Source organism: Lolium rigidum, chromosome 1, assembly GCF_022539505.1.
Source record: "Lolium rigidum isolate FL_2022 chromosome 1, APGP_CSIRO_Lrig_0.1, whole genome shotgun sequence".
NCBI lineage: Eukaryota > Viridiplantae > Streptophyta > Magnoliopsida > Poales > Poaceae > Lolium > Lolium rigidum.
In genome coordinates, this window is record NC_061508.1 from 106,951,612 (window position 1) to 107,023,523 (window position 71,912).

The 71,912-nt window shown below is 45.4% G+C and overlaps 3 protein-coding genes across 3 annotated transcripts; 2 read left to right on the forward strand and 1 right to left on the reverse strand.

Annotated features, from left to right (window-relative positions):
* The first annotated feature begins 23,483 nt into the window (after positions 1-23,483).
* On the forward strand, positions 23,484-28,613 carry LOC124679257 (nucleolar and coiled-body phosphoprotein 1-like). Its single transcript, XM_047215056.1, has 5 exons — positions 23,484-23,833; positions 24,950-25,925; positions 26,088-26,360; positions 26,760-26,851; positions 27,731-28,613. Exons 2-5 carry the CDS (start codon positions 24,975-24,977, stop codon positions 28,611-28,613), a joined length of 2,199 nt encoding a protein of 732 aa, XP_047071012.1. The 5' UTR covers positions 23,484-23,833; positions 24,950-24,974.
* A 2,529-nt stretch (positions 28,614-31,142) lies between these two features.
* On the reverse strand, positions 31,143-46,564 carry LOC124649854 ((+)-neomenthol dehydrogenase-like). The gene is made up of 8 exons (XM_047189420.1): positions 46,456-46,564; positions 45,845-45,942; positions 45,516-45,759; positions 45,369-45,437; positions 45,146-45,265; positions 42,864-43,034; positions 42,578-42,774; positions 31,143-31,326 (listed from the first exon to the last, which is right to left on the reverse strand). The coding sequence occupies exons 2-8, from the start codon at positions 45,877-45,879 to the stop codon at positions 31,143-31,145; spliced, it is 1,020 nt and encodes a 339-aa protein (XP_047045376.1). The 5' UTR covers positions 45,880-45,942; positions 46,456-46,564.
* An 18,452-nt stretch (positions 46,565-65,016) lies between these two features.
* LOC124679267 (transcription factor RF2a-like) lies at positions 65,017-67,500 on the forward strand. The gene is made up of 4 exons (XM_047215064.1): positions 65,017-65,531; positions 66,063-66,195; positions 66,741-66,825; positions 66,944-67,500. Exons 1-4 carry the CDS (start codon positions 65,017-65,019, stop codon positions 67,291-67,293), a joined length of 1,083 nt encoding a protein of 360 aa, XP_047071020.1. The 3' UTR covers positions 67,294-67,500.
* Positions 67,501-71,912: the final 4,412 nt, after the last annotated feature.

Below are 71,912 nucleotides of genomic sequence, written 5' to 3' on the forward strand. Positions count from 1 at the left end.
TGCACGAATATGACATAAAGTGTGCATAAAACATGTAGGTATCATCAATAATATGGCATAGAACATAAGAAATTATCGATACGTCGGAGACGTATCAAGCATCCCCAAGCTTAGTTCTCGCTCGTCCCGAGCAGGTAAAACGATAACAAAGATAATTTCAAGTGACATGCCATCATAAATTTGATCATACTATTTGTAAACATATGTAATGAATGCAGCGATCAAAACAATGGTAATGACATGAGTAAACAAGTGAATCATAAAGCAAATACTTTTCATGAATAGTACTTCAAGACAAGCATCAATAAGTCTTGCATAAGAGTTAACTCATAAAGCAATAAATCAAAGTAAAGGTATTGAAGCAACACAAAGGAAGATTAAGTTTCAGCGGTTGCTTTCAACTTGTAACATGTATATCTCATGGATAATTGTCAACATAGAGTAATATAACAAGTACAATATGCAAGTATGTAGGAATCAATGCACAGTTCACACAAGTGTTTGCTTCTTGAGGTGGAGAGAAATAGGTGAACTGACTCAACATAAAAGTAAAAAAGAATGGTCCTTCTCGATACAAGGATTTTGGATGCATGAGAAGTATTCCCTCTCGATACAAGGTTTAGGCTAGCAAGGTTATTTGAAACAAACACAAGGATGAACGGTACAGCAAAACTCACATAAAAGACATATTGTAAACATTATAAGACTCTACACCGTCTTCCTTGTTGTTCAAAACTCAATACTAGATGTTATCTAGACTCTAGAGAAACTAAATATGCAAATCAAATTAGCAAGCTCTAAGTGTTTCTTCATTAATGGGTGCAAAGTATATGATGCAAGAGCTTAATCATGAGCACAACAATTGCCAAGTATCAAATTATCCAAGACATTTTAGAGTTACTACATGTAGTATTTTCCAATTCCAACCATATAACAATTTAACGAAGAAGAAACTTCGCCATGAATACTATGAGTAGAGCCTAAGGACATACTTGTCCATATGCTACAGCGGAGCGTGTCTCTCTCCCATAAAGTGAATGCTAGGATCCATTTTATTCAAACAAAACAAAAACAAAAACAAACCGACGCTCCAAGCAAAGTGCATAAGATGTGACGGAATAAAAATATAGTTTCGGGGAGGAACCCGATAATGTTGTCGATGAAGAAGGGGATGCCTTGGGCATCCCCAAGCTTAGACGCTTGAGTCTTCTTAGAATATGCAGGGGTGAACCACCGGGGCATCCCCAAGCTTAGAGCTTTCACTCTCCTTGATCATATTGCATCATACTCCTCTCTTGATCCTTGAAAACTTCCTCCACACCAAACTCGAAACAACTCATTAGAGGGTTAGTGCACAATAAAAATTAACATGTTCAGAGGTGACACAATCATTCTTAACACTTCTGGACATTGCATAAAGCTACTGGACATTAATGGATCAAAGAAATTCATCCAACATAGCAAAAGAGGCAATGCGAAATAAAAGACAGAATCTGTCAAAACAGAACAGTCCGTAAAGATGGATTTTATTAGGCCACCAGACTTGCTCAAATGAAAATGCTCAAATTGAATTAAAGTTGCGTACATATCTGAGGATCATGCACGTAAATTGGCTTAATTTTCTGAGCTACCTACAGGGAGGTAGACCCAGATTCGTGACAGCAAAGAAATCTGGAACTGCGCAGTAATCCAAATCTAGTACTTACTTTACTATCAAAGACTTTACTTGGCACAACAAAACTCAAAACTAAGATAAAGGAGAGGTTGCTACAGTAGTAAACAACTTCCAAGACTCAAATATAAAACAAAAATACTGTAGTAAAAACATGGGTTGTCTCCCATAAGCGATTTTCTTTAACGCCTTTCAGCTAGGCGCAGAAAGTGTATATCAAGTGTTATCGAAGGGTGGTGCACCTACAGCGGGGTTTGGAGTTTTCTCAACCATGCATAGTATATTAGATACATAAGTTTCAGCGTCTCCCTTTTCATTAGTCTTGGGCTTGCTACTCTCATCGAACAAATTTTCAGGAACAAGCCAAGCATAGTTATTTTCTAGTGCATCATTCATAGCTAGGAGTTTACATGGTATTGGTGCTTTGATCTCCCCATCATCATTAGTATTATTAGTGTACCTTATTCTATCCATGTCCATTTTTTCAAGGAGACCAACAAAATTAGTATGAGAACCAAGCATATTAAATTTAGCAAAGACCTTTCTAGCCTCTCTTGCTAGACCACCAAATTCTCTAAGAAGGGTTTCTAAAACAAAATCTTTCTTTTCCCCCTCTTCCAAACCACCAAGTGTAAGAAACATGTGTTGGATTATAGGATTGAGATTAACAAATTTAGTTTCCAACAAAGCGAACTAAATGCGCAGCAGCAATTTCATAAGTAGGAGCAAGTTCTACCAAGTGTCTATCTTCAAAATCTTCAACGGTACTAACATGGGTGAAAAATTGTTCTATATTGTTCCTCCCAATTATAGACCCTTGTCCTACCGGTATGTTTTTTGTGGTAAAATTAAAAGGAAACATGATGAATCAAGTAAAGTAAATGCAAGTAAACTAATTTTTTTGTGTTTTTGATATAGAGTGCAAGACAGTAAATAAAGTAAAGCTAGCAACTAATTTTTTTGTGTTTTGATATAATGCAGCAAACAAAGTAGTAAATAAAATAAAGAAAGACAAAAACAAAGTAAAGAGATTGAGAAGTGGAGACTCCCCTTGCAGCGTGTCTTGATCTCCCCAGCAACGGCGCCAGAAAAAGAGCTTGATGGCGTGTATTTCACACGTTCGTTGGGGAACCCCAAGAGGAAGGTATGATGCGCACAGCAGCAAGTTTCCCTCAGAAAGAAACCAAGGTTTATCGAACCAGGAGGAGCCAAGAAGCACGTTGAAGGTTGATGGCGGCGGGATGTAGTGCGGCGCAACACCGGAGATTCCGGCGCCAACGTGGAACCCGCACAACACAACCAAAGTACTTTGCCCCAACGAAACAGTTGAGGTTGTCAATCTCACCGACTTGCTTGTAACAAAGGATTAACCGTATTGTGTGGAAGATGATTGTTTGCAGAGAAAATAGTAAAACAAGTATTGCAGCAGATTTGTATTTCGATATTAAAAGAATGGACCGGGGTCCACAGTTCACTAGAGGTGTCTCTCCCATAAGATAAAAGCATGTTGGGTGAACAAATTACAGTCGGGCAATTGACAAATAGAGAGGGCATAACAATGCACATACATATATCATGATGAGTACTATGAGATTTAATCAGGGCATTACGACAAAATACATAGACCGCCATCCAACTGCATCTATGCCTAAAAAGTCCACCTTCAGGTTATCGTCCGAACCCCTGAAGGTGGACTTTTTAGGCATAGATGCATGCCGGATAGCGGTCTATGTACTTTGTCGTAATGCCCTGATTAAATCTCACTGTACTCATCATGATATATGTATGTGCATTGTTATGCCCTCTCTATTTGTCAATTGCCCAACTGTAATTTGTTCACCCAACATCTGCTATCTTATGGGAGAGACACCACTAGTGATCTGTGGACCCCGGTCCCATTCTTTACATCTGAAATACACTCGCCGCAATTGTTCTTTACTGTTCTTCGCAAACAACCATCATCATCCACACTATACATCTAATCCTTTGTTTACAGCAAGCCGGTGAGATTGACAACCTCACTGTTACGTTGGGGCAAAGTACTGTGATTTTGTTGTGCAGGTTCCACGTTGGCGCCGGAATCCCTGGTGTTGCGCCACACTACACTCCGCCGCCATCAAGCTTCAACGTGCTTCTTGACTCCTACTGGTTCGATAAACCTTGGTTTCTTACTGAGGGAAACTTGCTGCTGTACGCATCACACCTTCCACTTGGGGTTCCCAACGGGCGTGTGCTTTACGCGTCATCAGTGGGCGGAACAAAAAAGCAATTAAAGTTGAAATAACTTAGAAGCCAGAAGATGTGAGTATCTTTTACCTTACCTCCCCGGAAACGGCGCCAGAAAAGAGATTGTTGTCTACGCACACTTCTATTTTTGTAGAAAGTGTTGGGCCTCCAAGTACAGAGGTTTGTAGAACAGCAGAAAATTTCCCTTAAGTGGATCACCCAAGGTTTATCGAACTCAGGGAGGTAGAGGTCAAAGGTATCCCTCTCAAGCAACACTACAATTACAATACAAGAAGTTTTTTGTGTCCCCAACACACCCAATACACTTGTCAAATGTATAGGTGCACTAGTTCGACGAAGAGATAGTAAAATGCAAGTGATTTGGATGAATATAAGTGGTGATAACAATCTGAAATAAATATGGCAGCAAGTAAACATGTAGTAAAACAGTAAATAAATGGTGATTCGATGTTTGAAAACAAGGCCTAGGGATCATACTTTCACTAGTGGTCACTCTCAAGTCTCAACAATGATATCATAAAGGAATATAAATATAAGCACTTCACTATGCTACTCTGAAAGACTCTCCGACTGGATAACGAACACTAATCCACTGCGTAGGTCTACGAAAGAAAACCTTAAATTGTATTCCCAAGTACTAATGAACATCCCGCGCTGCACTTTGAGCATTGATAGGCGGTACTAACACACCACAATTTCATTGAGACATCCAACTCAAATCATAATTCAGTGAACAAGTATTCTGTGAATATAGCCTAAGAGACCCACACGATGCACACACTCCACCTTTACACACGTGGGACAAGGAGTCTCCAGAGATCACATAAGTAAAATTCACTTGAATAACATAACGACATCTAGATACAAAGCTCATGGTCACATAAAGATCACACCATGGGAGAGAGAGATAAACCATATAGCTACCGGTAGAGCCCTCAGCCCCGAGGGAGAACTACTCCCTCCTCATCATGGGAGTCAGGAATGGCGATGACGATGGCGGTGAAGTCGATGGAGATGGCTCCGGGGTCAATTTCCCGTCCCGGCAGGGTGCTGGAATAGATACTTTTGTCCCCTGGATCTTGTTTGCGACGGCGGTGGGGCTACGGAACTTTTCGTGGGCGGAGGCTGGTATATTTAGGGTTTTTGTGTCGGGAGATTTATATAGGCGGAAGATTTAGGTCGGTGGAGTGCCTGGTGGCCCCACACCATGCCTAGGCGCGGGCCAGGGCCAGGCCGCGCCTAGGGCAGGTGTGGCCACCTGGTGGCCCCCCTTCGTCTCTCCTCTGGATTTCGTCTTTGCTCCGGGAAAAATAAGAACTTTGGTTTTTGTTTCGTCCAATTCCGAGAATATTTCCTGTACAACTTTTCTGAAATACAAAAACAACAGAAAACAAGGAACTGACACTGTGGCATCTTGTTAATAGGTTAGTGCCGGAAATCATGTAAAAGTGCAACGAAGTGTAAACAAAACATATATGAATTGGTGTAAAACAAGCATGGAGCATAAAAAATTATAGATACATTTGAGACGTATCACCGAGCTCGTCGAGTGGTCTAGGTGATTGCCAGCTCGAGGACCTCTTCCTCGGTCAAGTCCGCCAACTGGATCCCCGGGTAAATGACTAGCGGAGAAGGCGCCCCACCGTTGTCGAACATGGCGTCCTCATGGTCCTCCGCGTTGTTGTGGCCTTTGTGACCTTCCTCCTCCTCGTCAAGGCCAAAGCCGAGCTCCCGATTGAAGTAGTCAACGTCGCCGAGGTAACCCGCTTGGCGGCACGGGTAGAACTCCTAGGTCCACAACGTGGTCCAGTTGTAGGAATTGAGGGCATAGGATGGATCGTCGCGTATATCTGGCGACAAGATGAAGCGGAAGAGCCGGATCTCGTCATGGCGCTCACGTCCGTCGTGCAGCACCGGAGGCACCGACACACGCGGGAAGTTGAGGTACCAAGATCCAAACGGTCTAACGTCCTACCAGGGTACTGGCGGGTTCTTGTCAATCAGCTGGCGCACGAAGTCTACCGGGACATACCAGCGTCTCACGGTTTCTTCTTGCCACCACGAGACGATCTAGCCTTGTGGTCGTTCTTCATTTTGCGTAAATGGCCAGCCCTTAACCATGCGGCACTGTTGTTCGACGGTTTTTTTTGGACGCGAGCAGTGGCTGTGGCGGTGGCACTGGCTGTTGGTGGAGGAGTTGCCAGAACGAAGGTGGCCTCCCCCTTTTAAAAGGTCGGGGCGCTCCCTCGCCTTCAATGTCTAGCGGGGATGCACAACCCACTACTAGGAAAAGTCCTATAGCCGCAAACATTATTGCCGGCGCACCAAAAATGGTGCCCGCAGGTGCTAAATACTACCGGCGCCATGTTTCGGCCGCGTCGGTGATGACCCAATACCGCCGGCGCAGAAAAAATTAGTGCGTCAGGGATAAGGGTGAACCAGGTCCGGGCAAAGCTGAAAATTGGAGCCCCCTTACCACCGGCGCAACGACATGGTGGTGCGTCGCGCGGTAAGGGGAGCTGCGATCTTTCCTCCCCACATCCCCTGACCGCCTTTTCAGTTTTCGAAAAAATCAAAGAAAATGATAGAATCTTCAAAAAATAAAATCCTTTGAAATGCCCATGTATTATTTTATCTGGTTTTAGTGAAAACTAGCAAGGTGGCACTCGCAAATGCGAGGGCATCATCTTTGACAGGTTTATGGTGTCATGTATAACAAAATTTTTAAATTCTCCCGCAAAATTATATAAGGTAAAACATCACATTTATTGGGAGTGATGTTTTGGCTCCTGGATGCATATGCTCCCTTTAGTTTGAACTGCCACTTTGATACATTTTGAAATGTCAAAAAAATTCAAACGAACAATTCATGTGTACATCTTCAAATGCTAAGTGTGACCAAAGTCTTTCCATGAAAAATCAACTTGTAGTTTGATCTGTGTAAAAAAGACAAAATTTAGTGTTGAAAATCAGGCTTTTTGTGAGACTTATTTTGTCTTTTTTAGATCGATCACAAAAAATATCGGGTTTTCGCGAAACTGCACGAACACACATAGATTATCGAGATGTACGTGCGAAATTTTTTGTTAAATTTTTTTAACAGTTAAAAATACGTTTTTTGGGTAGAGGGAGCATATGGACCCAAGAGCCGAATTGAATTTCCGACATTTATGATCTTACTTTTGAATCATTTAGATGTATAAAGAATAGTTACTATGGCATTTCTAATAATACCATGTCACATATTCTATAATTTGTGTTATATTTTTTGGTAACTAAAAGTCCAATGATTTGTTGAGTCGATAACAAAGGTGTAACCTTGCATTTGTGGATTTTTATCATGACCAATCCAACATATTGTTATTGATACTCCTACATTTACATTATTATTCTCTCTTATGATAGACCAACGAAACACATGCATGTACATATCTGTTTCATCCAACTATGCTAATGGATTATTTATGTATCACTGAGTTTGATTACAAAATAAGAACTGCAATGTTGTTCACGTGATCTTTCTAAAACTAACTCTTAAGGTACATGGTTCTTGTCCTGATTCTATATCCTGATATCAATGTGAAAAGTTTGATAAAAACAACTTAAGTCCATGCAAAACAGTACTCAAAGAAGAATAAATTAGCAATATGAATATAATTGTTGTTTATTTTACCACGTCGAACGCTCTCCCCCGGAGTCTGAATAAGTATAACGATAAATTTGTCTGAACCAGCTTAGAAGTGGGACATGTCTATCTTCAAATTACAATCTGAATAAATTCATAAATAAATGTAGCCAACATGGTGGTGAACTTTAAATATAAAATCATATAATAAAGTATCTACAATCATTTATAGAGCTTTTTCTAACATGTTTCTTTGAAACATTGCACTCTATCGAACATAATTTGTCTAACATGGGGTTATTCACCCTTTGAAACCAATTACACCATTTGCTCATAATAACTAATAATAACTAATTAAGAATAAGTTGTGATAGACCTGATGGCACGTATGTATGATAAACACACATTTAGCATGTGGTCACCATGTGTGTGTTCTTAGGGTATGACATGATCGTATTACCTGCAGCTGAAGCTGAAGTTATGGAGAAAGAGTTGGTATCCAGCAAGATTAGCCCTCAATATTTATGCATAATCCTTTTTTTTTCATAGATACATGTGCTCTACTTTGTACTACCTTCATCCGGAAAAGGATGTCGAAAATATTTCTAAGTTTAAATAATCTATACAATAGTTAGTGTAAAGTTACATCTAAATTTAGATAAATTTGCTACATCATTCTCAAGAGAGAGGGGCTTATATTTTTTTCTTCATTATTTAAATATAATCTAATCTATAGTATATATCACCTTCACAGTATTTAACCTAATGTGTACCATCGTCTTCTGAGCTGCCAGGTTCGATGGTAGGATGACGGTAGCAGCTCGACGCACAACTTATTGTCCTAGCCGGCACTCTCGTTCAGCTCTGCGGGCATGGCCTATGGTGCATGTGTTTACTAAAAATACTAGATTATTATTTTAATATGTTTCACGTCCTAGTCTAGAGATATTATCATATTTCCATGCAGTGTGGTTTTAAAAAATTTACACGCATGACAGCTCGCCGGCGCTAGCATAGTACATAGATAACTCACCTAATTTTTTTAAAAAACTAGCCTAGACGTGACGTGATAGGAAAATAGACACGTACTTGTATGGCTCAATGTAGTATGTAGATCTTGCTTAGACGTGATTAAGTAGGACTCTTGTGGTCAAGAAAGAAAAAAAAAGCAATTGCTTTCACTCGTATGGGAAAGAAACTTTGGTTTTCTATTTCCTTAAACGTGCCTTTACTTTTCCGTGTCAAGTACAAAAATTGGTACTACTATCTTTGACATAAAATCCCAGCCATAAGTTACATACCTAAACGTAGAGAATTGGATATTTTGTCGTAAAAAAAAATCGTGTCAAGTTCACGTATATTTCACACGTGCGCATGTTTATGTAAATATTCATCTCTTATTAAATCCTGATCACAGATTACAGATCCAACGGTAAAAATAATTATAATGATGTGGATCAACCTCGTGTCTCTGTTTAAAACTCATTATTTTGCTTTTAGTATATAATAGATTTAAAAACATGAATTTCGATATATTATGCAAAATGGCGTTATGTTTCGGCAAAACGGGATTTCTGGTTGCATACGATCTCCGATGAAAAACTTTTTTATATCAAAATGTATCTACGCGAATTTTTTTATCCAAAACCTACGGTCGTTTGAAAAAAAATTGGAGTCGGCAAATTCAAAACAGAAACGGGACTTTTTTAGCTTTAAGATTTGGATGAAAAAAAAGAAAAAATTACCCCGACGCACCACCATACTAGGTGCGCCGGCGGTAACCAATGCTATATATACTGCAAACCAGCCCGTGGTCCTCACTTTTCCCTCTTCCTTCTCTTTTCCTCCTCCAGCTCTTCTACACCGACGGCCTCCTCCAGCTGCTGCTCCGTCAACCTCCTCCTCCTATTCTACACTGACGAACTCCTCAAGCTGCTCCGGTGACTTACTCATCCGCATGGCCTCCTCTTGCACCGACGGCCACGACGTCTTCCAGCCTCCTCCACCACCTCTGGCCTCCTACTCCTCCTCCGGCCTACTCCTCCTCCCACTCCTCCTACACCGGCGCGGCGATGAGACCAAGACCAAGGGATCTTCCGACATCCTCCTACACCTCCTACACCGGCGCAAAGATGACAACCACGGTTCACGAGCTAGATCTAGATCTAGATTCGATTTTTTTTGTTTTCTTGTATAACTTACCGCCGGCGCACTAGACAAGTGCGCCGGGGATAACGTGTGTTACCGCCAGCGCACCAACTGGTGCGCCGACGATAAGCTATTACCACCAGCATGTTTCCACCTGCGGGCTCTAGTGCGCCGACAATAGCCTTTTTTGGTGCGCCGGCAATAAGGTTTTTCCTAGTAGTGACCGCCACCCACGTAAGAAAGGCGGGGCAACGCCATTAACGTGGCGCAGAAAGCCGAAACGACACCGGTCGCCAGTACTGGCGGCCTGTCACGCAGAAGACGAAGCGCGCGCTGTCGCTGGCAGGCGGGCCTGAGGGAGAAGGATGCAGACGCGTGCGCTAACCGCGAAGTGTCCACGCCGACGCATTTCGAGCACAAATTTGGACCACAAATCCGTCGGTGCAGACAGTTTGTGGCGAATTTTTTTTAAATAATACGAATTAATTATTTAATTCCAGGACTATCACGCGTTTTCAAATATTTACAAAAGTGTGACCCGGTCGGACTACCGCAGGCCGATCGGACAGCGGTGGGCCAATCGGACGGTAGAAGACCGATTGCAGGTGGCCTCTGTACCCGCCCAGCCGACAGCACCCTGTCGGCCTGCTGCCGGCCGATCGGACGGCAAGCATCCAAAGCTGTGCATGGCCGGACACGCGCGGGCGCGGCTTTCCTTTCCACGCGCTGCCGCAGAGACACGCCGGCCTCCTTTTCTCTCTTCTTCCTCCTCTCTTCTTCCCTTCTCTCTTCCCTGCACGCAAGAACAGCTCGAAACTTCACCATTTTTCTCAGATCCCTAGTGATTTAGCCGATAAAACTTCACCATTTTGGTGCTATTAGTTGAGGGAAGCCCGATCTACAGATGGGTTAGGTTTTGGAGACGATTGGTGGTGCTATTTAGCACCAATGGTGATGAAGTGGTGGAGGTTGGTGGTGGAGGTTGGTGGTGGTGTTAGGGCTGAGCTGCTGCTGGTTCGTGGTGGTGCTGAGCTGCTGTGTGATGTTTGTGCTGCTCGTGCTACTGCAGTTGGAGAGGCTGCTCACGCTACAAGGGTAAACCCTAATCTTTGCATAGTAGTGTTAAATGTGTAGGTTAATGTGGGGTGCTGTTGGTGTTAGTGTATTTATGTGCTGTGTAGTAGTTACGTTTGTTGACGCGGATGGAAATTTTTTTAGGTGAGCAAAGATGACAGATGTAGTGAAGATAGTATTTTACTATGGTTTGGGTAGTGTCCGATCAAATGAGATGGGAGTTGATCTGAGTGAGTTCAAGTATGTAGAGATGAATTTGACTGCCCCTAGAACATGGACAATTGAGCAGGTGAAGGACTGGTCGACAGAATGTTTTGGGCTTAATCCTGCAGTGCATATAGTGAGTGTGCATGCATTATGGACTAAGTCGTTATCAAACATTTTATGGTATCTGAGGCCTGTAGATGATACCTCTAAGTGGGTCAGCTGGTTAAAAGGGTCTGATAGGAGAGGAACTAACCCTGTGACATTAGTTCTTCCGGTGGCGAAGGAGGTAGCGCCTCCTGAAGGCGGTTATGGTGGAGGAGGTGGTTACGAATCAGGCCATAGCAGTCGAGCACCGGGCAGTGGCGGTGGTTATGAATCAGGCCGGAAGCGAGTCAATCACCCGGTGGTGGCGGTGGTTACGAGCCTGGACAGAGCAGTCATGCGGAAGATGTTTATGGTGGTCAGGGTGATGGTTACGTAGGAGAAGACGATGAGGTTGATGGTGACGAAGAAAATGGATACATGCAGAACCTGATGGAAGAGGAAGATACAAAAGGTGAAAGTGATGCTGATGATTCCGATGGGTCTGATGATGGCGCGGAGGTGCCTATTCCCGGCGAGATGGAATCGAACTTTTCATCTCGCAATGAAAATCAACGATGGCCTTGATTCTAACCGGGAGTATCACCGTAATAATGTCGCCGTAGGGGCTATGTTTCCGTCCAAGCGACATATGCAGGATGCAATAGTTAAGTGGGCAATGGCGACTCAAAGGTTGCTCAGAACAACCGTGTCATCTGGAAAATACCTGACGATGGAATGCCATGACATCAATTGTCCCGGAAGGATGCATGGGTATGTTCCTAAGTGTGACACAACATGGCGTGCGAGCGACTTTGTGGCGCACACTTGTGAGCTTGCAAGTATCCGCAACGACCATTGCAACCTGTCGTCTAATCTGATAGCTCGGCTGCTATACACTGAAATAGTGGAAGGGAAAGCCATGGGAGTAAGGGGCATAATTAAGAATGTGAAGAAGCATCATTTGTACACAATTTCTTATGGCAAGGCTTGGAGGGCTAAACAAAGGGCGCTGGAGATGAGATTTGGTTCGTTTCGAGACGCATACGACGCAGTTGTTCGTTTATTGCGGACACTGCAGGAGAGGAACCCAGACACATATATAAACATCCAGGACTTGTTTTTGCCGGAGTACCCAACTTACGGTGGTTCTCGCATAGAGTTTTTTTCTCGTTCGGTGTCTGCATCGAATCTTTCAGGCATTGTCGACCCGTGTTATGTGTGGACGACACGTTTCTCACCGGTCAGTACAAGGGTCAAATCTTGACCGCCATTGGAATGGATGGAAACAATCAAATCGTGCCACTCACTTTTGCATTCGTGGAGAGTGAGAACACCGAAAGCTGGTTATGGTTCTTCAGACAGTTGAAGATTTCAATTGTGAAGGACACGCCGAATGTTTGCATCCTTCATGACAGCATGCAGGTATACTGAAAGCTGTTAAGACACTGAAAGAGCCAGGGCAAGAAACGCCATGGATTGACATTCAGAGTCGTTGGTGCATGCGCCACCTGGGGGCCAATTTTTACACACAATTCAGGAACAAGAACCTTATGAATCTCTTCAAGAAGCTGTGCATCCAGAACCAGCAGTGGAAGTATACTTTTTTGCATACCAAACTCCAGGAGTTCACGAAGCAACAAGTTGTGCAGATGAAAGCAGCATGATATGCAAACATAGCAGCACATATGCAGGCAGTTGCAGCACAAACAGCAGCGGTAGAAGCACCAGTTTACAAGGAACCCCAAGGTCTGTGTGATTTGCCAGGATTTGACCCGCCCGGAACAAGGATAAGGGAGGGAAGGCAGATTAAAAACTTTGAGCAGTGGATAGAGCACGAGCCTACGGAGAGGTGGTCCTTGTTGCACGACACACATGGAGCTAGATACGGCGTCATGACAACCAACCTCGCAGAATCGTATAACTTTGTGCTGAGAGGCAATAGGGCTTTGCCACTTACAGCTATAGTAGAGGGTATTTTCATGGGCACAGTTAAATATTACAGAGAGACGCGAGAAGGCGCAGATTCATATGGTGAACAACCCAGGCACACCGTATTGTTCGAAGATTATGGAGTACATGCATAAGAAGAAGGAGAAAGCTAGACATCTCGCCGTTGTTCCCATTGGAAATGTGGAAAGAAGGTTCGAAGTCCGCTTACCTACAGATAGGTTCGGGTGTGGGAATCCGCAGAGGACGCATGATGTGAAAATCGGCAGTGAAGAATGGCCAACGTGCGAGTGCACATGCAACAAACCAAAGTTGCTTCATCTTCCTTGCTCGCATGTGCTAGCTGTTTGTGGTGTCCTTGGGATGCCGGAAATCTCGTTCGTCTCTCCGTATTACCTTAAGGAGGCCGTGCTGAACACCTGGACCGGAGAGCTGCAAGGATTTCGGTCATTGGGAAATTTCAACACTGTAAACCCTACTGAAAGGCGATATATCCCACACCCGGCGCTACTGAGGACAGACATCGGTAGAAGGCCGTCGCAGCGCATCCGGAATGATATGGATGAATCTGAAGTAGGAGGGCCAACGAGACAATGTTTCCTATGCAATGAATTTGGTCACTGGGACACTAATTGTCCAACCTTCGGCACTGGCACAGCAAGAAGGGGGCAGCGAGGCACGAGGGGACGTCGCGGAAGGGGAAGAAACTAGTTCGCAACTTCTTTGCAACTTTATGTAGTGAACAATGAATTTGTAATAAGTACGAAACTACTTTGCAATTTGAAATGTGAACCTATCGTATTGTACTTTTATGTATTGAACAATGAATTAATAAGTATGGAACTACTTTGCAATTTTATTATGGTCATGTACGTTACAATAATTTATATCCGTATTATGTCATTTTGGTTTTGCAACTATGTTATCATTTGTAATGAGTAATACCGAATGTTTTGTTGTTTACAGAAATGGCAGGAAGATCATTGCTCAATAGGGACATTGAGAGGGCGCACCGTGCGGCCAAGCTAGAGGCCAACCCTAATAGCTTGTCACCAATGGTGACACGCGGGGGTAATCAAAATTGGCAGATACACCCCGGTTGGGTTCAGAGGTATGTGCGATTTATTTGGTATATTCAATTTGAAGTACTGGCACATACTAATTGGATTCTTATATGAATTTGTAGGTTGAAGTGGGCTGGACTTCTACCTTTTGCACGGTTGGTTGAGGCCACTAGGTCAGAGGTCATCGGTGAGCGAGTAGGCACACCAATCAAGCGCCTTCCGACGTCGTTCGGTACACACGTCAAGTGTCCAGTGCGCCTCTTCTGCAGCGTGACCAACATGTGTCCTGGTTGAGGCGACTCGAGGACAAGCTACGCGGGATCTACTCGGCTATCACGTGCAGCCATAGTTCCGACGTCGTTCCGCCGCCACCTCCTTCCACCGCGACCCTCCACACAGCAGCGAGCCGACGGCCACATCTCACACCGACCGCGACACCTGCACCACCGCCTCCTCGACCGGGCAGGAGGTTCGGCCGTGGCAGCAGAGACACTCCTTCCGTCGACGACTTTCGCACCATCAACACGGATCACGGCCTCGCCTCACGCCGACGGCGACACCTGCACCACCACCTCCCCGACCGGGCAGAGGTTCGTCGTGGCAAGCAACAAGATCACACTCCTTCCTTCGACGACTTGCAAGACTATCGACAGCAAGCCGCTTTCGACCAGCTGGCAGCAGCAGACAAGCCCCTTTCATGGGAGGAGCAGGATACACACAGGGTATGTAGTATTCTATATATTGTGTTTCATATAGACTATACTCCACTTAGTTTGACATCACTTATGTTTCGTGGTACAGGATACACGCAGCACACTGTGTCCAATCCTTCATGGGGAGCTAGTGATCAGGATCCTGAGCACATGGAGTATTACAGCACGCAGCAGAACTATGTTGGTATGCAGACTCCTCCACCAGAGCCCACACAGGAGACACAGTACGACCCCGAGTCCGGTTCATGGATCCCTGCTCGCATAACCAGGGCTCCGGACAGGTTCGGTTGGACACCCCGTGCTACGCCGCCCCCACGAAACCCCAGACGTCGTCCATAGTCTCAGATATTTATGTATCTATGTATCAGACATTTATGTATGCATCACCTATGTATCAGACTTTATGTATGAACTATGTATCAGTATGGTGTAGCGATACTCCTGCTAACCCTAAGCGTCATGCGAACGGAGGAAATACATCCATGCAATTAATCGGGTATTAGCAAGCCAATTGGTTTGTAGCAGCCCAGTTGGCCCAGTTGGTCAGCTATCGACCAACGAGGCTGTCCAATCGGCCTGCTACAGGCCGACCGAGTCACACTTTTGGAAATATTTGAAAACGCGTGATAGTCCTAGAATTAAATAATTAATTCGTATTATTTAAAAAAAATTCGCCAGTTTGTGTTAGACCGATGTGCTGCGGTTTTCCCAATTTTCTGTCTATAAAGGCGCAAACGTCACTTACTTCCATTTACGTTGAGCCGCCGGAGAATCTCTAATGCCCTTATAGTGATACTGGCCATACTGTGGTCACTGGAAGGAAACCATATGTGCCCCCGTACATGTGAGATGTAGTTGCAGCATTCAGCAAAGTAGCTACAAGTGCTTTGTCTATGGAGGCACTAGCAATTCGTGAAAGAGTAAGGCTAGCACAAGAGAGCGGATATCCACGTGTTGTGAAAGTGACTCTTTGGTGGCTGTTAACTTTTGTAATTTTGAGAGCAAGTACAATAAATTCTAGGTCAGCTGGCTATAAAGATTAAAATAAAATATTATTATATAGTTGGAGGAGAGAGAGGAGAGAGAAGAAGAGTGGAGCCAGCTCTAGCACGTGCTTCTAGATATTTTGTGAGAGTAAAAAGTTGGCCACATATTAATAAAGTAGGGCATGTTTATAGCTTACTATTGTACATGCTGACTATAAATTAGCTATAGATGATATGACATTTGGTTTATAACCAGCGGTTGGCTATCCTATTGAACGTGCTCTGATGATGAGAATAGATCAGAATTTAGAGCTATTTGCCAAAAAGTTAGAGAAAGTAGGAGGGCTTTTACTAATTTTAGCATTTTGGTTGTTGGACGCGATGCAAATTCTACGACTCATTTGTGTGCTAAGCAAGCTAGTAGTGATATGAGGAGATGACTGTGGATCAACTATAACCTAGGTTTTCTTACTAACACTCTTGCGAGTGATTGTAATCCTGTCACTTAATCTAAGACTACTGATTCGCAAAAAAAAAAAAGCAAAGTAGCGTGACTGGTTTTATTTTTTCTCGGCCGATATTTCTGAAATCACGCTGACCTATTTTTTCGGTACCTACCGGTATAAGAAAATATTGGCCAGTACTTACTAAAATTTGTGTAATTTTCCCAAATATGATAGTTTTTGATGGATTCTATGTAAATTTTGAACTTTGTTTGAATTTTTTTTGGCCCGTATATCCGGTAACCGGTAATTAATCCCGGTGCCCACTGGTATTTTTAGAAATCAAGAAACAAATAACCTTAAGCGCGATGGAGCGTGTGCCCAGTTGACTACGGGACGCCGGAATTCCGTAGGATGTCGTATCCGTGGTACTCTTTTACAGAATCTGCAGGAATTCCATCGGTATTTTCTTTGGATTAAAAGAGAATGGATAAGCGATATTCGGTCAAGTAAGAAAACAAATTTTCACTGAGGCTGGTCATAGTGGGGAGTAACTTAGACTAGTAACATATGCCATGTTACTAGTCTAGGTTATTAGCTTCATAGTGGGTAGTAACTTATATGTGGTGTCATGCATTGTGTCATTTATTATGTTGTAGACTTATTTTGCCTTGGGGTTTGATGTTAGGCTGGCCATAGTGGGCAGTATCATATAGTAGTATCATGCATATGATACTTTTCTATGATACTAGATCCATAATGCATAGTATCATAGACTAGTATCATAGTTTGCTATATTAATTGATTTGTAGAATCCCAATACAAATTTGTGTACAAGATTTATTTGGTACTAACTTTTTCTCGTGATGTGCGCTATGATACAGTATCTACCTATGATACTCTAATCTTCTCTCTCATCCATAATTACCTGCCACATCAGCATTTTTGGTGGGGCTAGGATGCATGATACTAGCACTATGGCTAGTAACATAGCTAATTACCACCTCACTCTCTTCATTTATTGGCACCATGTCACAAAAATATCTTAAGATGTATGATGTACTCCCACTATGAGCAGTCTGATCAATTTCAGCATCCTTGTCTCCGGCAGGGTGACGCTGATTTGTCATCCTGTGAGATGGAGCCACGAGGCTCTTCTGGTCTACCCACGTTGGGGCCGACGCCCCGTGCAGCTACCACATGCACGGATGCGGACATGAGCACATCATTGTTTATTTAGCGGAAAAAGGAAAGGAAATGCTCTAAGATGAGATATATCACAGGAAAATGTGTCCAGGAACAAGTTGGTTTAGAGCATCTCCAGCCGCGTCCCCCAAACCGTCCCCCAAACCGCGCCGGATCGAGCGTTTGGGGGACGTGTTTTGTTCGTGCCGCGTTTGGGGGACGTCGCTCCCCAGCCGCGTCCCCCAAACGCCGCCCCCAAACATTTAAAATAATTTTTCTAGCATTTTTATTTCAATTTCCACAAACTAATACATAATTTGGAACGTGGTTTACACGAAAACACAGCTTGGAACATGGTTTTCCACAAACTAATACATAGTTTGAACCATGGTGGACACAAATATAAAATATTGCAAAGAAACTAAACCTAACTAGGCCGTGCATCGAAGGTTTCGTGTGTTCGCTGCTAAGAAAGAACACTCGAGGGCACACCCAGTCACCTAAACTGGAAAATCCAGCGGGACGGGACGCGTCGCTGCGCCCTCTGCGGGAACTGCACCGTCGCTGCGCGTCAATAACTTCCGTCGCGAGGTAGGCGACGGTTAGGTTTAAATTAATTGTGCCGCTGACGGGTCGGCCCCGCCACTCCCCGCCTCGCTCGTTGTGTCCGGCGTCCCCGTGCGTCCCCGTGGGGACGGGGACGGGCTCGGGCGCCGGACACCGAATGGGGGCGCGCCGGACGAAAAAGGGCTTTGGGGGACGCGGCTGGAACGCTTTTTTTGTCCGACGCGCCCCAAATCGCTTTGGGGGACGGTTTGGGGGACGCGACTGGAGATGCTCTTATATTCAGAGATGAGGAACAGGAGACAAAGCACATGCTCACCAACTGTTTCTTCCGCTGCAGCATGCGCCACTCCTCTGCGATGATCTGGATGGACCATGCTACGCATCGGCCAGTCGACAACAGTATGCAGATCTCATCCGAGTTTATTATTACTTGGAAAGCCCAGTATCTCTGGTCGCCAGCATGGAGCATAGCCTTGAACGCACAAGATTTACATGAGGTAATTAAGTTTGGAGTTGGAGATACATATGCTGATATATATGCACTTCCGCTGCAGCATGCGCCACTCCTCTGCGATGATCTGGATGGACCATGCTACGCATCGGCCAGTCGACAACAGTATGCAGATCTCATCCGAGTTTATTATTACTTGGAAAGCCCAGTATCTCTGGTCGCCAGCATGGAGCATAGCCTTGAACGCACAAGATTTACATGAGGTAATTAAGTTTGGAGTTGGAGATACATATGCTGATATATATGCATTCAGTCAATCAGGTACTTGCACATTTGGATCAATCTGGAGTGTTAGTGCCTTGCAGAACGAGCAAAGGCAAAGCTAGAGAAAAGTACCATATATTTCCTAGGTTAATGGGGGCACAAGTACTAGTACTACCCTTTTTGGCACCAAACCGAGATGGAGCCCATTTGTTATTTGATCCTTTTGTTTCTTCGAGCACTTGGGTTCAGCATCAAATGATTCTATTTTAAATTTCGAGGGGAAAAGTGTGCACTCTGTTTCCTTACTTTTCAAGTCTGCCACTGTAAACATCAAAATGAGCTAACACTATAAATTAGTGAGAGATTCCTTGCACTGTTCAATCAGAACCAAATAAATATATTATGGGGTTGTTATCCATATAATTATGCAGTAGAATTTAGCTGTACTTTGGATGATGCAACGCATGCATGGATACCAACCGGCAATGCATATGCATACAGTATTATACAGTGGTTAGGAGATCCCTACCAGTCGGTAGTAGTATTATGATCGAGGTACCGACTGCATTATTATTCCCAACGCTGACCAAAATGCATGCATGTAGAGTGGATAAACTCTGTCCTTCTTACTATCATTTTCTGGATTATGTACTACTTCCTTTGTTTATAAATAGGATGTTAATTTAAAATATTTAAAGTGAACTAGATACACCTCATAATAAATATATCTACATATTAAAAGTAGACTAGACACGTACCAAAAGAGATGAATCTACAAAAAACTGAACTGGAAATTCAATTTGGCTCCAGGGTGCGTATGCTCCCTCTACCAAGAAAATATATTTTGAAGTGTCAAAAAATGTTGTCAAAAAATTCTGCACATACATGTTCATAATATATGTGCGTTCGTCATGTTTCGAAAAAAACCAATTTTTTGTGGTCTATATAAAAAAAGAAACTTTATGTTGTGATAAGTCTTATTTTTAGCACCAAATTTTGTCTATTTTACACACGTCACAAGACAAGTCGAATTTTTTATGAAACAACTTTGTTGACGTGTAGCACGTGAAGACATACATATGGATTTTTTGTTTCAAGTTTTTAAATATTTTAAAATGTATCTAAGATGCATTTCAAAATAAAGAGATCATATGACCCCATGTGTCAAAACACCACTCCCTGAACCGAACATCTTATACTCCTTCCGTCCCATTGAGCATGTACAAAAATTGTCTAAATTCGAATGTAGTGTCTAGATAGGAACGGATTTTAACAAACTTCTGACATATTTGATGAGACGGAGGGAGTATTAGTGAACGGATATACTGTTGTACAGAAACATTCTTGCTCTTTAAGATTTATAATCTTGTTTTGGTTGCAAAGAAAAAGTTATCAACCTTCTCCTTGCATGGATAAGGAAGTGCATGTGTGCTCACAGTCAGTACGTTGTACGATTACAAGTCTTTTTTTTTTTTTTAAAGAGGCAAGGTCCGAAGGACCTAGACTATGCTGCATTGCTGCATTAGTCAAGGTGGTAGTATAAGTTACATAAAGGGTCACAATAAAAAAGAAATTACAAACAATTCCCTGGATTTTGCACTGGGAACCTCTAAGGAACTTGCATGAACGCGATCCAGAGCTGCCACACCTCCGCTGGAGGGTGAAGTGTGCTGGCGGCCGCCGTCTTCCTCGCCGGGGACATGGCCACTTGGGAACAAGCAGGCGTGAAGTGCCGCCACCGCATCATCAGAAACGGGCCTCCAAAGGAGGTTGCTGAGATGCCTGGCTGGCGTCAACTGATGCCATCCTTTGGCATCCAAGATCAATGACCCTCTTGTGGTCACCGTGAAACAACTCAAAACTGCACATGAGTCTCGCCAGCCCCCGAGGCTTCCCTGTCGCCGTTGGTGCCCTCTCCCTCGCCGCCAAGGCCGGCCAAAAGGACACCTCGGAGAAAGAGGAGCTTAAGCTGCTAGAGCCAGCGCTTATTAACCGAGCTCGCCGTGGTCGCGCTGCTCATCGCCCACCTCGGACACGAACGGAGAACCACTAGGGTCTGCTCCTCGAGGCTGCGCCACCGCATCAGGAAACACTAGCTCCCACCCGTCTTATTTGCCGAGATGCCTGAGCCGAGGTCGCGCGCCAGCCACCGCCCCCGCCACCGGAGCCGCGCCGCCGCACCATCCAACAACAAGATGCACCAGATCTGACGGAGAAGAACTGGTGACCTACTCCAAGACGCCACTATGGAACCACTACACCTAACTCTACTATATACACTACGAAGGTTGGAGCCTAGCCTCAGCCACTTGCCGGCGTCATCGCCGCCGGCAAGGGCCTCCGTCCAGCCCAAAGTAGGGGAAACCTCTCCCAACTACTGTAGCAAGGTGAGAGGGGGGGGGGGGGGGATGAACGCCTCTTCAAGTAGCCTGGATGTCGATGGAGTAGAAGTCAGTACAGTAGTACTGCTGGTAGCATGGTTTTTGGAAGTCAAACTACTGCAAAGTGTCGGCAATTATCCAATTAAGTTGGGCTGTCGGCGAGCCGTTGAGTCGTTGACCAAACTAAGTTAGTTGCCGCTGGCAGACACTTGGACTGAGCTCATGCTTAGTAAACTGTCACAACAAAGAATCGGCATAACTTGTCGTAATGTCAAACAAGCAGCTCGAAAAGATAATATCTGAAAATACAGCAACAGTTTAGAAATCAGGGAAGGGTGAAGACAGAATACAGTACTAAAATTATTTATAGTGAGAAAAAGAAAGAAAGAATTTCACCTAGATTACCTTTTGGATGCTCATGTTCACGGTTTCAGACATCTCGTGTGGATCCTAGGAAATTCTGCAACATTCTCGATTACGATGGTCTATCCAAATTACAGTTTGGCCTGTTTTTAGGACATGGCGTTTTTCAAAACGTTAAAAGATTCCGAATAAAGTTTCTCAGTGCATCCGGACGTCCTACGTTAGCTCACAAAAGTTTTGCATGGAAAAAATATTATATGTGACCTATGTAAAAAAGACAAATAACTGTCCCGTGAAAAACTTTTTTGGAGCATCAGAAATTTTCTTTTTTGAACAGGCCGAAAACTATAATATTTTTTCGGAACACTTTGTGTACAGACATAAATGTTTGGAAGTACACCGGCCCAATTTTATTGTCAATTTTTAAAATATATTTTTCTAGTAATAGGTGCATCTACTTTTTTCGATAAAGGAAATATATTAATATAAAAAAGATATCAATTACACCCAGCCTTTGCAACAACGTACCACCCTAATGGCACTACGGATGCACACGTCCAAAAAAAAAAAAAAAAAACTAAGAAACAAAAATCCCGCTACAGCATCTCGGGTCTAACAACAGCAATACATCCACCGCCAAGCCAACACCTGAAATACAGACTCTCCAAAAACGACGCCTCCAACAAGGGAACAGTGCTCTAACACCGTCGTCGCCCGATCATAGATCTTAGGTTCTCACCCTGAAGATAGTCCCCACTCTCAAAACAATGCCTCCAACAAGGTCATTGCCAGGCACAACTAGTTAAGGCCAGACCTTGGGTTTTCACCCTGAAAGGTAGGACTCTCAACTTCACCTGTGTTGTCGCCCCCACTTTCATACCGCTGCTGTGAAGCCCGGAACACCAAGTAAGTCTCTCAACAGCGCGGAGATTTGAACCTCCCTTAGCTAGTCCTCCCCTCCAGACTTCATGAAATTCTCTTCTTCCGACTTTCATCATGGATCCATAGTCACTTGATGTCAACACAGAAAAAGAGCTTCGTGCCGCTCCCTCACTACACCACAACACTAGATCCAATCGGTCGGAATAAAAGCATGAGTGCGCACGACCGAATACCACCGATCCAGCAAACTCCACGCAAAAAGCACTGTTACATTCGCCGGTGGAGCCTTCCGGAACTCAACACACCGGCCAGATCACGAGTCCAGGCCTCCGGTAGGTCTTCCTCTTCACGCAAGAGAGGCCCTAGGACCGCCGCCTTTATACAGGTCGGACCCCCACGTCGGTGACCATCCCGGGCTGGCCACTCCAACCCTCCACCGGCGACACCGTCGCCGGCTTCCATGCTCCTCCAACACGCCGCCGGAAAGCGGTGATAGATCGATAGATCCACCCCCACCAACCGCAGGTCGACCCTCTCCGACGAAGAAGAGGGCCACCTCCACCATGGGCCTGGCCGCCGCCCACCACCAGCCCCTACCGGTGTGCTGCGGGGGAGAGCCTATGGGAGAGGGGTCCGCAGCACAGAGCCGCCGCCACCCATCACCCGCGCCGGCCGATCCGCCGTTTGCATCGAGGATGAGATCCCGTCCGCCGTCACTCACGTCGACGAGGAAGGGCCCCCGCCGCCGCCACACCCCGTGGATCTTTGTCCTGGCGGTGTTATCGGCGACGGCGGCGGTTTGGGTTGGGGTGGGGGTCGGGAGAGGAGAGGGGGCGGCATCTACACATACGAGCCAAAATGGATTTCCGCTGTTTTTATACATACACTGGAAAAGCATATGTACTCTTTTTAGACGGAACAAAAAAGTTTCTCATAACACCCTCGTCCTCTTCCTCTTTCCTCAGAGCCCTGCTAGTAAAACAAAAGATTTTACCCATGCATGTCCAGCTCGTCCTGGGAACTCCGCTTTGCCTCACGGAAAGCGACGCCTCACCGTAGTAACGGCACCCGCTGACTCCTGGGTCCCACCCTACGATCCCGTAGGCGCGGAGTGCTTTTCCACACTACAGTGCTCCAGTACTGCCTCGCTACCTCTTTCTCCGTGCCCGCTGCTGCTACTGCTCGCTGCCCGCGTGCGCTCAGCTCAAACAAGTCAGTCGTCTTCCTCACATGTTTTGAGGGAGAGCTGCGAGGGCCAACGGGCGGGATTCCTGGATGTGACAGGCCAAGGTGCGAGGTTTCCTGATCAGAGCGGAAGCGGAGCGCGCCGCGAAAGCCGCCGTCTTTCCTCGTATAGGCTGCGGCGGACGGCGGAAGCAGGCAGCACGCCAGCACCGGCGGCACGGGAAGATAGTTTCAATCGACCGTCTTCTCCGCCCACGCTCCCCTCTTCCTCTTCACGGGAAGCCTGACACGGAGGAGCCGGGCAGTTCGCCTCACGGGATTCATTCACCGGGCCTCCCTCGACAGGTGCGCACACGTCTCCTCCTCATCCTCTGCTCCGCTTCTTCTCCCAAGCAGAAGCCGGATTAAAGCTTGAGCTGTGACCTGTGAGGAACTCCTCTCTTACTTCCTCCATCCATCTCTGTTTTTCTCTCTTCCTCCCTCCCCTGCAGTTCAGCTGGGAAGTTGGTTGACCACTGGTTAGTTGCCTAGCTAGCTCTAGTTGTTAGAGATGCTAACAGCGCACATTTGTAATGCCCATTTGCTTCTCGTGCTACTCTGCTTTGCTCGGTGGCAAGTATGAACAGAGGAAGCTCTGCTCGAGATTCCCTTTCAGTTCCAGCCCTGTCTTCTACATTTGTTCATATGCACTTGTGGGTTGGAATAGGATAGGTCCACTTGCCCGCTTTGACCGCGTTTGGATCTGCTCATTGATGCTCCTGTTTCTCTCCCGGCTAAACCAATTATAAATCCTCTCCGAGAAACAACACCGTCCCTACTCTCAACCCCTCACGGCCGTACCCCTTGCCGCCACCATTGCTGGCCTTCCCATGATGATTTACTTCCCTTCAATTCGTAATGCTGGGTCGGTAGGTACTCCTCGGTTCCATGAGAAACATGTCTGAGATTTGTCTCAATTCAGACTATGTTTAGATACATCTGAATTTAGACAAATCTCAGATACGTTTAGTAAGACGGAGGGCGTACACTTATCTTCACCTTTTTGCCTGCACTTAGATTGTTCAAGCTAACTTCTGTGTCTCTCCATTTTGCTGTGCTTTCCCGGTTCAGAAAATGACAGCGGGTAATTTGTCTTTCTACTGTCCTTAACTATCCTTTCTGTGTCTCTACTGGTTGGCATTTGTGACAGGTGCAGACAGTCAAGTACTTAGATGTCCCTTGCGAGCCTAAAAAGGGTTTGCAGTACGACTTGTTAGCTTGGATTTAAGCCCCCACTAGAAAGCTGTAACCTTTATTACAGTTGGCTGTTGCAGATCTTTTTTCCCTTTGTTAGGACTAGCCCAGGTCGTGTACCACCGACTCATCATCAATTTCCCTCTTTTCAGTCCCAATTCACCCCCCAGTCCTTTTTAATCCAATGATGATCGCGGTTTCTGAATCGTGCTGGACAATAATGTGCAGGTGATGCGCGTTGGGAGCTGCAGCAATGGCGTCGCTCGTGCCCGGGGTCCTCCTCAAGCTCCTTCAGCACATGAACAGCGAGGTGAAGGTCGCCGGCGAGCACCGCTCGTCGCTTCTCCAGGTGGTCAGCATTGTCCCCGCGCTCGCCGGGAGCGACCTCTTCACCAACCAGGGCTTCTACCTCAAGGTGTCCGACTCGTCTCACGCCACCTACGTCTCCCTGCCGGAGGACCAGCATGATCTCATATTGAGCGACACGATTCAGCTGGGTCAGTTCATCCACGTGGACCGTCTCGAGGCTGCCACCCCGGTGCCGATCTTGAGGGGGGTCAGGCCGGTTCCAGGCCGGCACGCCTGCGTCGGTAGTCCGGAGGACCTTGTGATGACTAGCTCCTCCAGTTTCCTTGGCACCAAGAAGGTGCAGCCATCGGTCAATGGCTCCAAGGATGCCGGCGCTCTGTCACTGGAGAAAGAGCAGAGCAAGCTGCAGAAGATAAACGCTTCTGTGAAAAGCAGCGGGGCCGAAAGCAAGAAACCGCAGCTGACCAAGTCAAACTCTTCGCTCTCGAAACAAGCGCTGGCTAGCCTTTTCGATAAGAAGGAAGCGGTTAGCTCAAAGGTGAGGCCGAACATTGCTAGGTCGACACCTTCATCGCCTACCAGTGTCCGTTCTCTGCCTGCATCGTTTGAAAGTCTGCCAAATGATATGAAGCTGAGAGCAAAAGCGAAAGGAGCAGACAAGTCATCGCCATCTAAGTTATCCTTGTTAGAAAAGGCTGCTTCTGTGCTGAAGGTTACTACAGCAGGGAGGAAGTCCTCTGCAGGTAACTTGCTTAGCAATACTCTCTTAAGTATTGAGTCGGGACCAAAGGCGTTGAGAAGAAGCTGGGAAGGGAAGGCCGATACGAAAAGCAAAGGCAATTCAGATTCAAAGGTGGCCAAACCTGACAGGAAGCCCGAGAATAGGAGCACATCGGTATGCTAACTATGCTTGTCATTTATATGGGTAAATAACTAAATATGTGTGTTGTGTTTAATTCGTGCCAAACATTGACCTCCATAGAATCTACATTTTGGGAACACAATGATGCTTAAACTTGTTCTGATTCAATCAAACTTGTTGTTTCTTTGTGATCAGACTCCTAGACGAAAACCACCACCAGATGAGAAGCTCTCACACAAGGATGACACTAAGATTCAGACTCCTCCCAGGAAAAGCACGTCAAGTGCTCTCTCAGATGATTCTGACAGAACAATCAATAAGTATCTTTCTCCTATAAGGCGGTCGTCAGGGGTTTTAGGCAACACCAATATGACAAATTTAGTGAAGATTGCTGCGAATAACAAAAAGCTGACCGATCCAAGCACTTCATGGACATCGCTTCCTCCACCACTTGCTAAATTAGGAAAGGTATGGCTAGGTAGCTAGCTCATTGACATGATCACTAACTTCTTAATACATGTCATGTCCATTTCTAACTTTTTGGCACCATAACCAGTTGAGCATTCTTTTTCTTATGGTTATCTACTGGATTAATAAATAGGTCTGCTAGAATTTTGATCAGATATGTGAAAATTCAAGTATACGTAAACTCCTTGAATGATTACCAGTTGGGACTCTATACTCCTGTTGTTGTAAATATTTTCATCCATTCCTTTAGGCTACTGGTTGAAGCAAATATAGAACGGCCTGCTAAAAATGTACCATATTTGCCCAGGAGGGGATGATAAGATACCAGTTTAGCCTGTGGTAATTAAGTGCTTTATGTTATATATTGGTGCTTCATGATTTCATTTTATTTTGTTACAGGAGCTTACCAAGTATAGGGATGCGGCACAAATGGCTGCAGTTGAAGCCATACAAGAAGCTTCTGCTGCAGAGAGCTTGCTTCGATGTTTAAGGTAATTTTTATCGCCTTATTACATAATTTATTTAGTTTATGATGCCTATAATTAACAACAATTCATGGCATTACCAACTCAACTGCCTTCAAGATTCTATCATCCAATGACCTTGAGTTATTCCTCCTCCTAAGACTTGCAGTACCTCAATTTATCTTAATTCTAAGTTTCCAACTACCACGTTTTTTTTAGACTTGCACCTAATGATAGCTTTTATTCAGTAAATTGTACATGTTTGAAAATCTTTAGATGTACTACGCTTTAGCTCTTCATTTCCTTTCAACTTTCGAGTATGCAAAATTCAGCAACTGGTGGGAAGCATCTTAAGTTTCACATGGCTTCTATTCTTCTAATCGTTTGACAGCCTTGATAGTTGATACGGTGTGCTTCTCTTGATGTTTATCTCACATGGTTCCTGAAATAATTGACACATTCCAAATGCCTTGGCTCTAGCTGGCCTGCATGATGCAATGATGCTATCAACCATCTTGGCTGGTTCCCTCGCCTTTTGACACATACACGGACTTGTGATTATTTCCGCACATGTCTGGTGTTTACACTTCACATGTTCTTGTCGCAGCAAGCTAGGTTCTGCCAGTGTTCATCTTCACTCAATGTGTGCCGATTCTTGTTCATACTGCCAAACTAGAAGTACACCCTACTTGTACTTGCTACTGCAATGTGTCCTCTAGAAACACTATTAATTCTTTGAAAGCATGCATTCTAGTGTCTTATTCAGCTCCCAGTTCTGCTCAACTAATAGTTTTACTGTAACATTATAACAATTTATTTAGAATGTGAACTATCAACCACGTAACAGTGATGCAGTAAGGACTTACTATTACCTCTATTGACATTGTTGTCTGGTGATCTGAGCAGCTCGTACGCCGAGGTGAGCTCGACGGCAGAGGAGCAGAACCCGCAGCTAGCCGTGGAGCAGTTCCTTGCTCTGCACTCAGCCATGTCGCGTGCCACAGTCGTTGCCGACTCGCTAGCCAAAGCAGCTGCCTCGACCTCTACAGCGACCTCACCGGATCAATCAACGGTGGGCGAAGCCGCGAGCATTGACGAAGAGTCCCTTGCCATTGCGGCGGAGCGCCGACGCCGTGCAGCCTCCTGGGTGGGCGCCGGTCTCGCCACTGACCTCTCCGCCTTCTCCCTCTACAACCTCAGACCGACACCCGCCAATGCGGCCTCCCCTCTGGCCGTCGTCCTCGTCGACGAGTCGGCGAAGCCGGCGGCAGTGAAAGCCTCACCGCCAGCCAAGTCGCGGCTGTCGCCCGCGAAGGGGAAGGTGCGGGCGGGCGCTGTCACTGCAGTAACGGCAGCGACTGCGCCTCCGCCGGATTGGGAGAGAGGAGGCGGCGCGGAGGAGAGGGGCGAGCTCGCGAGGCGGCTCGGGGAGGAGTCGAGGCGGTGGTTCCTATCGTTCGTGGAGCGGTTCCTGGATGCGGACGTGGCGGCGGCGGCGCCGTGGGACCGCGACCGTGCTGCCAGGATGCTCCCGCAGCTGAAGCGTGTCAACGACTGGCTAAGCGATATCGGGAAGCCGCCCGTGGTGGAACCGCCGGCTCCGCCCGCCGACGCGGGCGGCGAGGAGCCCGTCGCCAACGCGGCCCCTGCCACTGCGTCCAACGGTGTACCGGAGGAGACGATAGAGCGGCTAAGGAAGAAGATATACGAATACCTCCTCACCAACGTCGACTCGGCCGCCGCCGTGCTCGGCGAGTCGTCGCCGGCGGCGAACGGGAGGAAGGGGTGACGTGGGCTTTAAATTTCATGACGGTACTAAGGAGGTTTTTGTTGGGCTTGCCTTTTAGAAGTTGAGGAATTTGGTTGGGCCAAGAAATGTGACCAATCTCCTAAAGAAAGAAATGTGTATTTTTTGTATTTCCTTTGCATTTTTATCAGGTAGAAAGAGAAGTGGAGAAAGTGTATGGTGTAAAACGAAAATGTTCTCGTTCATGCATGCAGAAGAATGTGTCATGGAAAGTTCTGTAAAAAAAAGTGTTTCATGGAAAGTTTTGTAAAAAAATGTGTAAAATGAAAATGTGTCATGGAAAGTTTTGTAAAAAAAAAGAATGTGCAAAATGAAAATCTTCTCGTTCATATACAATGTTGACGGTCATCGTCACAATGACCTCCATCATCATGGTGTTGATGGTCTTCATTGTGGTCACGATCATCATTGCAACCACGATCACCACCGACACGAGTGTGAGAGTTGCGCTCATCAGTGTGACCACGTTGAGATACGTTGGTGGAGGAGCTGAACGTGCCGGTGTCCTAGCCCCTCTCGGAGAGTATGTTCTGGCGCATATCATGAGCACAAATTTGACCAAAGAGATCATCAAGAGTTGTATTGGGTTCGCGTTGACGGAGGACACTAGAGAATTGTAGGAGCCGTTGAGTCCATGAGGATATAGCAAAACATCTCATCTTCTTCAACGGGCTTTCCAATGGTGGCGAGCTCCGAGAAGAAGCCTTTCATCTTGGCAAAAAATTGGCCATGGTCATATCATTCTTATTTGTATTGTTGAGAGCACCTCACAAATGATTGATCTTCGTCTCTGACACCGAGGCAAACATGTTGGTGATGATAGTACAAACCTCGCCGGTGGTCTCAAGCCCAACAACATGGGCGAAAATTTCTAGCAACAACGAGTTAACGATGAACCCTTGCACCGTAGCATCATGGGCGATCCACGTGGTGTAGGCAAGAATCAGGATTCTGGTCTTGTTTTTGTTTGCATCCTCAACCTGCAGAGTTTTTGCCGGTGCAGTATCGGTACCATCGAGCAAGGCGAGGACCTGAGAACCATGAAGGGGTTGGAAGACTAGGGACTCCCAAAGAGAAATTTTGCCCAGAGTTTTTGGGAGGGAGGGGATCCGAGCAGGCTAGACAAGGGCATCAAGATGACGAGGACGCCATGGCTGCCGTGTGAGATCGAATCTTGGTCTTTGGGTTTTGATTTTTTTGTGTGTTTTCTAGGACCATAGGCGGAAACGATACCCTCTCAGGCTTGTGGTTCGTGTTTATATAGGGTAGAAAATTAAAGCCCTAGTGTGGGATTACAATGGGATACTGTATAGGGCAGAGTATTACTCTATGTCTATATGGTATGGTATACCGGGAGGCAGCCCGGGAAGATGAGAAGCACAAGACCGCCACCGAGGAGCGAAAAGTCACTTTCGGGGAGAACAAGGCCATGTGGTGGAGATCATTAACGGGGAGAACGAGGATGAACTTAATGCCATGGATGCGATCATGAGAGAGTGGTGAGAGATAAGAAAAATTGAGATCTTGCAAACAAGAGGCAAACAAGTGGTGGTAGTGGTGGTGCTTTGGCCAATGATGATGGTGGTGTGGTGGCGCCTCGACTAGTTTTGGCGTTAGTGAAGTTGCTGCCCGCGGTCATGACAATGACGATGTTGCTTGATTTTATCATATGTTGATTGCATATACTTGTGCTCGTGAGATTGCTACTTATATTTTATGGTTGCGTATACTTTTGAACTATAAATTAAGTTAAACTTAGAAACTATTGTTGTTGATATCTATTTGTAATTGCACACATCTTGAGGTATGATAGTGAAGATTCTGCCGAATCAGATTCCCTAAACTCACACCGTTAAAGTTTGGCAGTCCAAGTTTAATGGATCTGTTCTAATAGCGCCCACGCGGTTTCTTACAAAATCCTTAAATCCTTAGAAATGATACCAAATTTTAAGGGATCTCCTAGAGATGCTCTGGGTGCCAACTTTCAAGTAAGTATTAAGATCTGCACTCCGAGCGCCACTAGATTGTGTAAGGAACTCGCCGAAGAAAATAATGTCTATTTTGCATCTCAAACTCTTACAAATTCACGGGTGCAAGTTTAAGTTTTGTAAGAGACATTTTATTCCGTAAGTGCAGAGTTTCCACTTTTTTTTTACGAAACACAATACAATGTAGACGCTCACAAATATATACATACACTCACCCCATGCACGCACACTATACCCCTATAAGCGTCTCCGAAGACTGAGTCTAGAAAATGTTCCCATGGATTTTGAGATTAACAAGCTTACAAGCATTGTGAAAGCGGCATGTGCCACTTATCCTTACATTAGTTTGGCAATAGTACCCTAATGAATTTAGGAAGGTACAGTTTTCTAAAATGACATTACACACGAAATTGAAAGCTTACATGAATATCCGCATCCAGGGCTGAATAAACCTATTCTGCCACCCACAAGACCACAAGTCCACAACTACAGCAACTAGCAGATCGAAAATGCCCGACCAGTATCATAGGAACGATGCCTGCTGGCCCTCCTGGAAGTAGGCACCGGTCAGCTCGCCGTCCGGCAGCAAAGCGACCTTCACGATGTTGCGCGCACCTTCGTCGGGCGTAAGGAGACCCGTGTTGAGGGTCATGTCGGTGCTGGTGAAGCCGGGGTCTGCGCAGTAGACACACAGCGCCGGATGCTTCCTAGCGAGCACTGGTGGAAAAACAGGCTTTCGGGAAGCCCCATAAGTCGCGAAGGTAAAGGAACCGCGACTAATGGGGTCTTTAGTCGCGGTTCGTGTGGCGAACCGCGACCAAAGGCCTGGGCCCGGGCGCACGGTGGCCAGCCGGTGCACGTGGGGGCTTTAGTCGCGGTTGGCCAGCCCAACCGCGACTAAAGGTGCCCGAGGCCTTTAGTCGCGGTTGGCCAGGCCAACCGGGACTAAAGCCCCTCCCCTATATATACCCATCCAGCAGCCAACACTTAGCCATTTGGAGCCATTCTCTTCACAAACTTCACAAGTGAGTGTTAGGTTTGCTTTTGGTTCCTCTTATGCACATAAGGTGTTTGATGAAATGCCCCAAGAGCATGAAACAAACATGATATGAAGTGTTGGAGTCACACTTGAGCTTTCTCATTTATTTTTTCCTCCTCGATCGCGGTTAGCAACTTGAACCTTTGATGTGTCATTGATAAAATATGCATGTGTGTGTAGTTCATTGTTTAATTTATATTGTTTGTAGCTAGTTAGTTTAACAAATGCATGATGGTTAATTATATATTTTATATTATAATAATGCAGATGAATCGGCAATGGATGTACGGTAACCGACTCTCCGGCGAGTTCAGTACGGGTTTGAAAGATTTCCTCGTAGTGGCTAATGCGAACAAGCAGGGGGTTTTGTTATCTCGTCCATGTGTTAAGTGTAAGAATCGGAAGGGTTACTCTTCCTCAAGAGATGTTCACATGCACCTGCTTCGGCACGGTTTCATGCCAAGCTATAATTGTTGGACCAAGCATGGAGAAAGAGGGGTTATAATGGAAGAAGATGAAGAAGGGGATGATTTCAATGATGAAAGCTATCTTTCTCATTTCGGTGATACTTTCATGGAGGATGCTCGAAGGTGAAGGGGAAGGTGAAGAAGAGGCACGTGATGATCCCGTTGATGATCTTGGTCGGACCATTGCCGATGCACGGAGACGCTGCGAAACTGAAAAAGAGAGGGAGAATTTGGATCGCATGTTAGCGGATCACAGGAAGGCGCTGTACCCCGGATGCGATGATGGTCCGAAAAAGCCGGGCTGCACACTGGATTTGCTGAGATGGAAGGCACAGGCAGGTGTAGCCGACTCGGCATTTGAAAACTTGCTGAAAATGTTGAAGAATATGTTTCCAAAGAATAACGAGTTGCCCGCCACTACGTACGAAGCAAAGAAGGTTGTCCGCCCTCTAGGTTTAGAGGTTCTCGAAGATACATGCATGCATCAACGACCGCATCCTCTACCGCGGTGAATACGAGAATTTGAATGAATGCCCGGTATGCACCGCATTGCGTTATAAAATCGAGGCGATGACCCCGGTGACGATGTTGAGGGCCGGAAACCCGTGAAGAGGGTTCCCGCCAAGGTGATGTGGTATGCTCCTATAATACCACGGTTGAAACGTCCGTTCGTGAACAAAGAGCATGCAAAGTTGTTGCGATGGCACAAAGAGGACCGTAAGTCGGACGGGGAGTTGAGACACCCCGCGAGATGGAACGCAATGGAGAAAGATCGACAGAGAGTTCAAAGATTTTGCAGCCGACGCAAGGAACATAAGATTTGGTCTAAGTACGGATGGCATGAATCCTTTTGGCGAGCGGAGCTCCAGCCATAGTACTCGGCCCGTGACTCTATGCATCTACAACCTTCCTCCTTGGTTGTGCATGAAGCGGAAGTTCATTATGATGCCGGTGCTCATCCAAGGTCCGAAGCAACCCGGCAACGACATCGATGTGTACCTAAGGCCATTAGTTGATGAGCTTTTACAGCTGTGGGGCAGACCTGGTGTCCGTGTGTGGGATGAGCACAAAGAAGAGGAATTTGACCTACGAGCGTTGCTTTTCGTAACCATCAACGATTGGCCTGCTCTTAGTAACCTTTCGGGATCGTCAAATAAGGGATACAATGCATGCACGCACCGCTTACATGAGACCGAAAGTGTACATTTGCCAAATTGTAAGAAGAACGTGTACCTTGGGCATCGTCGATTTCTTCCGAAAGGTCATCCGATGAAGAAAGAAAGGCAAGCATTACAACGGCAAGGCAGATCACCGGCCGAAGCTCACGGAACACACTCGGTGCTGAGGTATTTGATATGGTCAAGGGTTTGAAAGTCATCTTTGGAAAGGGTCTCGGCGGACAATCGGTTCCGAAGGGAGCCGACGGGCACGTAGCCATGTGGAAGAAGAAATCTATATTCGGGAGCTAGAATATTGGAAAGTCCTAGAAGTCCGCTCCGCAATCGACGTGATGCACGTTACGAAGAATATTTGCGTGAACATCCTAAGCTTCTTGGGCGTGTACGGGAAGTCAAATGATACAAAGGAAGCACGGCGAGGACCGAGCAAAGTTTGAAAGACCCCGATGACCTGCATCCGGAACGGTTTCAAGGTCGTGCCAGCTACGCTCCGACCAAAGAAGAGAAGGTCATCTTTTTTGAATGCCTGAGCAAGTATGAAGGTCCCGTCGAGATTCTCGTCCAATATAAAGGGAATAATAAACATGGCGGAGAAAAAGTTCCAAAACCCGAAGTCTCACGACCGCCACGTGATTATGACGCAATTGCTTCCGATTGCTTTGAGGGGCTCCTGTCGGAAAATGTTCGAGTAGCCATTGTGAAGCTATGTGCATTCCTCAATGCAATCTCTCGGAAGGTAATCAATCCAGAAGTTCTACCACGGTTACGGAACGATGTGATCCAATGTCTTGTCGGTTTCGAGTTGGTGTTCCCGCCATCCTTCTTCAATATTATGACGCACCTCCTGGTTCACCTAGTCGATGAGATTTCCATTCTCGGTCCCGTATTTCTACACAATATGTTCCCCTTCGAGAGGTTCATGGGAGTATTAAAGAAATATGTTCGTAACCGTGCTAGGCCGAAGGAAGCATCGCCAAGGGCTATGGAAATGAGGAGGTAATTGAGTTTTGTGTTGACTTTGTTCCCGACCTTAAGCCGATTGGTCTTCCTCAATCGCGGCACGAGGGGAGACTAAGTGGAAAAGGCACGATCGGAAGGAAATCAATGATATGTATGGACGGCCATTCTCCGATCGAAGCACACCACACGGTTCGACCAATTCCAGCTTGGTGGCTCCGTACTTTGAGAAACACAAGAATATTTTACGCTCGGACAACCCCGGGAAGCCTGAATCCTGGATTAGGAAGGCCCACATGGAGACTTTCGGCGGTTGGTTGAGAAAACATTTAATGAGTGACAATAAGGTTGTAGATCAGCTCGTACATGTTGGCCAAGACACCATCTTCGACTATAACGACTTTCCAAGGGTACGAGATAAATGGGAATACATTTTACACGATCGCCCAAGATAAAAAGAGCACCAACCAAAACAGTGGTGTCCGCTTTGATGCGAGCAACCGAGAATGGGCAAAAGGTCACATATTATGGTTACATAGAGGAGATATGGGAACTTGACTATGGACCCTCCTTTAGGGTCCCTTTGTTCCGTGCAAATGGTTCAAGCTAACGAGGAGGTGGGGTAAAGGTGGACCAGCAATACGGAATGACAAGTGGTGGATTTCAACAATCTTGGTTACCTTGACGAACCATTCGTCCTAGCGAAAGATGTCGCTCAGGTTTTCTATGTGAAGGACATGAGTAGCAAACCGAGGAAACGGAAAGATAAGAAAACGATCAGTACATCATGCGATGATCCAAAGCGCCACATTGTTCTTTCGAGGAAAAGAAACATCGTGGGAGTGGAGGACAAGACAGACATGTCGGAAGATTATAATATGTTTGCTGAAATTCCGCCCTTCAAAGTGAACACCGACCCAAGCATTAAGTTAAATGATGAGGATGCTCCATGGATACGGCACAATCGTAAGCAAGCGGGGACACAAGGGAAGAAATGATGTGTAATAATTTATTGTACCAAACTTTGTTGAATGAATCATGTGAATTATATTACCCGTGATGTGTTTGGTGTCCATTTTCGAATGATTCAATTGACTCGAGATAGCACCGATGATACATGAAATTTGGAGTGACTAAGTCATACTCCTGCATACATGAAATTTGGAGTGACTAAGTCATACTCCTGCATATAGGAAATTTGGAGTGACTAAGTCATACTCCCGCATACATGAAATTTGGAGTGATTTAGTCATACTCCTGCCTAGGCGTATAATATGCATACTCGTAGTCTTCATAGCCGCCGCCGTTGTACTGGTAGTCGTCGCCTTCTAAGTTGCCGGCGTCGTCGTCGCTGCTGTCGTCGCTGTCGTCGAGCGGCGCTCGTGGCTCGAACTGAGGGTAGCGCAGGCGAGGGATATCGCCGGCCGTGATGTAGTCCATGACGCTCTGCAGAGTCCGGCCGTACCACCATAGCCGACGGCCGGCCTCGTGGAAGTTTCCGGAGGCGGACCGTCCTCCTCATACTCAGCGAGCGCCCTCTCACGCCGATTGATGAAGAAGGCGTCCCAAGTATGCTGGTTATCGGGATGCCGGCGGGGATTCATCCGCTGCTCCGGCGTGAGGTCGAGGTAGTAGTGGTTCGTGATGGCCGCCCGCGCGCGGTGCACCCGAGGGACGGGAGGGACCGGCACGCCGCCGGCGCTTAGGCTCCGGCCAGCGGGGACGCGGTAGCCCGGAGGGCAAGGGTAGTTCGAGGCGCAAAGCTCCTCCACCTGTCGGTAGGTTAGAGTGGGTGCGGTGGAAGCCATGAGAGAGTGATGAGAGATTGTAGAGATGATAATGCTGGCCAAGCCGGGCTACCTATATGTAGTGACAAATGGCGGGAAAAATGGGAGCGGGAAGACGAGGAGGCGGGAAGAAAGAGGCGGGGAGAAAGTGGCGGGAAGAAATTGGCGGGGAAAAATTGGCGGGAAAAAAGAGGCCGGAAGAAATTGGCGGGAAACAATTGGCGGGAAGAAAGAGGCGGGAAGACAGGGAAGAAATGGCAGGAAGACGAGGAGGGAAGAGGGGGTCGGCGGAAAGAGGCGGGAAGAAATGAATTAGTTTTATTTTCCTGAATTGTTTGATATATTATTTGTATTTTTAAAATTTTGAATTGAATTAGTTTTATTTTTCTGAATTTATTGATGTATTATTTGTATTTTCAAAATTTTGAATTGAATTAGTTTTATTTTTCTAAATTTTTTGATATATTATTTGTATTTTTAGTTTTATTTTGAATTGAATTAGTTTTATTTTTCTAAATTTTTTGATATATTATTTGTATTTTTAAAATTTTGAATTGAATTAGTTTTATTTTTCTGAATTTTTTGATATATTATTTGTATTTTTAAAATTTTGAATTGAATTAGTTTTATTTTTCTGAATTTTTTGATATATTATTTGTATTTTTAACATTTAGAAATGAATTAGTTTTATTTTTCTAATTTTTTTGATATATTATTTGTATTTTTAAAATTTTGAATTGAATTAGTTTTATTTTTCTGAATTTTTTGATATATTATTTGTATTTTTAACATTTAGAAATGAATTAGTTTTATTTTCCTGAATTGTTTGATATATTATTAATATTTTTAACATTTAGAAATTAAAAAGTATTTTGAAAAAGGCCTTTAGTCGCGGTTGGCCTGGCCAACCGCGACTAAAGGCTATTTTCCGCGGGAAACAAAAAACCGCCGAAAAACGACCTTTGGTCGCGGTTGGGGTCACCAACCGCGACTAAAGGTACCCTTAGTCGCGGTTGGTGACCCCAACCGCGACCAAAGGTTGTTTCCTATAAATACGTGCGGGGCGCGCGACACTTCTTCTTCCTCTCGATCTCCACTCGAACCGCCAGCAGGCTGCCCGTCTCCGCCTCTTCGTCGACCTCGCCGCCCGTCTCTGGCCTCTTCGTCGTCCTCGCCGACCGCCGCCCTCGTCGCCGCCGTCGGCCGCCGCCTCCCCGTCGCCTCGATCTCGCACAGTTCGTCGCCGGCCTCCGGCCCCCTTCCCCTTCCTGCGCGCCCCCTCCTCGTCACACACGCGCGGCGCCGGCGCCCTAGCTCGCTCGCCGCGCGCGCGCTCGGGCGGCCCGCGCTGCTCGCCTCGCCGCCGGCCGCGCGTCAAACCGCCGCCGGCGCCCCTCGCCGCCGCCGCCCTCGATGAGCTCGCCGCGCCGCCACACGTACGGCAGAGAGGAGATCGAGCAGAGAGAGGAGAGAGGGAGAGGGTCGGCCCATGGCCCGGCCAAATTTTCTTTTTTTTTAACTAAAAATTAATTAAAATTTGTATAACTAATTAAGTTGTTTTTTTAACTAAAAATTAATTAAAATTTGTATAACTAATTAAGTTGTTTTTTTTAACTAAAAATTAATTAAAATTTGTATAACTAATTTTGTAACTAATTAAAGTTTAAATTTGTATAACTAATTAAATTGTAACTTAATTATTAAAGTGTATAATTAAAGTGTAACAAAAAACTTAGTTACAAAAAAAAAACTAAAAAAACCGCGCCGGTCTCTCTCTCACCATCCGTGCTCCTCGCCGCCCTCCTCCTCTCCCCTTCCCGCGCGCCGCCGGTCGGCCCTCTCTCTCTCTCACCGCGCACGCGCACGCGCCGGCCTCTCGCTCTCTCTCACCGCATGCGCACACGCGTCGTCGATCTCTCGCCGCGCCGTCTCGTCGATCTCTACCGCGCCGCCTCACTAAAATTTGTAACTTAAAATTTGTATAACTTAAAATTTGTAACTTAAAATTTGTTCCCGCGGTATCTCTAAGTTTATTTGACTACAAAATTTATTTGAGCCTAGATTCTTTTAATACTTTCGCCACCGCCACCCCTTTCGCCACCGCCACCCTTTCTCCACCGCCCCTTTCGCCACCGCCACCGCCCCCCTTCTTTACTTAATTAATTTGTTTTGACTACATGTTTTCAGGACTGACATATGGCGGACGATAGAGCTGACCCGATTCTGGACAACTATGATCCGGACGCTGAAGACCATATGTTCGGCATCATAAAAGGCGATATTCCTTTTGTGCCGACCGGAGAAGAAGAAGATGATATCTCTTCTTATCTGAACCTTGAGTGTGAAGATGAAGGGCGCCGTCGGCAAGTCGGATGATGCCGAAGAAACGTCGATAAACGACGATCTTCAATTGGAAGTAGCAACCACCTCCGGCGCCGAGGTATATATATATATACATATTGAGCGTCCGGTGATACAACTAATCGATTTGAATAAATGTGTGTGTACTAACGCGCGCGACTCTCTTTCTTATTTTAGCCCTCGGCCGGATCGTCGAAAAATCGAGTACGTCGTCGTCAAAGCGTGGCGCAACCAAGACGATGAAAGCGGGAGAAACATGCACCATCGATGTTGTCGACGAAGAAACCGGCAGGCCGCCGGAGCCCAGCAAGAACGCCACCAAGTTTGTCGGCCAATGCGGAGCCGTTGTTAGAGACAACGTCTCGATCACCCGCCGGAGTGGAATGAGCCAAAGAAGGCACGTGTTGGTTTCACTTTTGTCGATAAGAGAGAAAAAAAAGATTGCTTCAACAAGCTTATGGAACATTTCGTTCTACCTCCGGAATACCGCAAATACGATGAGGAGGGTAACAAGATTGCGGAAAACAAGAATAGGCGCAAGCTAGTCAAACAGATTCGCTCTTTCTAGGATGGCCAACGCATTCCGGAAATACAAGCAAAATCTAGCCCATGACTTTGTCAACCAGGGCAAGACTCCGGATTTCAAAGGACAATATGAGAAACTGCAACATGATTGGCCAGAATTTGTGAAGCAAAAGAAATCGGAGCAGTTCCTTGAACTATCGAAAAAAATAAGGAAAATGCGGCCAAGAAGGAGTACAATCATAAAATGGGGCCAGGAGGGTATCGCTTTTGGCAGCCTAAGTGGGAGAAGATGGAGAACGAGCTGAGGGCGCGAGGAATCCGTCCGAGTACGGAGGGATGGGACCCAAGGGCCAAAAGCTGGTGGTACGGGCATGGGGGATCGCCGAACCCGGAGACGGGGAGTGTGTTTACCGGGGCAAAATAATTACACCCACCCAAAACCTTATTGAGGCAATGAGGGATGCTCAAGAGGGGAGGATCAGGTTCAACAGAGAGAACGACGCCCTGACAAAAGCCCTCGGGAATCCTGAACACGGAGGACGTGTACGAGGCATGCCCGGGGACATTTCGTGGAAACTAGGGTTCCCCCAGAAAGATGACCCGTACGGTTACGAAGCCGTAAGAGAAAGATGGATCGGGATGCGGATGTTGTGGCGAAGTTGGTAACGGAAATGGATGTGATGAAGAAAACCGTGAGTGTACTAGTCGCCGAAAGAGATGCAGCTCGGGCGCGAGCATGAAGATCATCCAATGGATCTCGGAAGCCGGCAGCGGAGAAGAAGCGAGCGTGGCTTCCACGGAGGCCTCACCGGCTGGTGCACCGACGATCGAAATTACTGCACCGGAGCCTCGGTCGGTGGTCGAAGTTACTGCACCGGAGCCTCCTCGCTACCCCGTGGACGATATAAAGGAGATGAAAGCATGTCATCCGTATTATCCTATCGGGAACATGTCCATGAAGGTAGCCATCGGCGAGTGCTTTACCACTGGAGCACTCCACCACAACAACCCCATTCAAGATGGCTATGCTCGTGTCACGGTGGAGGAGATAGTCCAAGGGTTTGAGGACCCGGACATTGACATTGCTACACCCGAAGGGGTGAAAAGACTTGGAGATGTCAAGCGCCGGTTCATTCTATGGCGGAAGAAATTTATCAAGTTTCCAGGCGAGGCGCCAACAAGTCCACCCCCGTACGGTGGTGGTGGTGGCGGTGGCGGTGACGGTGGCGGTGGCGGTGGCGGTGACGGTGGCGGTGGCGGTGACGGTGGCGGTGGTGCTTCACCTAATACACCTCATTCACGTCGGCCGACGCCGCCCCCGATCCTCGTCCGGCGGGTGATCGGACACCGGTACCGCCCCCAATCCACCTCCGGCGAAGAAGCGAAGCGGATCCTGGGTTATTAACCCGGACCCTTACGTACCTAAGAAAACAAAGGTACCGGAGGTATCACCGAAGCCTCTCCCCGGAGGTCTTGGGAAAGTAGTGCCGAGGAAGTCGAGGCGGGCGCGGCTGCTGATTTAGAGAAATGGAAGGCAAGCGTCCGGAAGAAAATAGAGGGCGAGCCCAAGCCGAGTATATTCGACAAGGAAAAGCGATGGGCTAAGTCATTTTTGAACACACCGTCCCAAGCCGCGAAGAATCTGCTCGACGACTATTTACGTGAACTTCGTAGGCAAGCACTCGCGTTCAAGAACGAGGAAAGAGTTGGCGGAGAAGAAAGCCTTGAAGGACGAGGCCGAGTCAAAATTAGAAAGGGGAAAGAAGTTGCCCAGCTCGGGGAACAAAGTAAACAATCGATCGCCCCGCTCATAGTGCAAGCCGCCGGTCCGGATGCCCCCGATATCATAGCAGCTGCGGCAGCACTATGGATTGACCGTAGAAAGTGCCGAGAAAACAAGCGGCCGACTTAGGTATCACTCTTCGTGCGGTGTTAGGCCTTGATGAGGCGCCAATGAAGGACGTAGTATTTACAAATGTGAAGAATGGCCCTCTCATCGAGCCTGCGCAGAGAAGAGGATCTACCTCGACAAATGAAAGGTCTGCTAAATTGGTACAAGGGTTACATAAAACATGAAAACGCCAAAGACTATATCTATGCGGAAGTTAAATATGTGCATCACTTCAAACGTTATTGGGTACAAATTCCTCCGAGTGAATTGTTCCGGTTGTTCAATCTGCGCGAGCTCGACAAATCTATCATCGGTTGCTACGTTCGTAAGTGATTTATTAATTTCTACCCCATCTCGTTCATTGCCTGCACTATATATATATATATATATTGTCCTAACTATCTTGTTGTGTACGCTATATATTATGCGGAATGAAGAAGCGGGAAATGCGAATAAGGAACATCCATGATGTTGGGTTCATTGACCCACACATCGTTAATTCATATGTGTTAGAACACCACCCCGCCGACGTGGAGGAAGACCTGTGGCGGTTTATTAGAAAACAGCAAGAGAAAAGTGATATTCTATTTCCTTACCATTTTGGGTGAGTGTTTCTGTCTTGAGCACATTCTCTTTTGTTTACTCCATGCATGGTATGTGGCTAATCGATGAGTTATGCATGATCGTGCATGTATCGTGTCCTCGGGTTCCACTTGGATTCTTATGGTAATTAAAGTTCAGACCTCCTCGGTTCTCGTCCACGACTCTCCGAATATGGATCCGGCGCTTTGGGGCGACATGAGAAAAATGATGCAAAAGTAATTATTTTCATTCATTTGCGCTCTATATCGATCGGCCTATTTCGTTCATCATTTCCTAATATCAAGTAACTAATTAATAACTCTCTTGTTTATTTAATTTTCTTTGCCTCGTAGGGTTTGGAGACGGTTCGTAGATACCAAGGTCGGTGAATTCAAAAAAGAGCTACATTTTAAAATGGCGGTGCCGACGACTTGGGGATACTCAGCCACCGGGGACCAATCTATGTGGATACTATGTTTGTGAGAGGATCCGGAGATACCGCAATGAGCGGGACCAGACGTGTGAGAACAACATCCCGAGGAATAACCTCCGGAAGACGCTTAGTCCGGAAGCTCGCTTCCGACCACTTCAAGAGGAACTAGTCTGGATGGTTGGCGAGGGAAGTCATCGATCCTAGAGGAGAACACTATTACGATGACGTAGATCTTTATGTGCACCGGAATTTGTAACTAACTTGTTCAAAATTGTATATGGTCATCCGATATTGAATATATATTGTATATGGTCATCCGATATTGAATATATATTGTATATTCCTCTTGAATTCTTTTTGGTTCTAATTTCAAATTTGTTTGAAATTGTACATTTCATATGCATGTATGTATACAGTACCATAGAATATGTGAAACTCCTTCAAAATTAAAACCCAAAAGAAATAAAATAATACAAATTAAAAAGAAACCAGATTTAGGGCGAGGGGGGGCTAAACCCTAAACCCTGCGGAGGCCTTTAGTCGCGGTTGGCCAGAAGAACCGCGACTAAAGGTCCTCCGCCCTGGCGCTCGACTGCGGCCCACGTGGATGGGCCTTTAGTCGCGGTTCGTAAGGAACCGCGACTAAAGGGGGGGGCCTTTAGTCGCGCTACTTTGGTCGCGGTTGGGCCACCGCGACTAATGGCAGTTGCCAACCGCGACCAAAGCCCCTTTTTCCACCAGTGGAGGATCCTCGAGTAGGCGTTCATGGCGGCCTTGGCCACCTTGTACGCCGGGAACTCGGCCGGCCATCCGCGCACTTGCACTCGGCCGGTCTCAAAGTCCTTGAGGAACATATCCAGCAGGTCGTCCAGCCTCTTCTCGGTCAGCTGGTCGATGTCGTTCAGCTCCTGCGTTAGCTCCTCGTTTCTGAATTGCTGCATTTGCCAAGGAAAAACATATACGTATAGCTGTGTGGAAATCTTTGGATGCTGCGGTAGAGAGTGTGATCGATGGAATTTATTACCCTTAGCAACCCAACGCTGGAGGAGACATTGACGATTCTGCCGTCAGGGGAGCACTGGAGCAGGGGCAAGAGAGCTTCTGTTAGAGCATGCAGGTCCCGTATTTTTTCGCCCCGTATAACACGAGTAAAGGGTTCTGTATCCGGTTTTCGCCGGCCAAAAACTCGGGCGAGCTAGCAGAGCCCGTATCCCCACCCCGTAAAACAGAATATTCTGTTTTACGGGGTGGGGATACGGGCTCTGCTAGCTCGTCCGAGTTTTTGGCCCCTCAAAACAGGGTTTTAGACAGAAATTTGCACAACAATTTCACATCAAACATAGCACATCCAAAATATGTGATGCATAATTCATAATTTTAACATCACAACACGATCATAGGCAATGGTCAAGCCACGGAATTCCCAAATGTGATCAACCATCAACGGATTCATCACCACCGGCGCCACCGCTCGCCGGAGACTCACCTTGATCACGAGCTTGACGCGCAGCCTTCTTCCTCGCAATGATGTCCGCATTGGTCTCCTTCCACCACGCCAGCTGATCCTCGTCCATGCCGTCGGTGCGCATCATCATGATTTCCCTCTCCTCGGCCAAGAGCTCCTTCATGGCCTTGGCTTCTTTGGCTGCGATCATCTTCATGTCAAGCTCCTTCCTTGCTTGCACCTTGGCAAGCTTCACCACACTCTTCTTGTCGGTGATGATGAGCTTGGTCTCCAACGTCTTCATCGTCAATGCCTCCTTGGACTTCATGAGTTGATCCAACTTCTCCCGGAAGCTAGCTGCTTCAAGTTCTACCTTGACCCTCTCCTTGGCCTTCTTGTTGCCCTCGGGCTTGCCGGTGTTTCTCCCCCTCATGTCCTCCGCTTCATCATCCATGGTGATAAGTGCCTCCTTCTTGCACTTTGGCTCGTTGTCCCGCAACTTCCATTTAGGAAGATGTTGAAGGATGGAAAAGCAATGTTCAAATTGAAATTCCTTGTTCTTTGAGCCGGCCATGTCCTTGTACCGTTGTTGAGCATACTTGGGCTGCACAACAATAGTATGAGGAGATGTTTCCACATCATGAACACATCATCAACACAAGGAAAACTTACGTAGTCCTCCGGCACGCATCCACTAGGAGGGTTGTCGGCCACTTGATCCATGGCAGCACTCCAACGAGAACAAGCCGGCTTGATGATGTTCCATCGGCCTTCAAGGGAGCGGTAGGATCTGTCCGCCATGCTCTTCGTGCGAGGCTTCAGCTGGTGGTATTGATCCTCAATGCGCTGCCAATAGCGCTTGCCGCCTTGGTCCACTCCGGTGCACGCATCCATCCCCACCTTGCTCCAAGCACGGACCAAGATGACGTCCTCGATCTCGCTGTAGTTCGCCGTGCGTGGCTCGGCGTCGACGAAGAACCGGAGGCAGCCGGATCAACCTCAACCACCTCCTCCTCGTCACCCTCATCCTCCTTCTCATCATCAAAGTCTTCAACATTGCACTCCCCATCGAATGCACCGATACCGGCGTCCAAATTCACCGCGGAATCGTTGAGCATGTCCAAGTACGATGTTGTGGACTCAACATCGAACACCTTGTCTACGTCGATAGTGGTTGGCGGCGGCGCGGGCGGCGCGGGCAGCGCAACGGCCGAAACGGACGGAGGAGGGGTCGTGACCTTGGAGGCCGGCGGAGGCGCGAGGCCGATGCGGCTGATTGCCTTGGTCCGCACCTTGGCCGCCGGCACGGCCCTCGGCCCGGCGGCCTTGGTCTTCAACCGGCCCGTCTTCTTGGCAGCCGGCGGCGCTCGCCCGGTGAATCGGCGGCCGCCGCTGGTGCTTCGAAGAATTGCTTCGGGATCCTCTTCCTCTTCGACGGGATGGTGGAGGCGATCATGGCGGACACGACGCCGGCGGCCGGCGGACCTCCGACGGGGACATCAACCACCGCGCCCGAAGGAGGTGTACCGCCGACGGTAGGCGGCTCTTGCGGACGGTCCATGGCGGCCGGATCCGGCCGGGAATGGCGCGGGGGAGGAGATCGGGCGGCGGCGGCGGCAGTTGGCTTCAGCGAAATGCTTCCCGCGCGGTGGAGTGGACGATAGTGGTTTCGCCCACTATCCCCGCTCCCACCCCGCACAAGTAGGGGGCGAGGACCCGCCCCGTACTCGAAAACAGCAAAAAACGATTCGGGGGCCGTTTTTACGGGGCGTGCTAGACGGCCGGATAGAGCCGAAACCCTCAAACCGGCGGTTATTATACGGGTTTGCCCCTTTTACGGGGTCTGTTAGACCTGCTCTTACCTGCTTTGTGCCGTAGTAGTTTGTCTGCAGGCACTGCTTTGTGGCTTGGTACGTCTCGCGACAGTTTTTGAACAGCCATTCAAGTCTCTGGTTCTTGTCCATGCCGTCGAACTGTTGCACCTATGGATGAATTAAATTTGTTCGACTGTTATTCAGGCCCGAATGGCAATGTGTCAGGACATGTTTGAATGGAGATGTTTCTCGTGCACACTTCTCATCTTACCTTTTTGTCGACAGGCATCGAACCACAAAGTGGAGGACGTTCAGTTCCACCGATCGCGGCATTATTCAGCTACGAAAAACGTCAACAATTGAGCACCACAAAACGCAAACAGCAAAAGGAAGCACAAAAAACGTGTGAAAAACTTGCCAGGATATCGAGCCTCTCAAAGCGATTCTCCAGGAAGTCAACCAACCGAGCGATGCTCAAGGCATCTGTGATGTCTAGCTGATGAAAAATAACGTCAGAGAACCCCAGACGTTTGAGCTCCTGGACGGCAGCCGTTCCCCTAGCTTGGTCCCTAGCTGTCAAAACGACGGTGATGCCGTTGCTCGCCAGTTGCTTGCACACCTCTAGGCCGATCCCTTTGTTTCCGCCGGTGACTAGAGCAATCCTAGCAGCGGAAGGAAAACATGGGTTGGGGATACAGAATTCTGAGACTATTTGGAAGAAGAAAATTACAGAGATCAGATAAGAACCTTGAGTTTGGAGAGCTCGACATGGCTCCTTCCATGAGAATGCAGCCTGAACTGGAACAATCACCTGCTCTGCTCGGCTGTTGGTGTTGGTGACAACTCTGTAGATAAACGATGGTTGTTATTCCTTGCACATTTCAAGGTAGTAGGTTCTAATGAAAATTGACAAGCGATGGGCGACAGCCTAAACTACAAGCTCTCCTAGGAATTGTAGTACTGGTGTACTTTTAGGAATTGGTGGAGATATTCTCCACCAAATCCGAAATTCTCAGGGCTTTCTTAGAAACTTGGGTATGAATAAAATTTTCATTTTTTAAAAACACAGGGCCATAGCTTAGCGTTAAATTTGTAACGCCGATGTCAGTGAAGATACAAAGTGCTGAAACGAGCTTACATGCAAGAACCGCGCACATACACACACATACAAACAAAGATCATGATCGCTAAGAAGCAAAACTAAATCCCCATTGAATATCATTCCCCACAGAACTTCTAGCACCAAACAAGTCCTTAAAAGCTTCTCCCTATCTCTGTGAATTGAACTACAGATTCATGTAGTAGGAGGAAAGGATGAGAGAAGTTTTTTTTTTCGATAAAGAGGAGGAGAGAAGTACAAGTTGCCCTTGGAGGTTTAGATCGCCGGCAAGGAATATCGGAAGACCGGACGCCGCCGCAGGTCCTCGATCGCCGGCTCGCCGGACCCAGATTCCCACGCAGGTCGCAGCGTCGCTGGGAGGAGGTTGGTGTCAGACTGTCTGTCAGGTGAGCTTAGAGATGTGAAGTGGGTGATTGGAGCTCTGGGTCACGTCATTACCACGATGGCAGTATTAGTCATTGCGACCCGACCGAGAGCCACGTTCGCCTCGCCTTCACTCACGGCACCGCTTCTTCTTTTTGTCATTTTGCCATTTCCGTTGCTACCTTTTGAACCAGTTTACTCTTTTTCTTAACACAAGACGGGGCAACTTTATTCCTCGGAGGATTTCTAATCATTTATTTGGTCCACTAAATTAAAACTGGTTCCTAGCCGAACCTCTAAACTCAACTCTTAATAAAATTATGTTTACAAACCAAATTATTCATACCTAAACACATGTAAAGATTAACATAAAGTAAAAGAGCGTGATTAACTCCCTAAAAAACTAAGTTCACAAAAACCAAATTATTCAAAGCCAAACACACGAAACGATTCAAATGAAGTAAAGAGCTCGAATGGTTCAAATGAAGTAAAAGCACATCTATTGAGTGTTGTGGAGGACAAAGGAGGTGAAAAGGCCACCCGGTGGCGTTGAGCTGTTGCCGAGTTGTGAGAAGGTCAGTGGGACTACGAGACAACTGGGCATCGATGGAGCGTCTCAAAGGATGAAGATTCTCCCGGAACCTTGGTTGGATCGGCCACCAAGCTCGCAGTGGCCAAAGGCGAGTGGTCGAGATTTCGCCGTTCTATCTCGATTATGGCGTGACCTAGCATTGCGGTGGGTGTACTACATCATCTACATCCTCCGCCCGCTAAATTTTGAAACAAATCGAGCAAGGTGTTTGGATTTTTGGATGTGGCAGTGGCAACAGTGATATTACCTGATTCTGGCGACTGTAGCAACCACCGAGCGAATCAGATTGGAGCAAAATGGTGGTGAAGGCTGCAGGGTGTCGAAGGAAGCTAATGGTAGTTGCTGGAGACGATGCCGGTGACGGTACGGTGTGTATTAGGTAGAGTGCCGGCGCAACGTGGGGGTAAAAAATTTCCTCTGAATGAGCCGCGACCGAGTATGTTTGAGGGTTGGATGACGTGGTGAGTAAAAATTATGCTCCTCTAAAAGACTCTTAAAACAAGATATTTTACTTTTGAAGCGAGTTTTAAGCGATCTGCTAGAGATCATACCTAGCCATACATTGGGCCGGGCCGAGCCTCGGGCTTGCTCGGAAAAAGCCCAACTATAGAAAACTAGGCCCGAGCCCGACCTAGCCTAAGCCTAAAAAGCCCATCAGGTTGTCGGACCGTGGGCCAGGCTTCTTCGTTAGTCGCTGATTTGGACTACCAGTTTGGCCTGGCCCGGTAGTTAGGCCAACATTTTCAGGCTCAGGGCCATCAACTTTGGGCCGGGTCGGGTGGCCCATGGCCAGATATGTTAGAGATGCTCTTAAGCAAAATCAAAGGAATTGCACCGGTTTATTGGTCTCAAAATTAATTTTCTTAGTTCTTCATCTCAGCTTTTGAAAGGAATACATGAAGCCATACTTACCCATACACCGATTCATATGCATAAATAAGAAATACTAGGACAATGCCCGCGCGTTGCCGCGGAAACGAATAATATATTGACTTTAAAATAGGAAACAAAAATATTGCTCTAGCAAACTAAACTGTTATAATTATGCATAAATAAAAACTTATTTAATATGGAAAAAATTGTAGACACACCTAAAGATACAAGGCAGACCCGTAGAATGTAAGAAAACGGGAGGCATTGGCCCAGGACATCGCATTCTTCCTGCAGAATATGATGTGAGCGTACTTCTGATCCACTTTAGCGTGGAAGGGTTAGATATACTAGATTTAGATGAGATGACCGTTACAGTGGCGACTGGCGATCTTCGCCCTTCACCGTCGAAGGGGACCTCGCCGGCCGTCGCTACCAAGGGGAATCCGGACTGGCTGCCGCAGAGCCGATTCTGGGTCCTGGAATCGGACGAGGAGGAGGATGCGGACGAAGGTATGGATCTGACGCCGACGCCTATTTGCAGCGACAGGTCTTTGAGGTATATGTGTCGATCGCCGTCGCCGGTGAGCACGAGGGATATCTCGGAGGAGCCACTGCAGCTTGCTCGTCGTGCACAACGGAGGATCGAGAGGCAACATCTCCAGCGCCAGGCAGCCTTGCTGTTCACTTCACCGATGTCATCTACATCAGAAGGTACGTATCCCAGTTCGTACTTGTCCCAAAGAGAGAGAAAGGGATCTGCAAGATCAAAGGATCAACCTACTCTTCCAGTTCTGGAACCCACGATTTTCCCTGATGATTTGAGTGGGTCCTGGACGGTGGTTCGCCGGAGACGTTGGTCACCGATGATCACCACGAAGAAGGACTCTTCGTACAGATCACAGGATCCGAAATTAACGCAGTTTTCAAACGATCGTCGTATGTTGGGCCATGGGCCGCAGACCATTGGGTCTAAACGTACGTCTAATCGAGTCTCAACAAAAGCTACCGATTCTGCTGGTTCCTCTAATACGGTGCCAAATCTTGTCGCTGGACACGCTTTTCGGCACTTGTTAGGGTTAGCCTGGTCGAGGTTCCAATCTGGACAACGCTTTGTCAACGAAGGTAGTCGCCAGATGAATGGCGACGGTGGTCGTGGTGGCTTCAACCAGGGCCGAGGATACCAAGGCAGGAACTTCAACCCTGCCTACGCTGGCCGGGGTACTGGACGTGGGCGCTTCCCCTCCGGCGGCGGTGGGGCTGGTTTTGGTGCGGGTGGAGGCCGTTTCAATGGAAACAATAGCAGATCAGGGTTTTTCCAGGGAGAATCAAGTGGTACTGTCGGAAATCGGGAGAATGCCTTTGGTGGCACTGATGTCCAGGGCAATCACGGAGGTAATTCGACCAATTTTTACCACGGTTCCAATTCAAATACTTACTTCAGAAACAATAGTGGTTATGCTGGGAATCAAACTGGAAGACAATATAATGGCAATAATAGTATGAGGTCTGGAGGATACAATAATCGCTTTGCAGAGGGCAGACATGTGTTCAACAACAACAATGGAATTGCACATCCTAACCGATTCAGTGGGGCTACTGGATCAAATGACAGAAATAGTTCTGGGGTTGATGATGCTTTTCTCCACAAGACTGTCGCAGCCGTTGTGGCGGCTGTTACCGCTGCCCAAAAACCGCCGGAACAGACTGCTCAACATGGGACGGAAGGTCGGGGAGTCGTAACAAATGCAAGTGCTGGGTCTGAACCATCCGGAGGGGTGCCTCAAGGTGGTGAAACTACTGAGCATATTGTCCAACCTCAGGCTTCACAAACCCAGACTCATGTTACGGCACCGGTTGCTGATGTGCCCAAGCCGAAGGAGGCCGATGGAGCTGGTCCGGCAAAAAAGAAGAAGCTTGATAAAAATGGTTGCTTTAGATGCAAAAAGCCTGGGCATTTAATTGATGATTGCACCATACCTTTTTGTTTATACTGCGAGTCCATTAATCATGAGTCCGCTGATTGTCAGTTGTTAAAAGCTCCGAAACCATCTGTAATTCTGCATGGGTATGCTTGTGAAGAATTGATGTTCTTTGAACTTCCATGCTCAGAGACATACAAGCCAAAGGTGGAGAACCCAAGACTTGCAAAGGTTACGGTGGAGGGTGAAACAATGACAATACCGGACATCATTGAAAATTTGAAGCGAATTGTGCCATATGATAACTTCATTTGGGAAGTATATCATTTTCAGAACAATGTCTACCGGGTTAAATTCCCAAATAAAAATGAGGTCCAGAGATTGAAAAATTTTGGCATATATATATGCCCGGGGAGACCTTCAGAGATGACTTTTGACTTCTGGTCGACTTTAGAAGAACCACTATATATGTTGCCACAAGTTTGGATGAGGGTTTCAGGAATCCCATCAGACATTAGGAATGACTTTCTATCTCTGTGGGGGGTAGGATCTATGTTTGGCAAGACTGTTGAAGTGGATATGGCATTCACTCGGAGGAATAAGATTTTGAGAATCAAGATTGGTTGTATTAATCCCTCCCTTATTCCTGATGAATCAGATCTTTTTATTAAGAGAGGTTTCTTTAAATTACACTTTGAGGTAGAGACAGTGATGGTTGAGCAAGATGCTGAAATGTTTGAAGCGAATGGGGGTCGGAAGGATGAGGATGGAGCTGATAAGGCGAGTAAAGAAAAAGAGAAGGATACTGATGGAAAGACTACTGAGATGGAAACGGATGATGCAAATGATCACACGAGCAGGGAGGTCTCTAATACAATGGAAATCAGTGAAAGCGAGGGTCGAAGGGTAAGCAAGTTGCCTTGGACCGGTCTTTCATGGAAGTTAAAATTGGGACTTTTGTGTCTCAAATACAACTTTCAGGTATTAATAATCCCATCTCTGTTGATACACATTGTAATACTATTGAAACACCTATATTACATGTACAAAAAATACTATCCCATGCCAAATCTGAGATGTTTTCCGCTGCAGACCATGTTCCAAACTTAGTACTGCCCAAATGTTATGGTGGCGCTACGGTGTGGAGATCAGAATTGCATGATGGTGCACAGCAAGAACAGCTACAACCCCTGTCGGTTGCAACAGGGCAGACTAGCAAAGACAAGACTGAAGTTGGCACAGCCGCCGAGGTGTGTCCGCTGGTGTCGGTACCCACTCCAAGATCGTCTTCGCCGATGACAGCCGTTGAGACTGTTAAGAGTCTAGATGCCGAAGGAGGGTTACTACATACCACACCTGGTGTTTCATCATCATTGCATATGACTAAGACCAAGGTACGTACTGAATATGATATGCATAATGTGAGCCCATTTTATACTGATATGACAAGCTCCTTTGATTTGTTCCAAAACGTTGAGCAGATACATGAGTCTGGTCGTGCTCTGCAACCTGAAAAGATGAAGCAGACTATGCAGCCTACACATATGACGCATATGTCAGCTTCGCCGGAACCACGAAAGAAGCGAACCTCACCAAAATATCACGTCCCAATTCTGAGTACGTCTGCAGATTCATCTGATTTGGTGTCGAATATTTTAAATGAGCCTGTTGAGGTGACCAATGATATGCATATGTCAGTTCCAAAAAAGTCATCCGTCGAGGAAGTGATAGCTTTTGGAGGAATACCGCGTCCCACTGCGACCGAAGTGCGGATCAGCGAGCGAATCGGTGCCCAATCGGATGCAGACTTAACTCAGATGGAGCGTGCAATGAAGAAAACTCAGATGCGTAATTCTATCAATTCAGGTAATCATGTACCTAAATTTTCTATTATATCTATACCTGATAGCGAAATTGAGAAAAGAGCGAAGTGTATGGGGATCTCTTTAGGAAAATCTTTTGATGAGGTTGCTAGTAGTATAAATGGGATAAAGAACCGCGAGGGGGAGAGAACTCTATTAATTTTACAAAAAAATGCTGATGAAAACATGAACACAAATGATGGCCCCGCTTCTCTTATTGTTTCTAAAGCATCAGATTTATGTGATGACCTATTAGATGATGAAGAGGCACACGCAGAGATGGGTGATCATTTGGATCATCCATTACTGAATACTAAAAGAAAAACACAGCGACGGAAAAAAACGTATGATTTCTCTAATATCCGCAAAAGTACAAGGATAAAAATTAAAAAACAATACTCATAATGCAAAATATCAAAGGTTTAAATTGGAATAGTGAGGGTTTTAAGGATACGGCGAAACACTTGTTTGTTAAGGAGGCTATTCGAGAACATAAATTGGACTTCATTGCCTTGTTGGAGACAGGGAGATCCAATTTCTCGATACCCTTTTTAAATCAGTTGGCAGCTGGCTTTAATTATAATTGGTTCTGTTTACCACCTCATGGACGATCTGGAGGTATACTAGTGGGTGTAAATTCAGATACGTTGCAGGTGCTAAATGTGAGCAATGGTGATTATTGTGTCAAGTTGCATTTTAAATGTAAGAATGATGGTTTTGAATGGATCTTTGTGCCTGTCTACGGGGCTGCCCAAGAGATGCATAAGTCAGATTTCCTGGCTGAATTGGTCCGAACATGTGAACATGAACCGCTTCCTATGTTGGTAGGAGGTGATTTCAACATCATTAGGAAAAGAGAGGAAAAAAATAATGATAATTTCAATGCCCACTGGCCTTTTGTTTTCAACGCTATCATTGAACATCTCAATTTGAGAGAGATTGATCTCTCGGGGAGACAATTCACGTGGGCTAATCGTAGGGAGACGCCTACATATGAGAAATTAGATAGAGTCCTTGCGAGTATTTCTTGGGAACAAAAATTTCCTTTGGTTACAGTTAGAGCTCTATCTAGAGCTGAATCAGATCATACCCCCATTCTTATTGACTCAGGTGTGAAGGCACATTTGGGAAATAAGGCTGATTTCTCTTTCGAGTTGTACTGGTTACGACAAGAAGGCTTTTATGAGATGATTGAGAAAGAGTGGAAGTCGGTACTGACGGGAAACTCTCCTATGGATAGATGGCTAAATAAACTGCGTCATATTAGACGCTTTTTGAAAGGGTGGGCAAAAAACTTAAGTGGAAAATATAAAAAGGAAAAAGAGAGACTGCTCTCCATAATTGATGTTTTAGATTTGAAAGCTGAAAATCAACCACCGAATGCAGCTGAACGAGAAGCTCTTAACAAGGCGAATGACGAGTATTAGGAAATTAAGAAGAGATGAGGAAACAAAATGGGCCCAGAGAGCTAAAGTAAGGCATATCCAAGAAGGGGGAAACAATACTAGATATTTTCACTTAATTGCTAATGGAAAGCATAGGAAGAAGAAAATTTTTCAATTAGAGCAGCAAGAAGGAACCATTGTTGGTCAAGACAATCTAAAAATCTATATTACCGAGTTCTACAAAAAATTGTTCGGACCTCCGGAGCCGACCAATGTATCTTTGATGGAGGACTTTGTACAGGATATTCCACAATTATCAGCTGAAGAAAATGAGATCCTAACAACTACTTTTACTGAGAAGGAGGTGTTTGATGCGATTTCACAAATGGAACACAACAAAGCTCCCGGTCCGGATGGTTTTCCGGCGGAGTTTTATCGGATGTTACGGGAAGTGATTAAAGATGACATTATGGCACTATTTATTCAGCTCGGTTCAGGGGACTTGCCTCTTTACAAACTGAATTTTGGTGTTATCACTTTACTTCCTAAGAAACGAGGATGCGATTCAGATTCAGCAATATAGGCCTATTTGCCTTCCGAATGTGTGTTTCAAAATCTTCACTAAAGTAGCTACCAATCGTATTAGGGGATTGCCCCAAAAGTAATAAAACCTACTCAGTCCGCATTTATGCCGGGCCGTAACATTCTGGAGGGGGTGGTGATTTTACATGAAACTATCCATGAATTACATAGTAAAAAAATGGATGGTGTTCTCTTTAAAATTGATTTTGAGAAGGCATACGATAAGGTAAAATGGTCCTTCTTGCAACAATCGGCTGCGAATGAAAGGTTTTGCAACTGGCTGGTGTAAGTTAATTGAATCTTTCATGCATGGCGGAAGTGTTGGTGTTAAAGTAAATGACGACATTGGTCGCTATTTTCAAACAAAAAAAGGTGTCAGGCAGGGTGACCCATTATCTCCAATGCTTTTTAATATTATAGCGAGACATGCTTGCTATTTTAATTGAGAGAGCAAAGGAGGATGGTCAAGTAGGTGGTCTCATTCCTCATCTTGTTGAGGGTGGAATCTCTATCCTACGAGTATGTCGATGATACAATTCTCTTCTTAGAACATGATTTGCAAAAGGCGGTAAATATGAAGTTAATTCTATGTTTATTTGAAGAACTATCGGGCCTCAAGATTAATTTTCACAAAAGTGAGCTATTCTGTTTCGGGAAGGCTAAAGAGGAAGAGCAACAAGTATAAACAAATTTTTGGATGTGATATTGGGGCTTTCCCATTCGGATACTTGGGAATCCCTATTCATTATAGGAAACTTAAAAATTCAGATTGGTACCCGGTAGAGACCCGATTTGAAGGAAAATTGGGATGCTTGGAAAGGAAAATTACTATCGTATGGCGATAGATTAGTACTTATCAATTCTGTCTTAACAAGTCTTCCAATGTTCATGTTATCTTTTTCGGAAATACCCGTCGGGGTAAGGAAGCGTCTTGATTTCTATAGATCTAGATTCTTCGGCAATCGGATGAAGATAAGAGAAAATATAGGCTCACAAGATGGAATATAATTTGCCGACCAAAGGATCAAGGAGGTTTAGGTATTGAAGTCCTTGAACTCAAAAATAAATGTTTACTAAGTAAATGGCTCTTTAAACTACTTAATGAGGAAGGGGTGTGGCAAGAATTACTACATAACAAATACCTAAGCCAAAAAACACTTGCGAAGTACAAGCAAAACCGACTGATTCCCCCTTTTGGAAGGGGCTCATGCGGGTAAAAAACGATTTTTTTACTAAAGGATATTTTAAAATTGGTAATGGTACATCGACAAGATTCTGGGAAGATATTTGGTTAGGGGAATCCTCGTTAGCTAGTCAATACCCATCTTTATATAATATTGTGAACCATAAGAATGTGTTGGTGGCTCACGTATTAGCACACGTACCGCTGAATATTGGTTTCAGACGTGTACTATCCGGTAATAAGTGGACAGCGTGGTTACACTTATGCCAAAGATTAATGATGGTTAATTTAAATAATGAACCAGACTGTTTTATATGGAAGCTAACAACTAATGGGTTGTTTACAGTCAAATCTATGTATGAGGATCTTATGAATGATCATACAATGTACTTGCGGAAATATCTTTGGAAGATGAAAATCCCCCTAAAAATTAAAATTTTTATGTGGTTCCTAAGTAATAAGGTGCTATTAACAAAAGATAATTTAGCAAAAAGACAATGGAATGGGTGTACTAAATGTGTTTTTTGCGGAGAACAAGAGACGGTGGAACACTTATTCTTATCGTGTCCCTTTGCTAAACTAATATGGAGAACTCGTTAATTTCACTAATAATCTCCCTCCGCCAACCAATATTACAAATATGTTTGGAAATTGGTTAAACGGTGTTGACAAACAATCCAAGGTTTTAATTCGCATTGGCGTATCAGCCTTATGTTGGTCAATATGGAGATGCCGCAATGATATAATTTTTAACAACAAGAAAAATTTCAATTTTTTACGAGGTGATCTTCTCCATGGTGCATTGGATCCAACTCTGGGCTCTCCTTTCGCCGCAAGAACAACGGGATGTCATGGCTTCTGGATGCACACGGCTCCAGATGGTCGCTCAGGATATCTTGTGCCGGGCTGGCTGGCAGCATATTAGTCGACTAGAGGATGCTTAGTCACTTTGTGCTGTTTTCCTTTTTTCGCTGGTTGATTTTTGTATCAACTTTAAGCGAACCTTGAGATGTAATAAGTACTTCTGAACAAAATATGCTGGTTTTTAATAAAAGGCTGTGTGCATCATCACGATGCAGAAGCCGGGTTTATCCCTTTTCAAAAAAAAAAAAAAAAATACCCCCTTCTAATTTGGTTTGAAATCCCTTAACTAACCATCCAACTAACCATTGCAATGCAAATTCTCAATAAACCATAATCCTAGCGAGAAAACAGCTAACGTGATTGTACATGTCCTTCAATCTACTACAGCGCAAAACAATCTACATTTCTTCTAGTCAACCAAGTTCAGCAAAACTACCTTCGCGCGCACATGATTACCTGCAACATGCTGAGCTCCATGGTTGTGGTTTGTATCAAGACGGCGTGGTTGAAAGGCAGGGTGGCATCACATTGTACAACGGTGTCCATTGCTGCCACGGCAAGATGTCCTTCAAGCCAGGGTTACCATTGAGAATGCCAGCTTAGCAAAATCAAAGTCCGAATATTCATACTGACAAACTGTTTGAGGGACAAAGGCTATCTACAATCAGCACAACATGTACACATACAAGCATTTGAACTTCTGCTCGTCCACACAATAACAATAAAAAAAAATCAGGAGTGTGCTCCTCATGTCCTTAAAAAGCTTTGCGGATTCGTTGATTGGTCGGTTTGCAACATAACTCTGCTGATGATGTACACCACCATAGCCAATGCACATCAGATGGAATCCAAGAACTCGAGCCTCTTCAATTGAATTCAGCAACATATACGGAGTACTTGCTAATATGCAGACTTAAGACCACCCAAGCCAAAAAAAAAAAAACCGTACCACTTCTAGCAGTGCGTTTCAACTGACCATCAATTCAAAAGTCTCACCTTTTTCAAATGCAAATATGCAAAGAGAGAATCAAACCTGGAACATGTGCTCCTGATTTTTACTAATGCTATCCATTTTGTAGAATGCTTGCTCCAGATGGCCTATTGCTCCTTAATTCAGTAAGCAACTCTCCCATGGAATATATGAAACTCGTCTGATATATCAGTCATGGCTAATCATCATCTCTCATCTCCAGAATTTGTGGCCTCGTCCACTCACCATTGTGTGATTAAAGCCCACCATCTATCTTCAAAAGCCAGCACAAGCTCCAGAGCACCCATGCCTCGCTGGACCAAACCACTCAGCAGGAAGAGAGGGAGCAACAGGAACATACTGATCAACGCCATATCACAGGAAAACTTCAGCGCCTTCACATTGAACCCTTCGGTTGAATACCCTGACATCATGATGTTGTAGGAGACCGTGCCCAGCACGGGCGCACACCGGAACAAGATCAATGTTATTCTCAGAGGTAGAATAAGTGTGCTGTCTGACAGGCAGTAGAAGTTAACAAAATTCAGACAGTTGATGACGTCTTTGTATCTGAGGGCGAGGTTGAGCAACATACAACTGGTGGGCGCCATGGCATAGCACCTGGTCCGCCCCCTGTCCACATCCCCGAGCTGGTCGAGGCTGAGGACGATGACCATGGTGAGCAGCGACGCCCTGGTGAACTACATCGTCGTTATTGCCCGTGGCCATGTTCGGCATCAGTTGCGCCGAGGCCGCCACAAACAACCTACGCCGACTGTTGATGTTGATGATGCCAGGCATCCGCACCAGCGAACGACATCGTCGCCATTGCCCGTGTCAATTGCACCGAGAAAGCCTGATTCGTACATAGGACTGCATGATGCCATTATGTTAACATCAAAATTCAGAAACAATGCTAACTATAGAGAAATTAATAAAGCAAATCGATAGCATCTTACGGATTAGCTCCATGAACAATACCTCACAAGTCACGAGGGGCTACCGTTATTCGGCAATTGTTGATCCAGATTCCATAAGGCCCTGCGTGCCATGGCCGTTCGGCCGGTTGGCTGTCCGTCCGGTTGCCTAACCACTGTCTCGGCTAGGTTGAGGGCAGCAGCGACTACAGCAGCCTGAACCTGAAGATATGAGAGGAGGAAGCAGGGACAGCCGGGGAGGGAGACGTGTCCGGCGTAGGCCTCGCCACGGACATTCCCTTGTTCAGCTTGGCGGTCGCGGCCTTGTACACGCAGCTGCATCTCATGTAGTTCCCCTGCGATGCCTATGCGATTCAATACGCTGACGCTGCAGTGGCCACGGATCTAACAAACTTGCTGACACTGTCCTCTCCGTGCACGTAGAGGACCTCCGTGCCAAGGACGCTGCTGGACCGCGCTAAGGGCTCACTCGCCGCAGAGCTCCGCGCCGGGCGTGCCATGGAGGTGCGCCTCCGTCCATGCCGCACCCTCCGAGGTGGGGTGAGATCTCGCCTCGCCCTATTCGTCACCCGTGGAGGAGAGTTCCGAATGGCGAGATGGAGGAATTTGGGCGAGGCAATTTCGATCTGTGGTTTCGATCTAGGGTTTCATCAAAGGACAGCTGAAAAAATCCCAATTTCATCGAGACCTTCCGTCTGAGGCATAAACTGCTGGTTGTTGCATTCTTGGGCTTGGCCCGTGCCATGTCTGCTCCTGATATCGGCCCATGTTTGTGTCCCCATCAGAACACGAGCTGACGAAACAAAACGAAACGTTTTCTGTTGACTTGAGCGGTGGCACTGCTCGTAATTTCGACTGAAAAAGAAGGTTAAATCTAAAACGGACGAAAATTTTGGGGAGAAACCTTACTTCCTTTATTAGTAGGTAAAGATAGGCCAAATTTAGCTAGATAATCGGCAATATGATACATTGAGAATAAAAGATGCCACAAAAATTCAGCCGCAAGAGCAACTATGTTGAAATAAATATATTGCCTGACATCTTTCCAACAGTTCAAACTTTTCATTGAGTTGGCTATTTCATCAAAATTCTGTATGTTTCTTAGTCCAACAGATCTGCATCCGTGCAACATATTGTCTATAATACCTAATCACTAAGAAACCTATTCGAAGCACGCAATCTAATTGAGGTACTAAGAGCAACTCTAGCATATCCCAGATATACCAGTGTCAGATGTTTGGGATCGGGTACCCCCAATACTAGTTTTGTAGTGACGCGTGCGAGTTGCGGCTGAACATATCGTCCAAACCCGCATCAGATATTTTTTCTAGTACAAGTTTGGGGGATTGGTTCGGCCCCGAACCCACACGGTAACGTAAATCAGGACTAGGGTTTTTCTTATAGTTATGATTTCAAAAAATACAATTTCAATATAACAATAATACAAATCAAAATTATTGTTGTCTCAACTTCACACAATACAAAAATAATCTAAATTACAACAAATCTCCAAATTAAATAATTAAATAAATTATGAATGGTCCGGAATGGAATTAATGGTTCAAATTATGCACGAACAAATATGAAAAACAAAGACTAAAATAGCCGCCACTGGAGCTCAGCGAGACACCCACTAAGTGAAACGGGAGCGCTTATCCGGTCTAGCAGTCTCTTTAGCGAGTACCTCATACACACGTTACAGAAACCATCACCACCATGAACAGCTGGTCCATTTTCAAGGTAAAAAAACTGCGAAGAAAGACGCAGATAGCGCCGCTATCGTTTGATCCAGGATATCCAGATCTAGGGTTTTCCCTGAAGCACCACGAGCGAGTAGACATAGGTTGCAACGACAATTCCTTCATCAAGGTAACGACACAACACGCCTCCATCACCTGCCATAAACAAAGTCGAGGCTCGATTTTCACCTGGCAAGCACGCCTCCCCAACTCGTTGGAAACCGGTTAAGCACCTCCGACGAAGGAGGAGCCCACTACCTCGATGTCCAGAGCCGCTGCCCTAGATATCCTCTTGCTGCGGAACTAGTCCAGGAGTTTCACCGTGTGCCGCTCTCAGTGAAGTCGTGATGCAGTAGGTGTAGCAAATTGGCCAGCTTGTCCAGACCCAGACCGACCTACCAACCTCCACCTCCCACTGCCGTCCTCCATCAGTGAAGGAGCTCCCACGGATGTACCCAGATTTTTTATTTTTAATATTTTACAGATTGTTTCTATTACACTACTTTGGTGATTATATTTTGCATGGATGTACTTGTTTGAAGAATATAAATGATGGTATTTTAAAATAGTACTCTCTCCTTCCGAATTAATTGACACAGATTTGTCTATATTCGCATGTATCTACATGTTAAAATGTGTATCTACACATTAAAATGTGTATACATACATTCGTATCTAGAAACATTTGAGTCAATTAATTTGAAACAAAGTGAGCATTATTGAACAACAAAGTAATTTTCTTGAACAATCTGTTTTTGTATAGTATTATTTAAAATTTAAAATTTGATTGTGCGGGCAGGTGACCTATATTTAAAGATCAAGTGAGTTCTAGTTTTTTATCTTCCATTTCTTTCTTCCTGTTCCAACTATTGCTCGAATAACTCAATATATGACCCATAAGTAAATATTGTATTTGCATCATATATGTACGTAGGCACACACAAACGGAAAACCATGGTCGTTATATTTGAAAATATTTTGTAGAATTTCAATCAAACATATACTTTAGCCAATTGTGTTCTCTTTCCAACCTTTGGATCAGTGATTTTGGTTTGTTGCTCGATTAGAATAAAAATCATACTCATAAGAACAAGATGCTTCACACATTCATCTTATTATTTAAAAGAACGAGATATCGCCTAGAGGGGTGTGAATAGGATTTTAAAAAATAATTATGGATTTAGCTTTGTAAGAATGTGAAATTAAACTAACGTTTATTTTACAAGCATAAAACTTAAATAAGCAGACTCAATTAAGTGCACAAACAACAACTAGATCTAAGCAAGATAGATATAAGATATACTCCCTCCGGACGAATTTAATTGACGCTAGAGGTAGTACTTACGACACGGGAGCTAGGCTGAGAGTACGTCGATTAAATTAGTCCTAAGGTAGTATGTAGCACGAGTGCTAATTAAGATATAAGTACTTCAAGCATGGAGGCTATAACAAGAAAGTTAAGTCAGGTATAGAATAACCGAGACACGAGGAGACGAAGATGTATTCAATTGTTCCCTCACACGAAGTGAGGTACATCATGTCGGAGAGATGCAAGTTACCACGAAGGTATCCTGAACTCATGAAGGCTCGCCTTCTTCTCCAACCAATTCCACGAAGAACAAATACCCTTTTCTTAAGGCTATCTTTTCCTCCACTATAAAGATGGCAACATTTACAACCACTTCACAAGCTCCTCGAAGGAGAAGCTCAAGCCTCTTCACAATCTTTCACGAAGAGGTCACCGGAGCACCAACCGCCAAGCCAACTAGGAGGTGACCCTCCAAGAGCAACAACTCACAGTCTTCCACTCAAACTAATCGTAATGGAGACATCAACACTATGCTAGGATGCAAAGAAAGAATATCAAAGGTCAAATCCTTCACACTCAAAACTCATCAAAGCAACAAGTGCTAGGGAGGAATTAGAGAGGAAGAACAATGGAGGAAATCAAACATTGAATCCAAGATCTAGATCCCAAGAGTTTCCCTCACTTAGAGGTGGAATTAATTGGTGGAGATTGTAGACCTAGGTCTCCTCTTCCAAACCCCTCAAGGAGATGCAAAAAATCATAGGAAGGATGGGAGAGGAAACAAGATTTGGAGGTTCAATAATGGAGTAGAGAGAGAGTTCAAATAGTTGATCTTAACTTCTCAAGGAAGAAGAAAGGCATTATATAGTCCAATCTAGAAAAACTAGTCGTTTGGGGAATCTCTACAAGCCAGTCCAGCAAAAAGTTCGAAATGACAGACCCTACGACGGCCTGACCGGCGACTAGACATCACGCGGGTTCATTCGTTGGAGCACACACACTGGCGCACAAGGCTGGCGGCTGAACTGATCGGCATGTCGGGCCGACGCCGACACCTGGACCAAAATGTTTTGATGGGACGGGCTTGCGCCACGGCCTACTCCAAACCGGCGGGCTTGCGCCACGGCCTGCGCCAAACCGAAAGGCAGCCCAACACACTACTTCGGCGGGGAGTCCGACACCGCCGGTTTGTTCGCCGATTTCGCTGAGGCTTCCCAAAACGTATTTTGTCCTTTTAACTATGCTCCCAGACTCTAGGATTAAACCAATTTATTTTGGAATGATAATGATAAATAGAACCCAACAAAAGGGATATTTTTACATGAATTTAGAGGTGAAACTTCTCTACATGAAGAACCGATAAAAAGTCCAAACTCAAAAATGTAATAGAAGGAGCATACAAATTCCGTTTTCGATGAATTTGTGCTTGTTGAAAAGCTAGCTACAAGTTGAAGAACCTCACAGAGAAAAGCAAAAAAAAAGAATAAGATAATGCAAAGTATGTAAAGGATTAAGCTCCCTAATACGATGTTATCAACTTACCCAGCCGAAAGCCCCACTTGATAGTGAGGCTGTCTATCCTATAACCCATTATTCCAACAACCATCTTGTGACCGGTAAAAGAAAAACCTTGCAAAGCCATACATTTTCCTTGAGTATCCTACTCGATATTGATGGCAATTGACAACGATTCAAACTTCATCTAAGCCAGAATGTTTCACTTGATTGTTGTTGCTTCGTGAAGACCCATAATTTTCACCCCATACACCACTATGGGACAACTTCATTAAAGCATGTCTTCACATGTCCATTATCACTAAATGGATGGCAAGTTTCAAGCATACGATCTTCTCGAGATGATTATCTTGAACTTGTCCTTCTCAACCTTGATGAAAATCATCACTTGATGTCGTCATGGGCTACATGAGATCTTACTATTGATGCATTCCATGAAAAGATACCTAACCCACATAGAAAACACAAAGGCACATATATAGTGGGTTTATTCATGAAGAATAATTGGCAAAGTTTACCATATCAGAAGATCACTTGATATCATACGGTACATTCTTTATGCTACATGAGTTGATCAACTTGAATCCAATTAGTATTCTTAGTTTTGTTCAACCTTGTAGTATCTCGTCATGCTCTATCATAACGTCTTGGGGGTACATAAAGAACTCTTTATTTGATTATCTTCTCTAAACTTAGTGTCAATCATAGCCGAAATAATGAGTCTATCATGACACTAGCATAGAGCCATATCTTGAATTCCTCAATTGGAATAAAACTCTCAAGATCTGATCGTATAATACTCTTCTCTTCAAATCGATGATCTCGATTCCAATACTCAAGGTATATATTTATCTTCATGGCATTCACACTTGAATCCAACACATAGACTATAAGCATTAATTATCTATGGAGTATTCCTTTGTATAAAAACTCAATTAAAACATTAATTTATAGAGATTTTCATTAATTATCAAAATCACGAGTAATATACCCTTATAGTATTACAATTAACTCTATTTATTACTCACCTAATCTAGTACTGTGTTCATCTATGCGTGCATAGTCATTGCAACTTTCTCAAACATTCTTCATCACTCACTTGTGTTTTTATTTTGTTATTGTGCATATGTTGTTTGCATAAACTTATGTTTTCAGCCCAACTTGAACACCATGTTACATAATTAACATGATTTGTTGCTCCCAACCATTACTTCTACCATCACAATAAAAATTGCTTCATTTTCTTAATACATTATGAGGGCTCCTACCTTGTCTAACCTTCTTACCTGACGACATTAAGGCATTCTTATGATGTGACATATATTATGTGCCCCTTCTTTGGATTAGGGGTTCGGTAGGATAAGACAACTGAAAGATGACCGGAAATGAGAGAGACATAATTACGACTATACATGGAAGCCAATTGCGAAAACTGTCTAGTCAATTCTTGTCGAAAACCAAATTTGATAATGTGAGTTTTGCAGCTGGCTCTTCTCTATTCAAGACTCCACTCAGTTTTCATGTACACATCTTTGTTGCTTTGAATACGATGGCCATATGGTATATGCCCATATCTATATCAGTGACATGAACCGACCAATTCACACCTTAAGTTTCGAACATTACGGAAAAACTCAAGCCTATAAAGCATAAATACAACAATGTTTGTAAATTTTTAATTAAAACACAATATTACTTCGAAGCCATGCAACATGAAAAATGATTTTTTTTTTCAAAAACTTCTACAAGTGTATTTTTTAGTGCAGACTTTTTCGAAAAAGTGATGTGTAGAATTTATTCAGAACTAAATGTCTATATTAGAGTCGATGTCTTAATCTATAGGTATCTTCACCACCTTCAAAGAATACTTAATTAGTAGCATAGCATAAACCTGATGTAAACAGATTAATGTTCTCTCCATTAAAATAAATAATGCCCTCTCTTTATTTAGTACATACCAATTAACAAAAAAAAATCTAGAATATATTTTTGTAGACATACTCATGTTTTTGTATCACCGTACATTTTGTCCATATAAAACTTAATACTTTCCAGAAAATGCCCATGTTACAAATGGTAAATGTTTATGCATTGCCCTTTAACATAACCTTTTCTTCGACCATCCAACATCCATACTCCTAAAACGTGTCTGAAGTAGAAAAAGTTATAAACTTATATCTCTAGAAAATGATAAACTTATACTATGTGCAAATAAAATGGGTTGTGTCATGTTTTTACATTGTACCACTCTTCTCCGGTCCTTCATTGACCTCATAATTTCCACGAGGTAAACGGGAATTTCCCTTGTATTTATCCGTTTATAAATAGAACCCCTATATGAGTGTGTCCCTGCGATTTTCCGGGGACCATTCTATCCACTGTTTCTCATCCGAAAAATAGGAGCACGCGAATCTCCAAATCGATGAACAGAACGATAGGCTAAAAAAATAGGGAATTTCTTTCTTCTCTTTTCATTTGAATTGCGAAGGTGGTTGTTATTCCCCGCGTGATTAGTCCCAGAAAAAATGTTGCGATTTTGAAAGTTTATTTTAGATCTTTGTCGTTCTTGCGGTGCCTTCTGAATTTCCTTTGCTTCCCCACAATTATTGACCACATTTTCCCAACCCTTTGATCCAAGAAGAACATTCGACCAAGATACTGCGGAAGCGCGTACTAATCTATAAGGAGATTGCCGGAGCCTGGAGATGGGCAGGCCTCCGGTTCAGAGCGGTGGTGGTGGCGGCTGCAATGTCCTGCCTCCGAAACCCTCGCTCTCGCTGTCGCCGCCGACGGAGGAACCTCCGGAGAGTGACATCAGCCACATGCCGGACTCCCCTGCGCGCAGCCTCGGCCACCGCCGCGCGCATTCAGAGATCATCGGCCTCCCCGACGACCTTGACCTCGGCGTCCCCGGCGCCTGCGGCGACGGGCCGTCGCTGTCGGACGAGAACGAGGAGGAGCTCTTCTCGATGTTCCTCGACACCGAGAAGTTCAACGCGCAGCTGCGCGAGGCGTCGGAGACGGGGTCGTCCTGCGCCTCGGCGGGGCCGAGGCCGCGGCATCACCACAGCCATTCCATGGACGCGTCGAGCTCTTTCGACGCGGAGCAGCTGCTCGGGACGCCGGCGACGGAAGGGATGTCGACGGTGGATGCCAAGAAGGCAATGTCGAACGCGAAGCTCGCAGAACTAGCCCTTGTCGACCCAAAGAAGGCAAAGAGGTTTGCTTCTTGTTCTTGGAAATTCCATCTGCAAGGATACTCATTGTTTATATGAATTTAATTTCCATCCTATACTGTTCCATTGCGATCTTCTTATCCAAGTATATAGTTGCATCTGTTATATGGATGAACAGAATATAGTCGATCTGAAATGTAGTACACAAAAGAAAATACACAGAACAGTACAAACAATTGTATGAGGGGATTAAAGTTGATGAATTGCAATTGATGGAATGTCACCTGAAGACCTGAAGTTGACATTTTATCAAGAACTCAACGTGTGCGCTCTGCCCCTATTATCGACTGACAATTAGAACTATCCGTTAACTACAACATCTTTCTGCTATGTTTTTCCAATTGGTGTGAGTTTAAGGGGAATTTTTCCCAAGGCAAACCTTTTGGACAAAACAAGATGTGATCTGAAGAACAAGCAAATCTTTTCCTGGGATATGGCAACTAACTATAGATCTTTGCTTGAAATGTGATTAATTGTCTATATTTACTTCTAAGCTATCATAATTCATGTGATAGGATTTGGGCCAATAGACAATCAGCAGCGAGATCGAAAGAAAGGAAGATGCGATATATTTCTGAACTTGAGCGGAAGGTGCAAACGCTACATGCAGAAGCAACGACATTGTCAACCCAGTTGGCACTTCTACATGTAAGAACTGCCACTCTTGAATTTATTTACTCATGTTGTCTCAATATGCATGTTTTCAAATGGGGGGAAGAAAATCTCGATCTATCTCTTTTGATCAGCAGATGTAAGCTTTTTTAGACAGTATAAGAACGAGGAACTAACTAAACAATATAAACAGAATAATACTCTATCCTTTGGTGTTTTTTATGTGGATCATGCATTTCCTCATGTAAATTTAAATAATTTACACTGTGTAGTAAGTTTTCTATTATGTAAGCATGTCATTCAGTTACTTTCAACTTGTAGAGAACGATATTATTTCCATGTCTCTGTTATTTTGTTTCATCCTTCTTGTTAGCTGCTGCTAGCTAGCGGTCATGCACCCCTAGTCCCCCACTGTTATGGCTAACAGCGAAGGGGGGAGAAACAATTTGCCTGATCTGATGCAATTGGCCATTTTTTTTCTATTTCTGTATTTACTGAGGATGTGCTAATTATGATTTTATGAACTGTGCATCACTTCAGATATCTAACCATGCTCCTCTTGTCACATAATAAATAAACAGAGAGACACTGCTGGGTTGTCTACTGAGAACAGTGAACTGAAGATGCGCCTGCAGAATGTGGAGCAACAAGTCCATTTACAAGATGGTACAGCTTCTAACACATCTTGAGTGGCGCTCTATATATCATGTAAAAGAACGAAATATAGTTTCTCTGCAGCTCTGTGTTTTCATCAAAGACTTACCATCTGCTGTTTTTGCTGCAGCTCTGAACGACGCCCTGAAATCAGAGCTCCAGCGCCTGAAGATGGCGACGGGCCAGATGGGCAGCAACGTGGGAGGGATGAACTTCATGGGCCCGCCCCCGCCGCACTCGTTTGGAGGGAACCAGCCAATGTTCCACATCCAGAGCCAGGCGGCAATACCGCCGATGATGCAGATGCGCCCTCACCACCAGCAGCCACTGCTGCACCCTCTGCAACTGCAAGCCCAGCAGCTGCAGCTGCAACACCAAGCTGCTGCTGGTGCTGCACAACAATCCAACCTGAAAATGAAACGGACCATCTCTGCCCCCAACCAGTGGATTGGCGGGTGGTCCGAGAGCTGTGGCAATTGAACGAGGTCCGACTACTTCGACGACCTATTTGGAACGCAGGAATTTCACGAAAAATCTTGAAATGTATTACCTGAGGTACTCGGGGAAAAAGATGCTGCATTCTGAACAGACCGAGGGAGGCCATATTTTTAAGAAAGTAGTTAGATATCAAAAGATCGTTTGTTCTTGGGTATTACCCATGGGTAGATTTGTCGTTGATCAATAGCCTACATATAGGGTTCAAGGCTGCTCAAGTTATATGCTCCGTTGTTAAGTCTTAATTCTTAAGTATATATTGTACGTTTTGTTCTCTTAGGGTCTACCGGAGAAGTAAGATTTGTTTGTCATATCACGCACATTGATACCATCGTTCCGCTGCATCGACTAGTGTTTGTTTAGCCAAGAATAGCGTGAGTGAAGGAACCACCTACATATTATGTTCTGATAGAAGAAATCAGCACAGATGATCAATTATACCTAATCTAGAATCCTCGTTGGCATACTCGAAGTAGGATGTGACCCATTGTTGAGACCGGATCTGGCATCTTGTTCCTCAAGGCTGGGCACAACCCACTTTATCTGCATTTGAAGGCCAGTTGGATCCATCTCTCGTGTTAGGGCCTTATGAGAAATCTTAAAATCATACAATTCACAATATATGAATTGCAATTGGGTGTCCTTTTTGATTCGAACATCCAATTCCATGAGCAAGAAATTATGCCAAATGTATGTAGGGCGCTGTTTGATAGCCTATGCCGATTTTAGGGCTCCATGTGCGTAGGTTTCATGGGTGTCAGTCCGTTGCAAACTAGCCATGGGCCATTTTTTACGGTTTATTTGGTTGTTTGTGATTTTTTGCACCGAAGAGAGACACCCCCCCCCCCCACTGTTTCGTAGACTGCCTATAGACTTTTTTCTCTACTGGTGCAAGGCACCTCTTGCTTGGTTGTACATATGGTAACCAGTTATTTTTCCCTTCTGGGTCTGAGTATATCCAATTATTTTCCTAGAAACATGTGGTTGGACCTAAACGCTGCACATGCTTTAGAGCATCTTCAACAAGCGTCCAAAAAGCGCCACGCGCTTAAAATACCATCGTTTTGGGAGCGAGAGACAACAAAAAGAGCTCCAATAGAGGCTGTAAAATAGAGCACATGCTATAAAATTTAGCGCATGCCCTAAAAAGCGGTATCCAATGCGCTAAAAATACCACCCATCTACCGTGTCCTGGAAAATCAAATCCCACACGCGCGAAGGCCAACTGCCACTCGAAAGCATCCGCGCGCGACGCCTCCTCCCGCTATGGCACAGCCGGCTGTCCAGCTCTCCTGCCCGGCGCCCGCGCCTCTGGTTGCGCCATCCTGGCCCGGCCATGTCCCGCTCTACGCAATGGCCGGCTCCGCCGATACCGCCCCCACGCCCTTCACCTCGCGTTCCGTACGCTCACCCGTCCTGCTAATCCTGAGCTCTGGTTTCTGACTTATTTCTCGCGCTGGGGCAGGAGACGAGATTCTTGTTGACCTTGCCGATTGGCACCATCTCGACGACCTCCATGGTGGGCGCATAGGTGATGCCAAGGCCATTGCAGAACTAGCTCGACCCCGACGTGGAGTAACCAGGAGTTGATTGACTTGATATGATTGGGCTGGATGTGGCATTAGAGAGCTACGTCTTGGGTGCGAGGTGAGGAGCATGGCTGCAGCTTGGGGCGGTGACGGTCGTTAACTGGGTTGGGGTGAAGGGAATATGTCTGAGAAGCAATAATAAAATAGTTATTATCTTTTTTCATGTTTATAATAGATGTTTATTCTCATTCTAGAATTGTATTAACCGGAAACGTTAATCCTTGTGTGTTTAATAAAAAAGAAAAAGTTTCTAGTAAAGCCTCTCTTTTAACTAGCTCATGGATTAACCGATGATCAAGGTTTCCTAGATGGTGTTAATAACATGGTCACGTCATTAGAAGAATAAGAACGATGTGATGAACACACACCTTACAACAATGGGATCAAGTCATCATTAAGTTTACATTGTTATATCAAACACATACGAAGTAGCTGTATGACTATGAGATCATGTCAATCACTAACACTGGAAGAGTATTTTGATGACATCAAACGCCGCACTGTGACAGGGTGACTATAAAGGTGGATTTGGGTACTACAAAAATATTAGTTGAGGCTCATGGATTAAGAGTGAGATTTGTCCATCCTCATGATGGAGATATATACTTTGGGCCCTCTCAGTGATATCATATTGAAACCGCTTGCAAGCACGTGACTAGGTCATATGAATCATATCACAGAACGAGTAAAGAGTACTTATCGGTAACGGGATCAAACTAGGTATTGTTGATACCAATGGTCGGATCCCAAACAAGTAAAATATCGCAATATAAAAGGAATTGGTTACGATGTTTATGGTTCATACGATCACAAGTTTCATCGCTGAATGAGTGGGAGTCATTATAAATCTCCAGATCCTGCTGATGATTATTGATCGGAGATGTGTCTCGATCATGTCCACATTATTCGCGAACCATAGGGTAACACACTTAAGTTTTGTATACGCTTTTGAGTGGATATGGAGCACCGAAGAAAAGTTTGGACACCATACATACCGTTTTGAGAATTGCCAGAATTTTCTCCGGATATCGAACTAGTTCAAGGGGATGAATGTTAATTAAATGAATTGAAATATGTTAAGTAAAAGTTTATGGGAGAAAAAACCCTTCATTTCTTAGTGGAGTTTTAAATAAATTATGGGACTTTTTGAGTGGGTGAGTGGAGTGTGCACCACATATAATGAAGGAAGAGGTGGGGGCCACCCCTAGGGGCCGCCCCCTTGGGATGCTGCCCTCCTCTCCTTATATATATAGATGGGTAGAGAAGCTCTTTCTAGTTACTCATCTCTTAACTCTTTGGTTGGTCTCTTCTCCCTCTTCCCGCTGATCCACCATACGAGCTATGGTTTGGGTGAAGCCCTGATCAAATTGTTTCTCCACCAATACCACCATGCCATAGTGCAGTTGAAGTGTCCCGTTGGATCATCTACTTCCGCTGCCCCGCTGGAATGAGAGATCTGAGATCGTCATCGAGCCATACGTGTGATCGAGTATGGAAGTGCTTCCCATTTGCAACGCTGGTCTTCATCACGATCTTCATATCGGCAAGTGAACCTCTACGAGAACCGTTCTCGTTAACGCTTTGTGTCTTCGAGGGTGAGTTACTCTTAAGCACGATTATCTGTTACTTGCATCTCCTAGATATGGTCTTGGTGCATTTTTTTTCGAGATAAACCATACTATATTAAGCAAAGAAAGCCCGCCTCATTAAAAACCTTCCAGCCCCTTAACAGGTACCCTGGAAGGAAAAGAGTGCATCTGAAAACTTGCCCGCGAAACAAAAACAGAGTATGGTTACAAGGTAGACTCGGATGCAACAACGACTGATGCGCAGATCGGTGTTGCACCCCATAACACACCAGAAACACCAGTCTTACCAAGCTGAGCTAGATGGGGTGCCCTATTACTATCACGGCCAACTCTGGACACAGTAATGTGGTTAAAAATCCCTAAGAGATCCATAGCTTATTCATAAAGGCACCAAGACATAGATCTGTCCACATCAGAACAGGTTAGAACTCGGATCACGCGGAGGCAGTCCAACTCCAAGGAAGCAGGCCATCTCCGTAGGTCGATGAGGTGCTTCAGACCAGCTATTATCGCATGTACTTCAGCTTCTTCCGCACACATGCAATCATGGATCGGTTTCCACTCCGAAAGGATGACACCACCTTCATGATCCCTTATGATAATACCAATACCAGCCCTCTTGGGTTTGCATCCCAACCTGCATCAACATTTGCTTTAACCTCACCGACTCCTGGAGCAGCCCAGGTGCTAGGAGTAGTCGAGACCTCATGCGGTATAGGGCTAGTAAGTAAGATAGGCGCCTTCCCTTTGGCATCCTCTTGTGAGATCGGGGCCGAGGAGAAAGAGTCAAGATAATTTACCAAGAAAGGAATCGATGCAGTGACAGAAGCCTTCCCATCGCCATGAATAATGTTATTTCGGTGATGCCACACTCGCCATAGAAGAAATATCACTTTTGCTCTTGTATCGGCCGTGAGGTTCTGGAGAAGAACAAGCAACCAATCTGTCCCTGAAAAGGAAAAGGCTTCTTCTGACGATAGTTGCCAATAAACTCGAAGTTCCTCTCTTAACGCACGAGCAATTGTACAACGGATCAGGGCATGGTGCTCATCTTCATCCTCCCTACCGCATATTGAGCACACATGGGCGACAGTCCGTATGCGCCGATGGAGATTTGATAACACGGCAAGAGTAGACGTAGCAGTTTCCAGGCAAAAACTTTTAGTTTGTTTGGGACTTTCGCTCTCCAGACCACATTCCAGACGCTCCTATCTCCCGAAGGTTCAGTACTTGATTGGCCGGAGTTCAGTCTTTCAAAGGAGGGAGTCATACCCAGCCTATAGGCAGATCGAAACGAGAAGAGGCCGTTGCTTTCTGGCATCCAGGCGACGAAATCCTCACACAACCTCGCAGGTAGTTTAATGGACAAAATTATGTCTGCATCAGGGCGAGGACAGCAGAAACAGACAAGGGGTTCGTCCCACGT

What these genes read in the sequence shown, in the direction of transcription:
- LOC124649854 (XM_047189420.1), bottom strand. Translation starts at nt 45,879, where the DNA reads ATGGAAGGAGCCATGTCGAGCTCTCCAAACTCAAG. An exon ending in TCGAGCTCTCCAAACTCAAG is followed by an intron (nt 45,760 to 45,844) that starts GTTCTTATCTGA and finishes TTCCGCTGCTAG; the next exon opens with GATTGCTCTAGTCACCGGCG. An exon ending in ACTACTACGGCACAAAGCAG is followed by an intron (nt 43,035 to 45,145) that starts GTAAGAGCAGGT and finishes GGGCTCTGCTAG; the next exon opens with CTCGCCCGAGTTTTTGGCCG.
- LOC124679257 (XM_047215056.1), top strand. Translation starts at nt 24,975, where the DNA reads ATGGCGTCGCTCGTGCCCGGGGTCCTCCTCAAGCTCCTTCAGCACATG. An exon ending in CCGAGAATAGGAGCACATCG is followed by an intron (nt 25,926 to 26,087) that starts GTATGCTAACTA and finishes CTTTGTGATCAG; the next exon opens with ACTCCTAGACGAAAACCACC. An exon ending in AGCTTGCTTCGATGTTTAAG is followed by an intron (nt 26,852 to 27,730) that starts GTAATTTTTATC and finishes TGATCTGAGCAG; the next exon opens with CTCGTACGCCGAGGTGAGCT.
- LOC124679267 (XM_047215064.1), top strand. Translation starts at nt 65,017, where the DNA reads ATGGGCAGGCCTCCGGTTCAGAGCGGTGGTGGTGGCGGCTGCAATGTC. An exon ending in CCCAGTTGGCACTTCTACAT is followed by an intron (nt 66,196 to 66,740) that starts GTAAGAACTGCC and finishes ATAAATAAACAG; the next exon opens with AGAGACACTGCTGGGTTGTC. An exon ending in ACAAGTCCATTTACAAGATG is followed by an intron (nt 66,826 to 66,943) that starts GTACAGCTTCTA and finishes TTTTTGCTGCAG; the next exon opens with CTCTGAACGACGCCCTGAAA.